The sequence below is a fragment of the Lipophrys pholis genome, assembly GCF_963383615.2.
Source record: "Lipophrys pholis genome assembly, chromosome: 5".
In the NCBI taxonomy this organism is placed as follows: Eukaryota; Metazoa; Chordata; class Actinopteri; order Blenniiformes; family Blenniidae; genus Lipophrys; species Lipophrys pholis.
Genome location: NC_137628.1, coordinates 6615721 through 6687809, shown reverse-complemented (window position 1 = coordinate 6687809; position 72089 = coordinate 6615721). Strand labels below are relative to the sequence as shown.

At 40.1% G+C, this 72089-nt stretch overlaps 2 protein-coding genes across 5 annotated transcripts in view; both read right to left on the bottom strand.

Annotated features, from left to right (window-relative positions):
• Positions 1–15927, bottom strand: part of LOC308110423 (neuronal acetylcholine receptor subunit non-alpha-3-like) — a 20276-nt gene extending 4349 nt beyond the window's left edge. For 2 of the 4 annotated variants that reach the window (XM_080464688.1, XM_080464690.1), the window contains exons 1-5: positions 15601–15927; positions 4708–4859; positions 1344–1388; positions 492–601; positions 1–393 (exon numbers count right to left, since the gene is read on the bottom strand). The exon at positions 1–393 is cut by the window's left edge and continues 121 nt beyond it. In XM_080464688.1, coding sequence (XP_080320814.1) covers positions 1–393; positions 492–601; positions 1344–1388; positions 4708–4859; positions 15601–15661 — 761 coding nt within the window. In that variant the 5' untranslated portion in view covers positions 15662–15927. Of the gene's footprint in view, positions 394–491; positions 602–1343; positions 1389–4707; positions 4863–15600 lie in introns of all 4 variants that reach the window. The other 2 variants (XM_080464689.1, XM_080464687.1) reach the window with 2 other exon arrangements.
• Positions 15928–37781: 21854 nt separating this feature from the next.
• On the bottom strand, positions 37782–68566 carry LOC308109509 (neuronal acetylcholine receptor subunit alpha-3-like). The gene is made up of 8 exons (XM_080463107.1): positions 68320–68566; positions 53974–54113; positions 51744–51788; positions 49478–49587; positions 48273–48480; positions 46030–46641; positions 43500–43772; positions 37782–39519 (listed from the first exon to the last, which is right to left on the bottom strand). The coding sequence occupies exons 1-8, from the start codon at positions 68375–68377 to the stop codon at positions 39394–39396; spliced, it is 1572 nt and encodes a 523-aa protein (XP_080319233.1). The 5' UTR covers positions 68378–68566; the 3' UTR covers positions 37782–39393.
• Between the last annotated feature and the right edge of the window lie 3523 nt (positions 68567–72089).

Genomic DNA, 72089 nt, shown 5'->3' with positions numbered 1-72089 from the left:
GTGAGAAAGGACAGTCCGAGGCAGGGGATGATGAGGAAGAGCGTGTAGAACAACGGCAGCCTCTTCAGGATGAAGGAGTAGGTGATGAACGGGTACCAGTACACGCCGTCCCTCCTGCTGCCTTTCACTCCGGTCGCGTTCAAGATCTCCCATTCGCCATTGTCAAAGAAGTCTTTCCGGTCCACGTAGTGATCCACCAGGACCAGGTCCACCATGTTTCCATCGTAGGTCCACGACCCAAACTTCATGGAGCAGTTCTGCCGGTCGAAGGGGAAGAAGGTGACGTCCATGGTGCAGGAGGACTTGTAGCTGGCAGGCGGAGTCCAAGTTATGGTTCCATCCCAACGCACGATGGCTTTGGTCATCAGGGAGCCCTCAAAGCGACCATCAGCACTGGAAAACAAGATTTGAAGAAGGAAAAAGCAGCAGTAATGAGAGGATAATTGATTTTGTTCACAAACATTGTCGACTTTAACATGTTTGTAACTCACTTTTCATACAGAACGATGTCAGGCAGCCAGATCGTCTCTGAAGGGACTCTGATGGAAGTAATCCCCCCGTAGTCGCCTGGGTCCCACTTTAGCTTCACATCAACCCACTCCTTCAAAACATTGATCAGAACAACACATGACAAGTCGCCCAACCTGAAACGTGTAGCCAATAAGACTCCTCTGTTTCAGCACCACGGACAGCAGATCAGAGTGGCCAGAAAGTCTTCACCTTTAAGTCTGCTTCTCTACGTTTCTTCCCGTTAAAATGTAGTTTTTCATTTCCACTGTGCCCTGAAAAGACCGTATTGTATTTGACGCTATACAAATAAAATGACCTGAAATGTACCCAGACTCTACATAAGTAGAAACCAGTGAAAGCTCATAATTTCTCCATGAACAGATCCTCCACATGCAGCACAGATGCAACGTTTTCTCCACGTGTTCTGTGGTTCTCATTAATTCATCGTTGTTCATATGGAAAGAAACAAAGAAATGAGGAAGTTATCACATGTAAGACAAACTTCTCTGTGAAAAATACAAATGCAAAACCTGTGAAATAATCTTTCCTCATGCGCTCCACAAAAGAGAAGCCGGTGTCTTATGATCATGTGAGTAGCTTTAATAATGACACCTGGAATTATCTTGGAAAAGAAGCAAAGTCGTTCACTCATTGCACATAAAATCAAGCAGCACGAAATATGAAGGGAATAAAATTTTTAAAGAAATGTTATACAATAATAAAATCACATTTGACGAAACAATAAACTGAAATAGTTTTACCTTTTGGAACAGTTACTGTGAATAAATAAAGAAAAGTGAGTTTTTGAAGGTAGTTTTAGGATTTCTCCTTACCTGCCAGAGCCACACGTTTGTAGTCATGAGCTGGTTCTTTTCATCCTGCAAGACAAAAACATGAAGAAAGTGAGTCCACTATTTATAATCCTGCTTACTGGGAATGATAAGAGAGGCTAATGAGGAGGTGAGGAGCAAACTCGGAGCTGTAGACAAAAAAAATAAAAAAAGTTGAAGAAGAAAGTATGTAAGCCTGAGAGAAAACATTTTTTCAGGGAGGGGATTGGGTTAATTACTTCTTCTGCTTGCAGCTCAGTGTAGCAGCTCCGGGGTTAAGTTCTTTGCTTCAGGATGTATCTGTTAATACATGCTAATTGGGTAAAAATTCACAGAAATAAATATATAAAGACCACATGCTTCGCTCCTGCTCTTGCCAAGTAGCCCATGTTGACATGTGCAGGGCAGAAACAATAAATTACATACATTTTAGTCTAATTAATCAGTTAAACCTCACCTGTAGATGTGAATGTGAGTGTGATTATCTGTGTTTGCTCGGGGATAGACTGGAGAGCTGTCTCGTATGTTTATATGATAAATGGATGGATCATAATAGTGTAGAATGTTCTCCTAAATGAACCCATGTAATCGAATGTTTACACTTTTTCAAAAGGTTTCAGGCTTTCCTTTCAACTCGAAATGCAACTCGCAGGAACTCGGCCTCAATTTTGAAAACTATCATCAGAGTCCTGTCTGAGCATTCGAAGTGTAAAATCTACTTAAAGTGGCCAAAAGAAGGGAGGGGTGAAATATTCGAGAGCAAAAAATGTAAAATAAATGATGCTAAACCTGACTGTGCAGACTTCTAAACAACTGTAATGCATTTATCTGACCTTTATAGAACAACCGTATTAAAATTATTTGAATAGAAAATATGATCAACTTCTTATTATCATGGTAAATATGTACACTTGAGTAGATTGTATATTTGTGAGTACAGGCCTCGGCCTGCTACTCCAGCACCTCCAGTTCTTATTAATAAACATAATCTCATCATTTTACACCAATTGAAATACTGACATGTTGGGATCAAAGAGCAATAGATACTTACATAATCCTGTTCTTATTATTTGTTTATTTACCTCCAAAATGTTTGTTTTTGTCTATATCTTCACTGCTCATCAGCAGGTTCCAGGTCCAACCAGCAAACAGGAAGAAGCTCTTTAACACTTTTATGGTGAAGTGAATGGAATATACCAAGTGTGGCAGAGATTAGAGGGGAGAATATATTGTGCTAATCTCAGATTTTAGGACTTTGGTGAAGTTGTAAAATGGTGATGAATGGTGAATTATATGGTGAGTGTATTTGCAGTGCCTTAAAGTAAAGTATAATAAGTCTGTCAATGGTTTGGCCGCATGGGAGGGACAGTAAGCATATAAAGCCTACAGTAGATGAGTGAGTGACGGACTTGAGTGTTTCTTGGTTAATTGTCCTTGGCTTTAGTTACTGGCCATCGTTAGGAGCTGAGTTCCCTTTAGACGTTTTTGGAGGAGTGTTTATAAGTTGTTTTTGTTATTATTTTTGTGGTTATTTGTTTCATCCTGCAAAACAGCCTGAATTCTTTTTGTAACCTCTGGGGAGCTCTGCTAATAAAACACTCCTACCTTGCTGTGCGCTTCCTCCAGCACACAGCCAACCATCCCATGTATATTTTGGCCTTTTGAAATGTGTCCAGTGTGCTTGTTGTTCATTTGTTGCTTCGTTTGTTTCATGTTGTAAATACTGATGTGTATTTGTATTGCAAATCTTTCTGATTGTATAATTTTTTTAATGACTATGAATATATGAATAGATAGATAGATAGATAGATAGATAGATAGATAGATAGATAGATAGATAGATAGATAGATAGATAGATAGATAGATGAATCAGGCAATGGTGATCTTATCTGTAGTGTAGTTACATTACCACCAGAGGGTGCAGTCCTAAATGTTATCCATCTAAAGATGCATGACTGTAAAATGCTGATACTGCCAAAATGTTGCCCTCTGTGGAGTGTGTGTGTGTGTGTGTGTGTGTGTGTGTGTGTGTGTGTGTGTGTGTGTGTGTGTGTGTGTGTGTGTGTGTGTGTGTGTGTGTGTGTGTGTGTGTGTGTGTGTGTGTGTGTGTGGTGTAAATAATGAATGCAGTCTGGTTCCTCTCAGCCTGATGGCCTCATTACTTCCTGTGCTGCTGTGAACGATCACTCTGGACCTCTCTTAACCTTTCTTCCTTCCTTGTTGTTTTTGTCCTCCCTTTCAATGTTCGCTCCTCGGTTATCATCATGACAGTAACTCATCTGCTGATGACTCGTTCATGTCCTTGGCATAAACAGCACCATCGAAATTTCGTTCAGAAATTTCAGTTTATTTTCCCCTCATTGTGAGCTTCTTAAGTCTTTTTAAAATTTCTCTCTCTTGTTCTAAATACTCGTGAAGCGCTTCTTCCTCTAATTCCCAGAGGGACCTAAATGGAATCTTATTACCTTGTTAAAATAAAACAAAGCGAGGTTAATTCCCGTAAAGAGCTGCCTGCTCAGGTTCAGACCATTGTAAAGGAAATGACTTGTGAAGGAAACATCACAGCCGCTGTGCCTCGCTACCATTTGCTCAACAGACTTTTTAAAAAACTTTTATATCTAGCATGAATATTATGTATAACATATAATGAAAGCAGAGCAGTGAAGTCTAATTCAAATATTTAAAGGAGATTCGCTTCAGTATGTACAACTACATCCAAAATGTGCCGCTCTCGTGTAGCATATGCAGGATATACCTCTAAACAGCAGAGGATTATGGGAAGATTTCAGAGCTACTACAGTAGGAAAGTGCTGAAAGTAAAACCTACATATTAGACTTTAAATGCATTTTGTAAAACATTTGAAAGAAAAGAAGCGTGGGCAGTATATTGCTGTAAACAGCAACGGATGGAAAGACCAAATCCATCTAATAATTACTAACTCATTGTGTCTCAGCTTGTTCTACTAACAAATGAGAATATCGACGAGTTAAAATACCTCAAATGAAAAGATAGTATTAAAATAAGGCTTGATAATACAGCAATTTGTATAATGCATGTAAATATAGCAGTGATGCTCCAGAGGAAATCACAGTAAGATTTACTGTGACCTTTGTAAGAAACCCATTGGAAGAGTTCAAACCATAACGTAATGGAATTTATCACACGTGAAAACAACATGGGACAAAACTGGCTAAATTAAACCTCCATCTAAATGAGCTCCTCCTCTCGTGCATTACACCAACAGGTGCAACATAAGTACAAAGTGTGTTCTTCCAGGCACACCGTGGACGCCCTGCTTCCAATGAATAACTTGACCTTCCCATATGCTGCACAGCTGCTTGAGAGTGAGTGTGATATTTCCTCACCACATCCACCAGCTGGGAGATCTTCAGGCCGAAGCGGACGGTGATGGTGTCGTTGGCGTGTTGAACTGGACGCACCCACTTCTGGTAGCCCTTGAACAGGTTTCTCAGCAGGGAGTCCTCCATCTCAGCCAGAGACACAAAGTCCTCCTGAGCTGCTGAACGAGAGGGAAGAAAGAAGATGTGGCGAAGGAGACGAGACACATACAGGCCGCGAGCGATCGGCTGGGAGGACGGAGAAATTTCTGTCACTTTCATCTACGTATATCAACACGGATTTTACATCTTTCATCAAACAGCGACGAGAAGGAAAACCTCTAAAGAAAGTCTCTGCACCCGATGCAGTATTGTCAATATTTTGCTGTTGCAGAAAGACTTTTATGCAATAATAGTAAATATGAGTCCTCACTAGTAATTTCAAAGGAGCCTCTTGTGCTCCTCAGTCTTAAAACTGTTGTACACACATCTTGATCTGTCTGCCACACGTTTCCCATGCTGCTCTGCTGCCGCCTCACATGAGTCTCATGAAGATTTACTTCTGTATTAATCAATACAGTCTGCACAGGCCACGCTCATGTTTCACTTCATGTTTTATTTTCACATATCAATCCACTCTCTCTTTTTGTTTGTGCACATACAGTGATGGAGTGTGAAGCGTCGTGTGCAAACTGAAAGGAAACTGAAGCTGCTTGGTAAAGTTAGATGTCAATATCACGTTTCTGGCCTCTGTGCCTTTTCGTTCTGCGATTGTGCTATCTTTGTTGTTGTTTGCAGGCTGTGTGAGATATTCTGTGCTGAAGAGGCAGGTGTACTTCATTGTAATTGATGCTGCATCAATGTACGTTGTAGCCGATGCCGATGTCTTACATTTGTCATTAGTTTTGGAGCTTTTATGTTTTTTTTACACATATAATTGAAATCTTGACCTGATGTTGACTGAGTGAAAAAAGTGAAAGGGATTATCAGAGTTTCTATAAATCATCTAAAGGAAAACTGCCATCTCAAATAATCAATAATAAATGTTCATGCAGAATTACATTACTACTTTTCTATGTTTGTGACTTGAAAAAAAAAGAATAAATGTGAATTATATTCGTTAGAAATCTCCCAAGACGTGTAACATCGACCAAAATGAAACTGTATTTTTTTAATTTATTTTCTTTTTATTGACATTCAGTTACAAACCTAGTATGTAGATCAACTTCAATAGTTAGTGACAGCATAATATGCTGAATGTCCTTTCTATATCTTGAATAAAATGAACAGAAGAAGACAAAAAAGTAAAAAAGGGAGTGAGATGTGGTGTTATCTGGCCCATACATTTCCTCCAACGTGAAACAAATCAGTTCCTCTTGTAATACACATCCGCTGTTATTCCATCTTGAAAATGTGTATTGCGATGTCTATCCACATACTGAAAGTTGGGCTCTCCTATGAAATAATTTTTTTTGTTTGGCTCTTTTTATCCTGACACCAACGGAATACTAAAAAGACATTTGTCTCTCTTTGGCCATCTTTCAGGCATGAGTCCAAACAATTAAATTTTACTTTCCAGAGGCAAGTGACTTCCAAAATGTCTTTTATTGCATTGTGTATTTCCTTCCAGTAACTTTTATTAACATGAAATAGTAGTTCAGATCTTAAGATGAATAAAAATAGGTTGAAATGCTCAGTGGGTGTCTTCAGAAAGCTTTCACAGCAAGTCATTGACTCATCAGAATTAAGATTTTTAAAAACAACAAAAAGCTGTAAGTCAACTATCAACTATATTGATATATTCATGTGGTAGGTCAATATGATAGCTGAGTTAGTGAAAGGAAGATGCTCTATTAGCACATTGTGAAAGCAACACACCTGATTAAAAGCAGCAAAAAAAATACCAAAATGCAGCTTTAAGGAATGAGAGCTAAATGTTTCCGTGTGTACGAGTTATTGCAAATGTTGGACTGGACAGAGGGAACAGCTTCAGAAAATACTAAGACCCAGACAGACAGCAGCTCCACTCTTTCATAAACAATATTCAATATAATATCAATATATTAATCACGTACTGATGTGTAACTTTAAAAATAACAATACCTTAGTGGTTGTTGACCTCAAACTTTTTCATACTGACTGTATAACATCCTCCAAGATTTACATAATTAGAAACAAAAAGTCATGCATGACTAAAGTGAAGCATCTCTCCCGAGTCTCTCAGATGAAGTCAGGGTCTGGCAGTGAGGCACACGAACAAGTCAGCCCGGGCCCGACAGCTGGTCATGGCCGAGAGAACGCATCGCAGCTCCCAAGGCTGACGCAACCATCATGCTGACATGATCACCTCCGACAGAAGAACTGCCACGGGAGTCAAAAACTGCTCAGAGCGCTTTGTGCAGCCGGGCACGAGACATAGTAGTCAGTTAAAGAGTGACGCTCGGGCTGAGCAGGAAACGGTGGGATCAAGTAACAACGCTCTTCCTTCACAGGACGCCATTCATCTGTAAACATCTGAGAGGAACCAGACTCACAAAAGAAAAGATCCAGTATTATACTATTAACCTTATTAAAGTTTGGCAGGTTAAACCCTCGGCAAGTCTTCAGATCATTATAACTAGCACATGAGACGTGTAATGATGTAGTTTTTAAGTTGGGTCACTAGTAGGTGCTGTTGGTCATTATTTTTTTAATGAAACAAACACATTCGCACAGAACAATACGCTATAAACATTAACAATGGGAGTACACGGACATTCAAATGGACAGATAATGAAGTGGTATTGCTATTCGGGGTCACTGTCAACCATAAAACTACCCAGGAGAATATGGACTGGTGGTCCTGACAGTCTGGAGGAAACAATGTTTTTATTGTCCGTCGAATCGTGTCTGCGCAGAAGAACTGTTTACTGCAGCTGTGGTGTGTGTGTGTTGCGCGCAAGCAGCGTATTTGTCGTCTACATCGGAACGGAGCATAAACAATTGGAAACTGTTGCCTCCTCCACCGTTTACATGTTCAACGAGTTGGAGCATTTTCAAAAAGTTCCACCGTGGGAGCCGTTTTCAGAAAGTTCCATTTGCAGCAGCTCCGAGCACCGTTGTCATGTAAACGGACGCCCAAAATGCAATTAAGGTTTTCATTTTCACTTGAAACTGACTTTAGCTCTGCTGAAGCTCACAATCATTGCTCTTCCTGGCACATCAGATTGAGTTCTACGATATTATTTAGCAACCAATATGAACTATTGTTGAGTATTGCAATACTACAAACACTTATGCAGCTCTGATATTTGTTCTTCTTAATAACAGTGCTCTTTCTCTTGCCACTATTCACACCAGCTGTGACTGGGTCGTGTTTGAATTTCTTCTTTCTTTATGCTTTTTCGACTACATGGTTCCAACCAGCGTTTCAGAAATGGAGCATTTTGTAAGGGTGGACAGCAGGTATGAAGATATTAGCAACTGTCAATTAATTAAAAATGTTTTATTAATCAATTGGATAGTTTTGAGAAGGGAAATAGTGATTGAATGCATTTCCCATCATATTTTAAATCATGCAATTTGGATTTTGAATTAATTCAAATGGAATACTTTTGAACTGCAGAGCATAAATGTATGTATACATAATGTATTTCAGTTCAGTCAGTTCATATTGACATTGAAATAACTTTAAATTTACATTAAATTAGGCAGCCCTGCTCCACATCTAATTTTAAATATGTGAGAGTTGATTATTCACTTTAATTATAGTGTGATTAAAGAAATATTGTGAGAGAATAATATTTCTCAAGCAGATACAATCAGGTCACAGTGACAGCACATTAACTTTTCTAAGCTCTCTGAATCTTTCCACATTCCCAGTGGGAGTTTGAAAGTTCAAATGTGATTTGTCCACTTCTCCTGTGCACAGGATTTGTCCTCCAAGCAGCACTCTCCAGTCTTGTAGTCAGAGTTTGACGTCACGGACCGTTGTTCAGGAGTTTTCTACCTCGTCACTTTGCCCTTGAGGGAGAAACTGAACCGTCTTCCCACTACATGTCGCTGAGATGCAAATGATGGCAGCGTTGGCCGGATGCTCCGAGCATTACGCAGCATTTGCACGCCTCCCACTGTAACTCGTCAGCTCAAAGCTCAGCCCATTTGTCTGCATGAGAGGCCGATGTTTGGCACGGCATGTGTGGCCGTGTTGTTGATCGACGGCAGAGAGAAGTTCGAATGAGGAGATTGCAGCAGTGGAGTGGGGCGAGCTGATAAGTGAAAGAGTGAGACAGAGTGACCCAAAGCAATTCCATCTTGTCTTGGAGTGAGACAGAACAAGGGGGGGAGGGGAGAGGTCGTTACAGAAGGATACGTGAACTGGGGCAAGGAGAAAGAAACATACACAGCAAGGCGAATTGAAAGGAGAAAACAAATTACCATTTTAACTTGGACAGACTTTACATCCTACATGCTGCATACATTACTTGACACCCTCGATTGTGCAAATGTTGTTTACTGAAGACAGAGACAGAGGGCATCCCTGGTTAGGTATGCACTTGTATATTGTATCACTGGACAAGTAGCATTGACTAACAAACATCCTGTGTAAGATTAAATTCAATAGAAATGAATGCAGCGAGTATTTAATGGGGATGCACCGATACCACTTTTTTTCAAAGTAGGAGTAAGAGTACTAACCTTTAGCAAGTACAGAATACCGATACCAGTACTTATTAATCGCCACAAAGCCGAATTCATACTCCATACGCAAACAATATGCAGAGGCTATACAATACAGTGAACCACCTCACAGCCTCTGTGTCGACACTGTATAAACCTCCAACAGCCATACAGTATACAGTACGCATATAGCACTGTGTAGCATCAATCCACACTCTGCCCTATGCGTAGTTTATGTACTGTATTTGTTATTGACGGATGATGTCATGAAGTACTCACTGGGTTGTATCAGGGATCTTTTTCCAAGTACGAGAACTACCAATACTGGAGTCGGCACATTCATAGTATTTAAGCCCTGTGAGTCTATCTATGTTAAAAACACAGTATGTTCTTGTAAAGACTAAAAATAGACTGTAAGTTTATAAAATACACAAGAAGAGAGTAAAGCTGACGAAATCTGACTCAAATGAACAGCTGAACTGATTGAATATCATGAATACTGTGTGAAAAAGGCCTTAATGCGTGTTTTCTTATCACTAATATCATGGCAAACTGAATTTAGGCTGACGGACAAATTGTGAAGACGAGGCATTCAAAATTAAATACAAACCTAGAGGGTTCTAAATCCGATGCCTATAAAAGCATATGTCGATTATGAAGCAAAAGATCTGGAGGAGCACATTTGGACACGAATTAGTCCTTATTTCATCTGCTTTCAGTCTCCTCCTGTTTGTCGTTGGGTGTGTTTGTACCACAAGTGAAAGTACATGCTGTGTTCACAGTCAGAAGGATTACCTCCCATTGCATCAGATCCCCGCTCAGATTGTAAAGACTTGAAACGGGGCATCAGCACATACAGTTGACTGAATCCGTCTTTCTACCATCCCTGCAGGAGGCAGCTCGGTCTCAAGATCCTCATCAACAGGAACACGGGAGCCACAGTGGTCCAACGCCACAGGGATGGATTCCTCTACAAGAGCCAGCTCCTTCCCTCAGAGGGACGCTGATTGACCCTGTGTGTGTGTGTGTGTGTGTGTGTGTGTGTGTGTGTGTGTGTGTGTGTGTGTGTGTGTGCTTGAGCAGAGGTGAAGGGGAAAGTATTGATTAGAATATACTGTGATGGTTGGTTGGGGGGATGGGGTTGACGGTAGGCAAATTATGATGCATTAGTGAGTGTGTGAGTGTCCGTGTGTGTGTGTGAGCGTATGTGTGTGTGTGTCTAAATGTAATGGTAGGAAACTAGTAGGTATGGTCAAGGTTAAAGTCGAGAGAAATTAATGGAATTCAATGTTAAATCCCATGAAGTCATTAAAACAGTTCATGTGGTGAATGTGAAGTTGTTGCAGTCCATTGCAGGGCAAAGTCATCCACAGTCACCAGTTTGCTTCCAATGCATGCCTCTGTGTATGAAAAACCCACACATGCGGGGAACAAGCAAACTCCAAAGAGTTACAAATCCACCTGTTATCACTGTGATGATGAATGAAATGTGTTGCTCCTTCTGGAGTTAGAATCAAACACTGTAGCTCTTTTCAAGAAGTTCCATCAAGGTTTTGAATTCACAAGTGGTGAATGAGGTTAAATCTAAAATCATCAGGTAATTAACATTACAGTCAATACAGAGGAACCAAGGCCGCATTTACATGAAATTTTCAGGTGACAAACAAAAAATTGCTGGAAAACAGCTCCCAAGCTGAAACTTTTCGAAAACTTTCTGACTCCATAGTCATGTTAACGAGGAAAACGATGCTTTTTGAAAACTATCGTTCTCAGTCTCTGCGCTGGCCGTGGAGGAATGCTGCTACGACGCATGCGCACCGTCGCCATAGTAAATAGTTGTTCTGCACATGCTCAGTAGATGAACAATAACAGCAATGTTTGCCTCCAGAGTGTCATGAGTCCGAGTCCATATTCTCCTGCGACTTGTCAGTTTTGTAGTTGAGAGTTAAATATGATAGCAGTCCAGCATCATCATCTGTACATCCGAATGTCCATGTACTCGCCAACTCACAGCACCCACTAATGGCTCTACATGAAAACTACAGTATTATGTGGACAAAAATCTACTCTGCTACCTTCTCATGTTGAACCTCCAGGAGTACCAGGACTCTGAAGTCCGAGTTTATATTTAATATAAATTTAAATTGAATGAGATTCGGCTTTTCGTTTGGACTGGTATTTTTAAAGTCTTTAACCTCCTGAGTAAATACAATTCAATGTAAAGGGTGTATTTGTCTCATATATATTAGTTTTGTTTAGTATTTTGTAGGCGCAGCCAATGTTTACATGTCACATACTCACATGGAGTATTTTAGTGTTTCACAGCTTAGCAGTGTGTAAGAGTATGAACACCACTTGACTCCAGTAATGGGTTAAATGTTGAGTCACACAGTCTCCCGCATGCAGAGACTCCTTTTCTAAAGACCGAAAAGATTCAAAGACTTAGTGGGGTATTTCAGTGTGTATTTTATGTTGTGGAGGAAAACCAGAAGTTTGGTTCAGACATCAAATCAAAGGTTTATTTGAGAAAAACGGTGAACCCGGCAGAAAAACTGTAACTTTTTCAGGGTTGAAGGACTCAGTCCAGTCAAACCAGTGTCCTCACGAAAACAGGTGTGCGAGCATATTTTCACATATGTAGGGCAGCAAAGGCCTGTGTGTGTGTGTGTGCGTGCGTGCGTGCGTGCGTGCGTGCGTGCGTGCGTGCGTGCGTGCGTGCGTGCGTGCGTGCGTGCGTGCGTGCGTGCGTGCGTGCGTGTGTGTAATGATTGATAAAGGCACAGGGGTGACCCAGCATGCAGACAACCCCCCCTGCCTTCTCCTCAATCTGAAACACCCCATGGGTGACACAGTGGTACAATCACCTTCCCGCCACCGCCATCTGTTCACTACAGAGCCCCAGCGGGAAATACCACTGAGAGGGGTAATATGAGAGAGGAAAAACAGAAGGGAACCCGGTTTAGGCTACAGACTAATGGATCCGAATGACAGTTTCACTTTGTGTTTTCGCCTTTTTTACTACAGCTTTGTGCCTAAACTCCACTAAAAGTTGCTGATTCCTAATGAGAATGCTTCCACACCACTGAGGGACAAAGGAATTAAAAAAGGAGGGAGAAAAGCAAGCTTTGCAGCCGGAGCTGTGGCTCTGCTCTGACAGATGCCTGAAGGGCAACCAAGACTTTTCACAATGCTTAACCCCATTAGTCATAATGGCCTTAAGTACATGACTGCATATGCCCAAACACATCGGTTCACACACAGTCATGTTATGTCAAAGACTCTGGACATCAGAAGACCAAAGGACCAGAGGTCACCACCTGTGTGCTGAACTGTCCAAGTACATGAGAGCCAACCTGTGAACAGCCATTAATGCGCCCAGTAAATTACTGTCGGACATTCTTCTTACATTTAAGCTTTTTGCTCGCAATTTGAACATGATTACCCGGAGTGGGGTAAGATAAGATAAACCTTTGTTAGTCCCACAAGTGAGAAACTGGACTGTCACAGCAGCATAGTGGACAGTCACAGAGAGATACATACAACCAAATTGGGGATTAGATTTTCTAGAAATGATGGTGAGCATGTAGCAAATACCGAGGCTGACGACTGAATTTTCTGAAAATGCTCGGGCTCTGAAACATTATCAGGTGAAAGAGATGTTGTCACGTACTTTGTTGTACAGCTCTGTCAAGGCGGTATTTGAAATATAATGTCAAGAAGCGAAAGACAAACTGTGTTAGAAACCAGGCATATGTTTTGTCTTCATTGTTATACAGCGTTTACCGAACATACACGTCACTTTTCTCTTGTGTGTATTTATAAAATCATCTGCATCGCTAAAATAACTACAGGAACCTTTCCTGTACAAACTTGTGGTAATTGCTTTCATACCACATTCATGCTGGACTGTTGCTGCTTTGAGATGCCTTCTTCAGAGCAGCTGCTATAGTGCAGTGCAGAATTTAGTTCATGCTTTTAATCCGGTACAGCTGCTTTACTTTAATTTATGATTCTTCCACCTCTTGAAATACTGGTATTGCAGATATTGCAATTGGCCTGCTGGACTGTTTTCACACCACTGTAATGCTAATGCTGCTATGGCGGGAATACATCATGGCTGCTCATGGCATGTCACTAACGCTGGTCAGTTTATAGCAGCTGTCATAACAAATTGGCTCAATAGGCCAAATGCTGATCAGAAACAATTCTTAAAATCCTGCCAATTCAATCCTGGGCGGGTTCTCCATCTGACATCTTTTCACATAACTATGATAACGACTTCTATATATTCTTCTTGTGCCTACATGGGTTTTGCTCAAGTGGTCCTGCTTCCTTCAGGTACTCCAAGCCTTGCAAAACACAGTAGACCATGGTTTTTGGATGGATGTAAGCTGCTTTCACCTGCCATCAACTGGAATCGGCTCCAGTGACACTCCATTGTAAAAGAATGATGGGTGCTCCCACTTCCTTCCAGAATCGAGACAGAAGATGTCTATGAGTGTGTGTGGGTTTCTCTGTGTTAGCTATATAGTAGTGCAATGTCACCTGGGATTGCCCCAGCTCCTTAAAACTGTGCTGCAGATAAATCAGCTGCAGAGTTGGATGGATGCTTCTCCACTACAAAGGAAAAGTCCTTCATCTCTTTTGCACTCAGCTGGTGAATTAAACCTCAAAGATGAGCCTCTCAAAACTAAGAGATCTGCATTGCACTACAGGTTAGTGAGTCATGCTTTATTTTGTCTCATTTGGAGTGCACCCAGCCGGTAGAGTCACAGTACATCATCTCATGCCAACTTATTCCATCTTTAATCCACAGTCCTCTGCAGGAAGCGCAGTGTTAGTTTGAATGTGATTCCTAATGAATTTAAAAACAGGCCAATACTGGAAGAGCCTCTAATTCAATGAAGGACAGATGATCATTATTACCACCCGGCCCCCCGCTCTGTCTCTCTCTCTCTCTCTCTCTCTCTCTCTCTCTCTCTCTCTCCCTCTCTCATATAGATATATATTTAGTTTGGCTGCACTGCCAAGTTCACTCCATTTCATGATTAGAGTGGCTGCTTCACAGTAAGCTTGTAATAATATAAAGCACACGCACACACACACACAACTGCTTTGTGTTCAAATTTACACAGGCCCTTATCATGGAAATATGTTCCCGTTTAACAGGTGAAAACACACGTGCACGTGTGTATCTTTTCCTTCATTTCAAAACCTTGTATTTGCTTGCATCAATTCACTGCAAACTTCTTCTAAATAGACCAAGAATACTACTTAATTCACTATAACTATAGTTTGCTTTGGAACTTAAACATCTGGAAGCTTTATGTGTGTTTGTTGTTTAGTTTTTTTAACCTTTGGAGAAACTGCATGGACTCACATTAACACAAAAGCACACACACGCACGCACTGATTTGTGTCCTATTTTAAAACAAGTCCTTATAATGTGAGTCAAAGGTGAAAACACGGATGCACACATCCGTTTTCATACATTTCATCGCATGGCATTATCTTGCTGCAGACTTCCTCTAAATGGATTACAAATACAAGTTGGGGCTAGATTTCTGTCCGTATGAGGTAGAAGAGGGTTCTTTTTTGTTTTTAGTTTTTTTACATTTGAAGAAACTGCATTGATTCTCATAGGTTTGTGATGATTTTAGAGAAGAAGAGTTCCCAAAATGTTACCTCACACAGGCAAATGCACAAGTACCACATTATCGCTCTATACTTTATATAACAAAGTCTATGACAAACCTCAGTCACAGCTTTATTATGTGTGGGAATTGCTCTCCCCGTCTCTGCCATGTTTATTGCATTTTGACTGAAGCTTATTAAAGTGAGGTTGATGCTGATGTCAAGTCCAGCTCCTCCTCAGTGGCGGACGTCCCCAGGGGGGCGCTGCGCACTCACTCTTTAATAAATCATGAACGTGTTCCTCTCACCTGACCCCCATCAATTCGTCCTGTTTCCTCTCACGATTAAAAAGTGCAGTCACATTTGAATTAAACGCGATTTCCAGCTCTTTTTTCTCCAACCATGCGTCCTCTGCGAAAAGCTTTGAGCAGGACTCTGCTTAATTAGTCTGGTTGATTAATGAAACATTAACGCGATGACGCGTGTTTTCATCGTGCAAACACGATCATACACGAGGAGTCAATGCAAAGAATTTTTTCAGCTTTGTCCTGTCTGCTTTTAGTCATGTTGTGCCAGTTGCATGAGCTCAACAGTTTAATATTAAGGAGCGCGTCTCCTGATCCTTACCTTGCGCCGCAGCTTTCGCAAGAGCCAGGCAGAACCACAACACCACAGCCGCAAACTTCATGCTTCCCCCCGAGCAGACTCAAATCATTTTACTTCTCACAGTCCAACAGGATGCTTCTGCTCCTCCTCTTCATCCAAATGGGACCTCTTCAGGACCACCGGGTTCAATAATTGAAGGACAGCTGCTTGGTGCTGGATCCGCAGGACGCGTCTCGCCTGCGCGCCACCGATCAGGAGCGTCTTTCTCTCTTATTATTTTCTGTGTTTTTCTGCTTTCTCCGGCTGGGTCGCTTGTTTTGTTTCCTCCCGTAGCTTCTTTTCGCGTGTGTCCCGGTGCAGAGACGGATGATCCGGAGCGGATCCGGGCTGAGGGCGGGACGGAGGAGGGCTGGCCCGTGACAGGATGTGGAGGGGAGGACAGATCTGACAGATCTGGTCCCAATCCTCATCCTCAGAGGAAAACATACACCAAAATGTATTTCATTCACTTTTATAAAACCAAGATTTTAAACCAAATTTACGGAACGCTGCATTTCCGTAAAAGGAGTCAATATGGGAAACAATCGCGGAAGCGAAAGAACCTACACGCAAGATTTAATAATGTAAAGAAAACAAACATATTATTGAAGTACAAAGAAATGTAAGAGTATTATAATGTCTCTCATGTGATAAAACTCTGATATGAGGGAGTGGCTGTGCAAGCCTGTCAGACTTTCTGGTCGTTGTTGTTGTTGTTGTTGTTGTTTGTTTTAAATGGACATTGTAAACTGATTGCTTATGACGAAGGGACAGCTTACATAAGTTTATTCTTCTGCTCACTTTTATTCTGAAGTTTGGAAATGCTTTTATTATTTATCTATCTATCTATATATCTATCTATCTATCTATCTATCTATCTATCTATCTATCTATCTATCTATCTATCTATCTATCTATCTATCTATCTATCTATTTGGTAATTAATGAAATAAACTGACTCACGGTGACTATACTGTGGTAATATGTACATGTACTTCTACAAAAAAAAGTATCCAATAATTTACCTCTACTTCTAATCATACTTCCGTACATTGACTTATTACACATATCTGGTCCTGGTCCAGAGAGGAAAACATTCATCCAGATGCATCTGATTCACTGTGATTGAACTGTGGTGATATGAACATGTATTTCTCACACAAGGAAAAGAAATAAAAGAGAAGGTAAAGTCTTTTCCCAGTTATTTACCTCTAACACTGATACTTCAACTTTTTTGTTTCAAATATCAGCAAAAACCGAGGTGGAAGTGAATACAGACAGGTACATATAAGCCAGTGATTCCCAACAGGGGCCCGACCACAGGTGTCGTCAATGATTCACGGGGGTCACAAAGTACTCTTGAAGGGCACAATTTAATTCAGTCGACTCAACATGAAATCAGGCTGTATGTGGCCCCTGAATAAAAATGTGTTTGATACCTCTGTGATTAGGTTTAGTTCATCTATAGTCACGCAAACCCTCCCTGGTGAGCATTATTTCATTGTTTTCTTTTTGTAATGTCAAATTTATTTATTAATTTTTATTTTTCTTTCTTGTATATTATGCATTTTAAGATACTATACTGATTAATTGCTGGTAGACCTGAGACAAACCCATGCTGTGCTGGACCTGTAACCACATCAAACAGCAAGGCTATTCTTTTCAGAGAATACAGAGTTATGATAAAAATAAATACTAATTAAGTTGTTCCTCAGCTGAGTTGTCTGAGACATTTACCATTTTCTTTGTGCTCTAACAGACAGTGTTTGCTTGCTGATTCAGGGCAGAAACAAAGAAAAAGCATTTAATAATAAGACGACATTAACTCCTGGGGATACACACTGTATTTGTTTAGCTGGGTCTGTGCTGGTATTGATTTTGCTGAACTTTGGGATACATTTCTATTTTGATGAAAGTGGTGCTCCACATGGGACTGCACAGTGTGATGGTGGTAATACTTTTGCCTCGCAGTGGGGTTTTTCTCTGTGGAGTTTGCGTATTCTTCTTGTGCATGCATGTTTTTTGGGGGCTTCCTGATGCAACCGCATGCAAGTGCAGGGTGTGCAGTGTCTTTCACACAATTCAAACTGGGTTCAACTCCCTGAATAGAAACCAAATGTAGGTATGAGGGATGTACCGATACTGACACCAAATAACAGTATTGGGTATAGAGTCCGGTACTGCACAGAGTACGCCTACTTTGGAAAGCACCCTGATACAAGCCAGCGAGTATCAAGTGGAGGAGAAAGATAGATTGTACAACACCAGCAACTTAATCACCAGAACCATTTGGACCAGCAGAGTTAGCTCGATGCAGCTTATTACTTTAAATGCTCTGTGGATCAGGAGGATTTTCTCTGAGCCGTGCTAAATGCTACATGCTAAAGAGTTTCAGGGCTCACATACCCGCGAGGCTACATGTTTAACACGATTTAAATATGACTGATACACTCATCAACAGCGAGCTTGGCCCCTCAGCCTACAGTCAGACTGCATATCGCAGTGCGTAGATAGATTCAATGCACATCGCTATTCCTACTGTAGATGTAATTGTCTACTGGAGCCTGTCGATGCAGTGGCTGTGTGGATGTGGCTTTCATTAAGGCATATTGTTTGCATATGGAGTATGAATTAGGCTTTATGGCATTTAATAAGTACTTGTATCAGTACTTACTATCGGCAAGTACCTAAAGGTTAGGACTTTAAAAAAATGCTACCGGTGCCTCCCTAGTATGTATGGATGAACATGCATGCTTCACATTGTCAGATAACTGTCAATGATCCTAAACATGGCTCCAAAAGCCCTGAAACAACGTGTTCACAGAGAGCGCTCTGGATTATGATGAAGCACAGGACTGACTCGATGAGCAACATTTAGAGATGCTGTGAAGCACTTTACTTTCTGATAAATGGCATAAGATCATCTTTCGGGAAGCAGTGACCTGTAAGTTTCCTCTAAGAAGCCCATCACACCACTTTCTCAGCATTGCATTATCATAAATCATCACAGAGAAGCCATTTGATGCTTCATTCATTCTGCTCACTCTTAGTCATGCCATGCCGTGCCATGTGCCGCTATACGTGCCAGCCTGCAACCTCTTTCTTGTCTGAGGAGACTGCGGGTGAGGCCCAAAGCTCAAAGAACGTTTCAGGCATAACTAAATCCGATGCTCATGATATAAGGACGCTGTGCGGTGGAGTGAATAGAAGCATCCCAAATGACTGGAACAATATTGCACACTCGGCCACATCACATCTGTAAACCAAATCTGATTAGATCGCCTTAATGTATGTGGGCCTCATGGATTCTGATGAGAGCCTAAAGCCACAACGCTGGAGAGGCCTGTGCAATTATTTTGTGTACTCTGTCATTCCAAAGCTATCACCTTTCGCTGATAAAAGGTGAAGTGGTGAGGACGAGCACTTACTGTAGCACGATCTATCTAATTACCTGCCGTACAAGCAGAGCAGACGAGGTGATCGAGCTATTGATCTCTCCGAGAGTTTCCATGCACTGTTGGGAAATTGAGAAATATACATCTCCCGGTTCAATACACTCCTGCTGCCTGTTAATGACGATGTAACAGGGAGAAAATTGGACATACATGAATATAATCAGGCTTTACAATGGGAAGAGCAGTTTTACTTCCCTCATGTGTAATATAAAATGCGTTGTGTCAGTGCGGAGAGCGGACAGAGTGGGAATGGGAGGGGGGTAGGGGGCTGGGGGGTGGGGTGGGAGGTTGACTTATCGAGGTGCAAAGGGCCGACCATCTGACAGAGAGCTGCGAGCTCACATTCATTTGCTTTGTGTCATTTATTCAGGCAATCAAATAAGCAGTTGGCTGACTCGTAAACAACTCATGGCGAGCCGGAGAAGAAGATGGACTCCTGCTTTCTCTCCCCTAATTAAGTTTGAGCTAACGGCAGCTGGAAGAGGAACTGCAAGGTGAATCACTCTGCACCCACACACGCGAGTACAGGCGTCGGATTTAAGGTTTCCTTCACAATCTGTACAAACACAGGCTGCTTTCGCTTCATGGATGCAGGTCACATGCTTGAAAATGTGCTACTCTGGTGGCTTCGGTTACCTTATCTCATTTAATGCTGTCTTAATCTGACACCTGATCACTGCTTTGACGGCACTGCCAAGGCTCGTCCGCGAAGGAATAACACACCCACACACACGAAAAAACAAACACACACACATCTTTGGAGTACACACAACCTTCCTATGTATCCAACACCCAAACAAAGCATTCTGCATCGCCGCAACAAGCTGAGGATGGACATGTCAGGAGTCTTGTTAAGATAAATGTAGATTCTGGATGGCCTTTAAATAGCGGACTACTTCAGTAATTAGTCTCATTTCACTTCCAATCCTAGTTAATTAAGAAAATGAGTTCAATTTAAGGTCATCAGCACTGAGGGGAGGTCAGGAGAGCAATGTGTCTCTTAATTATGTAAGAAAAACATCTTTTTTCTAGCAACATTAAAATTTTTCACCAAGCAATTAATTTGCAGTTGTTCTTCAGTTTAAGCCTAACAGTTCATCTTTCCTGTAATGAAAAGAAAATGCAATGCTTTTTTTGATGATTGCATTTCTTTTAATTACAAAATTTTATGTGAATGTTGTGCTTCTTTGTTATTGTTAATGTATGTGATGATGAACCATTGCAAAGCTCACACACACACACACATGCATGCACACACAAATACACAAATCATGATCAAAACAGGAGGTTTGGCCAAGGCTGTTTACTCATATATAGCCATTCATACGATCCTGTTCAACACTATTGGCACCTCTGAACTCAGCAAAAACCAAAGAAGACACCATTGCTGATGAAAATACATAAAAAGGAAGGACTGATCTGTGCCAAAGACAACGTGGACAAACTGGAATCCATCTGGGATAATGTTCTGTGGACAGATGAATCAAAAAAAAAAAAAGGCTTGTTGTCAAAACACACCAACAATTTGTTTATGGACGGTACGATGAAGCCTATAAGGAAAAGAACGCCCTACCAACAGCTCAGCATTGTGGAGGAACCATAATGCTGTGGGGCTGCTTATCGCAGGAATCATGAAACCAGAGCATTAACAAGATGTTTTAGAGCGAAATGTCTTAACCAGTGGAAAAATACTTGGTTTGAGTCAAAGATCATGTGTCCTCCAGCAAGATAAAGACCCATAACAGACATGAGAAAGCATGCAAGAATGGTTGAAAAGAGAAAAGATATGTTGAGACTGTTTTAAAATGGCAGCAATGAATTCTCGCGTCATTTGATTGAAAATCTGAAAAAGAAGAGAAAGTATCCACTGAGATGTGTGAGAAGCTTATTGACAGCTCCAAGAAAAGTTTAGGGACTGTCAGTGGGTGTGAAACCAAATACTAAAGACGGGTGCTTTTATTGCCACATAGCGTGTTTTTCCCCCCGATTCTTCTTTGAAACTACAATATGTAAGTCGAAAAAAACATTTATCTTTTTTGTTGAATTACTTTGGACCTTCAATTAAAAAACCTGGATTATCCAAATATTATACATTTACATAATTGTCTGAAGATAATGGACAAGTAATGCAAAAAATTAAATTGTGACAATAATGGTGAGGATCACTGTATTTATTGGTTGCAGAAATTACATCAACTTGCATTATATATATATATATATATATATATATATATATATATATATATATATATATATATATATATATATATATATATATATATATATATATATATATATATAAGCCTGTTGTATTGTGGGTTTGTCCACATGATGCATGAGCTCAATATCAAGCAGAACTCGATGCACTGCAGCATAGGCATATAAGCAGCTACATTTCAGGCTAAGATGACATCCATGTGAATCCAGAGTACAGAAGCTTATACCTGCGGCTTCAGCTGCTGTCATTTGTCACACTCATATTATGTCATGCTATTATCTTTCCTTCCACACCTGGTAGGGTTATTTCTTTTCTTTCTTTTTCATCATTTTTCGATAAGTTTCTTCTTCTCAACCACCTTTTCCCCTTAATCATGTCTAAATATCTTTGGATCGCTATCATTTTAAAGTGTTATGTTTCCTAAATCATGTATCAGCACAAGGACTCAAATAGAGCCACATTCAAACAAAGCCCTGTACAGCTGAGGGGGATGATGAAAGGGTTGTGAAGCCTCTTCATCCACCACAATCAGCCAGCGATGATTGAGTGATCAGCGAGAAGGAGCTTCTCCTGAGAGAAAGGGGCCATCGGGGAAAATCCTGGCCAGGAAATAGATTCTGGACTCACCTCTTCCTTGGAAAATGGATTTGTGGCAATTTCAAACTGAAAGCACTTGTATTAATTGTTTACACATATTGATGCATTGAATCTTCATTAACCATGCAGACAGGACAGCTACAAAAAAAAATAAAAATAAAAAACCCCATTCATTGACTTTTAGATTGATTTTAGAGCAATTTGTTGTTGTAGTTGTTATTTTTCTTTACAATTAAGTGTATTTACAGGACAAAAACACTTTTTATCAACATATCGCTCTTTGATTTTATCTATACAAAAGCCGAATTAACTAAAGAATGTCAAAATCACAACAAAAACTAAATATAAGGATCAAGTTCTCTGCAGCCTTCATCTTCATCTCCTCCAACAATGAAATTAAGGCCCAGTTTCCAGCGTTTCAAGAGAAAATGTAGCATTTTTGCCTTTCAGAAAGGTTTCATGTTGACATGGCGACGTTTTGAAAACCATGTCCGTTTACGCAGAAACGGAAGAAATGCTGAAAACAATGTAGTTAGCATGTCGGCCCACTTGTCGGTGTTTTTCTTTGTTTTTTATATTGAAGCCACTCACATGCATGCAGAGAATAATACGCTGCAAACCTTGACGATGGGAGAAGACGAACATTCATATGGACAGACGATGAACTTGTTGTTACAGTGACTGTCAACTATAAAATGATCAAGTCCCAGGAGAATATGGACTGTGAATCTTGACACTCTGGAGCCAAACACTGTTGTTATTTTCCATCTACTGTACTCACACATGTGCAGAAGAATTATTTACCCACGGCCGTGTTGGACATTGTCTATATAGCGAGAGAGCACCTGGGGATTTTCAAAAAGCTGTTTTCTGCCTGTTTCCATGGAAACTGAGTGTTTTCAAAACATTTCATTTTGGGAGCCTTTTTCAAAAAGTTGTTTTTTTAGTGTATTGAGAAATATGCAGTTGTCGTGTCGACGAGAGTTTTGCGTTTTCACTTGAAAATGTTGTCGTGTAAATTGTGCCTCAATATGTCTCATCTTCTGTCGTCTGTGCTCTCTCTTCTCCGCCCTTTCTCTGTGCCGTCCTTTGTGTGGAATCGAAAGTTTGTGAACACTGCTTCCGACTCCATTCCAATAGCGTATTTATTAGCTTTCTGTATGACATCAACTTGCTTATTGGTTGCTCTCTTGCATACGGCCTAACCCCATCAGGTGAAAGCAAAAAGCCACTTCCTTCATCAAACCTTTATTTTTTTTAACCTTTCTGTCATTGCTATGTGCAAAACAGAAATGAAAAAGTTTTTTTCAATCAAAGATCGTCCCGTAGGATTCTATATGGACTTGGAACAAAAATGGAAAAAGTATTAGCAGTGCTAAAGCTGCACACTCAGAGTGAAATGAGCGTTTTGTGGTGAAGTTCAGTCTGTATGAAGACAAACAGCACATCTCGATATAAACAGGTGTGTCATTGCAAATTAGCATCCAAAAAGATGGGCTCAAATAAATAACGTGCAAAAATAGAAGCAGACAAAACAACGCTGGCAGAGAGACGCAGAGGGTCGGAGAGATCGGAAGCCATGATGCTGATTATGACAAGGCGATAAGTCTGATTTTCTGCCCCAGTTGCTGTGGCAGCCAGGAGCAGCTGCAGTGGCAGGATAGCATTTGCTCTGCCTTTCTACTCCTCCAGTCCCCGAGCCGGTCGATTATCAATGATACGGAAAAGCAAGGAGGATCCTGCTGGGCCCGCTGCCCGGCACATGCTGAGGCCACAGGGGTGGAGAGGAGGGAGATGGAGGAGACATGTTGTTGGCTGCGCTGATACACCAGCGCTATGCTTAAAGGCATTAAGGACAATTAGAAAAGAAACTGACAAATCCACAGATGCGTGGACACAAGCTTGTTTTATCCCTGCGGAGGTAATCATTTCAGCTTACATATTACACTTGTTAGCTCGCCTGTTAACATAAACCACATATATAAATATATATATATATATATATATATCCCCACAGTTTACTGTAGAAAAGTCTGAGATATTATACGTCCTGAAGGAGTTTTCACTTGAAAACATTGTCACAGAAACTGAGCCTAAATATGACACCCAATTGCTCTACATCAACTAACCTTTGGCAGTGAGGCACAACTAACTGATTACTGATAATAACTTTCACATTTAATCAAGTTTCCATGAGTTCTGATAACAGTTAAAGAGCGGCTGTTGCTCTCATTCCCGCTCACTGAACGACTCTGAGCATTACCATTCTCTGAAGCTGTGATAAACAGATGTTACTGATTCACTGTTTAGTGAAGCCTTTTTAATTCTGAACAAACTCTTGACAACAACATAAAAGATGTCGGCTGTAAATAATATTAACGTCAGTATCAAAAGTATAGCCCTAAATAATCTTTAGCTTCCCGTTCTAAGAATTAGTTGGTAGTTTATCTGAGATGTTTTGTAATGCTTCTTTTTGTGAATCGGTTGTTTGTAGAATGTGTTTCCAGTCTTCCTCCAACTAACTTCAGCTCAACCCATGAAGTGATTCAGAAACTACACTGATCCACATAAAGCAGCAACTATTAATTTTCAGCAACAAGCAACTCAATTGCTTTTTAAAGAAAGTAACAAGTGATGGCAATTAATTACAAATGCTCAGTGACACAACTGAGAAGTTCATATGGCCACATGATTATGTGTATTGATTAAAACACTTCCTTACACGTCCTTACACAGCCAAACTACATCCATTAAATCCAAATTCATTTTCGTTCATGTTTATTATCATTAGGATTCAAGGTCAGGCCATGCACATTAGAGAATATTTGGAGGAATTTCAGTTTTCCAGTTATGACTTGGATGCCAGCCAATAACACGATTTAAAAGCTGCAAATAAGTCGTGATGGAAATGAAGTGATGTTTCATTAATGTAATCTGACTCGACCCTCATCCAGGAGCACCTAAATCACTTTGCACCGGACATTTTCCATTTTCCGGGGATAAAATAAACTTTGGAAGCACTTCTCAGAAAATTACAATAAAATGGAAAAGTTCGTCCATATTTGTGTTTACTCACATTTTTAACATCTAAGTTGGAAATACATGATCACATAGTTATCTGAAAGACCAGAACAAGCTTTGATTAATGACTGAATTGCAAGTTAAACCAAAAATATGCCTGGGATGCTCATAATGTGGGCATGAGTTGAGACTTTAGTTGGTAACGTCACTGTTCATTTGTGCTCAGTGTACATTTACTCCCTTCCTTACTCAAAAAAAACTATTTTGGTCCCAACAACATTACAGCTGCTGGTGTGTGTTGACAAGTGGTGGAGGAAGTATTCAGATTAAAAAAAGTTGCTGCAATGTAACATATAAGTACTGAAGTTCAGCTTCCGTTTTTGAAAACCGCTCTCAAGGGGAAACTTTATGAAAATGCTCTGACGCCGTCTCCATGGAAACGGGAGACATGCATCTTTTCAAAAACTTTCAGGGTCCAACTTAGTGTAGAGGTGAAAATGCTGCTACGGCCCATTGTTAATGTTTGTGACATATTGTTTTCTGTGCATGTGTGTGGTTTCATAACGAAAACAACAAACAGCACCCGCTGGTGGCCCAAAATGAAAACTACATCGCTCCAGCGTTTCGCCCATTTCCCTGTTAACAAACATTGTTTTCAAAAATGTTGTTGCGTAAATGGGGTCTCGGTGTTGTAGACATTATCATGAGACAAATAGTCACACTGAAGAGACTTTCCCTGTGTTCTCGGTTCACAGCGACAAAGAGAGAATCTCCCGGTGAGTGGCAGTTCTCGCCATCACAATGGAGGTCAGAAAAGGATGGCCAAACTTCTTCATGACAGAGAGGCAACAATCACTCACATAACCACTCGTTACCATCAAAAGTATGAACTTCGAGATAGATGGACTACAGGAGCATCATCGGGGGCCACTTATGACAGCTGAGAACGAGAAACTGAGGCTTCGACTGACACGGGCTCGTCCAATTTGGACAAGAGAAGACACACTCCATTATTAATACTGAAAGCTGTCACTTAATTGCTCATCAGTCATGTGAGACCAGCAGCATCGAGAGCTGAGCTGACAATTTGATTGTTAAGTTTCCTGTCTGAAGACATCTAAAGAGGCTTTTATGGAAGAGAAAAAGTAGAAGATCACCTCTGAAAACCTTCGCACAATACCTACATGCACACAATCCACACTGAGGGACTGAAGCTGGCATTAAGTAAAACCAAGTCTGTCATCTCGTCTTTGCCTCGCTGCCTCTTTTCTCCCGAAGCTGTCAGAAAAATATTCTGATGCGGGGAAACAGAGACCTGACTCAGTGCGACTCGCTCTCTGCAGCCGCGTACCTTCTTATGTGCGAGCGCATAAATGTACACGCTCCTTCTGCTCAGTTCCTCCACCACTGAAGTTGTCATAAAAATGTTCCGGACTGAGAGTCAAAGGTATGACTCAAACAGACTCCTTCACTCTGTCTTATTCTCGCATCCTGGTGCGCGTGCGTGAGCACACACACACACACACACACACACACACACACACACACACACACACACACACACGCACACACACACACACACACACACACACACACACACACACACACACACACACACACACACACACACACACACACACACACACACACACACACACACAAACAAATCTTCAAACTAAGCTGTCACTGACATCAAGACATTTTCATACCTGACTCACTGAGACTGTAGCTTTCTCACAAAATAAGAAATGACCTCTCAACATCAGTCTGACTGTCACAAAAAGGGAATGCAGGCAATCACGCACGCACATACACATTTACACAAGCCCGTGCACGTATGTTTTGCAGGGCTTTTGCGATGAAATAAATTCTTTTCTGAAAGTGTCCAAATTCTGCCATAAATACTACTTCGACCTTTGCTCACTCTAACCTTTTATTATTTCTTCATTTCAAATCGTCATGTGTTTTCTTACACAAATCCATTTTTTTTTTTTTTTTTTTTTTTTATAAGACAATACAGGGACTTGTTTTTGTCTCTACATTCTAGAAAGGTCCCAACATGATGCCATTGTGAGCCAACAGAAAGTCTCCTCCTCTGAGTCTGGTTCTGCAGGTTTCTTCCTTTGCTTATTATATGGAATTGTTGGTTTATCTCTGCAAAAGTGCCTTGAAATGACTGTGATTTTGGCACTATATAAATAAAATAATTTAAAATTGAGATATGTGTACCCATTGTGGAGCCAAAACACACACAGGCTGATTGAGTGTGGTCCCGGTTAACAGGTTACAGTACACACATTCAAACAGGCATGTTTTAATGCCTCTAGGGGAAAATGCATTTACTTACATTAATTTATCGCAAAATTGCTTTAAATGACATGTAACTACTACTCACCTCCATATTCCTTTAGTTTAACCTTATTTTCATGGCTTGATGTTGTGTTCTTTATAGGAAGGGGAATCCCCAAAAATGTGATTCCTGTGGGAGAAACATGTACTTCAAACGGACGCTCACTTTAAAACATGTCTTTAACCTCAACATTTTATCATCTTAGCACACACACACACACACACACGCACACACACACACACACTCACACACACCACACACTGTAATTTACTCCTTAACACCACCCTGTTGCAGTATCTGAAGCCAGTGCATTATCCCGGGGGCAAAACTGTGGCAGCTATCATAGAATAATGATTCACCTGGCCTCTCCTAACACACACACACACACACACACACACACACACACACACACACACTGGAAGCAGTAGCCCTCTCGTTTATAAAGATATTTTATGAGATATTGAGATATGCCTGTGGTCCGTTACGATTTTCTGTCACCAGATTTTGAAATGTTAACTACAGTGCTCATCAGTTTATCTTCTGTATCCCGAGCTGGGAATTCAACTTAAATATTGAGCATTACCAGTCTTTCTTCCACTAACAAGACTAACGGAGCGTTTATGATGAACGCTTTTGGGAAATCAGACCTTTTTCTCTGTACATGAGCCTGGTAAATCTCAGCGGAGGCTCTGATTGAAGCAGTAAAAATGAATAGCAGGCAGTGCGGTCGGTGCTTCTTTTAATTTCACAGCCTTCAATAGCAGATGGTACAAGGCCTGTTCTCATGTATAATAGGGGAAAGGGAGGATACTCCGGGATGATCAGTGTGTTATCATAAAAACATTTCTCTTGCGTCTCTTCTCTGTAGAGTTTTTTAATGAGACTTTTAATGAGTGGCTCATTAAAGAGCCATTATGATGTCGGAGGGCTCTTTACAGCAGTTTGTGCCACTGCAGTAAAAGTCATCATCGAGTACAATCGGCAACAAGAGGACGTAACTCAAATCTGCATGAGTCACATCATATTGTTGATCATGTAACTACTCTATTGAAGTGACCTTCAAAACATCTGAAAGTGCACACTGGTATTTTTTTTTTTTTATATATATTTGTTTACCTTTCAACCAGTTTTAAATAACAGCAATAATGAATTACAGATCAATTGATTCTTCATGGGTAAACATCTTCAACTTTGATTACCTCTTAAATCAAAATATGTATTTAATTGAACACAACCTTTTGCATTCTGATGAATAACAGTTCAAACACAGTTACGTACAATACAACAATCATTTTCTTAAATGAAATTTGATTGGTAATTCTGAAGTTGCAAATCTGATTCACTGCAAATGTCATTAGCCATTATACCATAACCAAGCAACCAACAAAACAAGCAAACAACCAAGCAGCCGTGTATACATATACATATACATATACATATACATACACACATACATACATACATACATACATACATACATACATACATACATACATACATACATACATACATACATACATACATACATACATACATACATACATACATACATACATATATATACACACACACACACACACACACATATATATATATATATATATATATATATATATATATATATATATATATATATATATATATATATATATATATATATATATATATATATATATATATATATATATATATATATATATATATATATATATATATATATATATATATAACACGCAAAACAGCACAGGTTTTGTGCTACCATACACGGCATGTATTCTGCAGGAGTATCTTCTCCTCCAGTCAACATTTCTCTGCTGACCCAAAAACACTTTTATAGGTCAGATGTTTCGTAGTGATGTAAAGGGAAACCTCACAGTCTCCTAACCCCATTGGTGATGTGAACCATTCCCCGTTCCTGTGGCCTACACAGAGAGAACAAGTTGGAGTGAGACTTCATGGAGAGTGTGTGGCTCTGCGGCTCGACGGATGCTGGGGCATGAGGAGGACACTCGCATGTCAGAAAGATTAAAGTCTCCGGTTCTGCATATTTGATGACAGAAGAAAACATGCTAAAACCATGAATATAACAGTAGGTAGAGTTAAATGAAGTTCATCTTGAAAAGCATTCACGGAGCCAGTGTGCATTCCAACAAAAAGGAGCAAGGCAACAAAACTCCCTTCGTCCAAAACAACAAATTGAAGGCAAATTTTCACTTGATTATTTCTTCTCTGCTTTCGCAAATGAAGGCGTGACTGAAGAACTGAATCAGCCATTCATCTGAAATAAAAAAGGGTGTAAAGAGCTCGGAAAAGTGCTCAGACATCTGAATTATAAATGGCCCATGTGCCATTTGTGGTGTTTTTTTTCTCCTCACTTTTCAAAGTTGGATGACATTATGCCACATTTTTTTTTATGCTAAAAGAATAAAGATATCTCGGTGCAGATAAAAGGAGAATTTTATTTTATTTTTTTCCCCCTTTCATGTTAGAAGTGTTAATTCAAACAATTACACACTCGTTTTGATGTTTTCATTCCATGAGAAATCTGTGAAGTAATCAGTAATCTACGGACGTGATGCTGAGTCCAGCATGGTGACTTCAGTTTTAATTTCCCTCTCGAATAAACTTTCAGTCCCTGCTCAGTTCCAGATATTTACTCTGAGTGTCATAATAATACACTATTGCATTGTTTTGCGCGGCTCAGTCTGGAAACGGCCCTCGGTACATCAGGTTTTTCTCTGCTGTGAATTCACATCACTAACACCGGTTTGCAGAGCTGTTGAGCGCGTCCCTCCCACTTCTCTGTCTGAAGTGTGCCTATGAGAGTTTCTCAGTTTAACATTGAACAATAAATCTTGTGATTTCCTGCCTCCGCGAGCCATCAAAGAAACACCTCCCCGCTGCTGCGGAGCGCAACTCTGTCTTTCTGCTTTTAATCCTCCTCGTCCCGTTTCCCACAACAAGCAGAACGTCAAACAACGCCCTCGTAACGACAGCTAAGGAGAAGTTCCACAAAGAGAAACACCTTCAGGAAGATCAGTATAGAAACGGTGGACAAGAGAAAATGTGAAGCTTGTTGTACATCAGTTATCCCCTTCATTTATCTTTATTGGGACCTTGTGTGAGTTGATGCATTTCTGTATCAGAAGCAGAGACTGACGCATAACAGACACATTAGTTGGTTTTTTCTCCTCGAAGACAGGATCTACAGAGGTTCAAATCCCTTTACTTCAGGAGCCGCATACAGCCAATTTCATCTGGAGGGCCGCCGGACCGATAAAATAGTGCCACAATAACCTTTAAATTTGAAACTTGAAAGTTTTTGTTTGTTTGTGGTGCATGAGTACCGTATACGTGATGAAAATGTCAATACTTTCACAAAATTAAACAATTACATCAGAAAATGACTACAATCTCAACATAAAGCCAATTTTAATGAAACCTTCTGTTGCAAAATACAGTGAAATGTCCAAAAAAACAAACTCTCCCTGACAGCATGGCTTGAGGCTAGTGTGATAGCAACGAGGTAGATCACTTTCATGGCAGCGTCACCGATATCTCAGTGTCTATGTTGTGTCAGCTACTTTTTAAAATTGTGTTTTAAAAATATCGAATGTTACCAAAAGGCAAAATTTTTCTGAAATGAAAATGTAAAAACCATGCTTTTTCCTTTGAAACGCGATCGTGTAAACGGGGCCTTAACTATATCCATCACAGCTAATATTTATTATTGTGATTTGAGGAACTTCAAGTTGCTCGGAAACCATCTGATATCCTCCATGGTTGTAATTTTCTGTCTCTGATGCTTTCTCTGGCGGCTGCAGTCATTACTTTTCTGTTTTCACCCTTTATTTGTTTCCTTTGATGACACAACGGAAGCAGGCATATGTGGGACAACTCCTTCTAATTCCATTACTTTTCAAGAGGAATGGTTTCAATGAGGTTACACTTCTCCATATCGGTAAATCTGAGGTAAAGCTTTTGGGCATTGAGTGGATTTCTTCTTTGTGTGTAGTGTGTGTGTGTGTTGGTTTGCATTCATAACTGAGAGTAGCATGTTACGCTTACGTAATAAAACCAGTGATGGAAAATTAATGTAAATCTAACACGCAGCAATTGTATGCTCTCTATCAGCGAAAGTATCTGCATGAGCAATCTCCTTCAGAGCAACAAAACCTCTGATTAAATTGAGTCAATAGAAACACTTTATTACTGTGTTAAAATTGGAATATTTACCATCATTTTTGGGAATGTCGTTTCCTCTCAATTGGTTGATCAAATATCCTTTTTCTTCTTCCCTCCACAATCTCTTCCTCGGATAAAATTGTTCATATATATATATCATAAATCCTTGGCAGCCTTGGCAGCATAAAAACTAATTACGTACATAAATATTACACCAATATCACACTGACTGGAGCACAAGGTTTCTCTGCTTCATCCAGTTCCACGACTCGGATTTTCATAAAGTCATACGACATGATTTAATGTGCCAGTGTACTATAAAAAGCCAATTTTCCAGAGGGACTCAGATGTAAATTTGTAATACATATGATAATGTTCCCTATTAGGACTGAGTGCTGCGCTCTCTTTCACATCCTGCAGGAAAATACAACGTGGATCGGCTCATAAAATGTAATTCCAATTCTGCCTGACATCCCACTTCCGTTTGACCTTTGATACGAAGGGCCTGCTATTGTAATCGGCACTTCGTAGTATGGCGTTGCCTCGTTGAAGTGACTCACTTCTTTGTGTCTGTTTTGTCTTTTTGCGTAGAGTTAAAAGTGTTATGAACAGATGTTCAGGGGGGCCGAGGGACAAACTGGGATGATCTCTTGTCTTTAATCTAAAAATAATATATTTTAAAAAGGAGCACGACCTGCTCTGAGCACAATTACAGTTCACATGTAGATAATTCAAATGAAGTAAATTTGAATTTTTCCATACTTTTCTCTGCAGCCATTTGGCTTCAGTTGTGAATTAGCATAGTGAATATTAACAATGAAAAGAACTTAGGCCCCGCCCACACATTAATTCGAATTAAAATGCATTGTTTTTATACTTTTGTTTCAGAAAAGTTTCACGTTTAGACGGCAACGTTTTGAAAACGATGTCGCTTTAATGTTGGGCCACTAGTGGATGCTGTTCGTTGCTTTTGTTATGAAATCACACACACGTGCGTGGTTCACTGCAGCACATCATGCTTGCTGTCTATTATCTGACATTCATGTTGTCAAACTTTATTTTTCACAGATCTTCCTTCACACACACGCAGAAGAATGAAATACTGTATATTTACAATAATTCTTTGCCCGCATTGAAAACATTTAGAGAAATCTGGCTGTGTGATTCCAATCGGTCACAGTCAGGTAGCATGAAATAAAGCAGAGTAAAATATACTGTGTACAGAGATCACTTAAAATTTCTGGAAACTCCAAAAAATCAAGTAATGATCAAATTTTTTATGGTGCATGTCTTGTCTTGTGCTTTTCTATTACTTCCAAGTTAAATCAAGTTGAAATGCCTTCTCATCAACAGTAAAATATAAATTTGTGATAAAAGTTTCAAGTTAATTTTGTCACCTGAATTTGCTGATCTGACTTGGAAGCAGATTTTCTAATTGTTAAAATATTTATAATATTCAAAAATCCTTGCTGGTGGATTTATTTTTTTGACACAGTCCCAAGCGTTTGTTCGTTAGGTAGCCAAATACACCCCCATGTATTTACATGATTAACCAGTAAAACCCCCACTCTTTAAGTTTGTAAAGCCGTGATTTAAGTCTCACATTTGTTTGGTCTCATTTCTGCTCCTTAGGGTATTGCACTTAACATAAGACATTTGAAAACTCTTCAAAGTATAATTTCCTTCAGTACCTGTGGGTTTAATGTGGTGTTTTCAAGCACTATATGCATTTTATGCCTTGACATGAAAATGAGATGAAGCAGTGAAGCAGAGCTCCCATATGTGGTAAAAAACAAAAAAAAAGTACATTTATTAAATCCAAGTTTGTTTCTAAGAAATATGAAATACCCGCTCTGTATACTTCAGTCTTTTGCCTGAAATACAGGCCAAACCCGACATCAGTATTCCCGCTGCTGACAAAGATTGGAGAGCATCTTGCCCTGGAATGTATTTAAAGCAAATGTGAAGCATTGTTCTGTCCATTTGACCACGTTTGCACTCTTTCTACAGCGTGTTGCACCTTGGTTGCAGTGCACATGCATCATTTCCAGGCTTACTAATAGCAAAACATCTGAACAGTGAAATCTGCCTTGTCACTGAAATGCCTCATTATCGCTTACTGTTTTTTCCCCTTTCATTCCACCCGATGTCTTTCTTACAGAAAACAATAAACAACAACAGAAAAAAAAAAGTGGGGTGCAGTTTGCATGATTGCTCAACACAGGGGGGACGTTCAAGCTATTGTTTGTCGCCCTTGTCTTCTTAAATGGAGTCATTTATCTCCTGTGAGATTCTATGAGTCATTAAATCTATTTTTCATGCAGGTATTTGTTTATGATGCTAATTACCATAAGACGGCTGCAGGCTGCGGCCCTAAACAATACGTTTAATTGAAAAGCAGTTCTGAAAAGGCTGCGAGTGGTAAATCACTAAATCATCAAAACACTGGCAGGAGTTTGCGTTGCCTTGTGAAACACTGCTCATAGAGCGTATACCCACAAGTAGCCCGTCCGTCACAGCCACACACTCTCACATTCACACCTCGGGATCACCTATCATCCTCAAACATTTGGTTTTTCGACTGTGGAAAGAAATCTATTGTGTTCAGAGAAAACCCAGGCATGCACAGAAAGAGAACATGCAAACTCCATACAGAGAAACCACACCGAGATCTTAACCTATGAAGCAGACGTCGGGATCATAAGTCCCCTTAGCTCAGGGTGTCACTGGGAAATCCTCCATCAAATGAAAATGATTATGAAAGTTATTATCATCTTTATTAAATCTAAACTGGCCACAGTTGTTTAATGTTATTGGCCATTATTACATTATTGGTTGGGTCTAGCAATTTTGTCAAGTCACAAAATTGGTGTTTCACAGTGAAAATAAGACAGCTCATGAAAAAAAATATAGCTTGAAATTTTGAAAAATGTGATCATTATTTCCAGACAAAAACTGGGACGCTGTGCAACCTTAGCTCATGGAAATCTGGAAAAAGGAAAAACCTGCTATTAATCAAGAGATAATTCTTTTCGGGCAAAACTCAAGTCAACTTTTGACTCAGCCCTGAATAGTAGCTATTGATCATGTGACATGTTGGAAAAATTTGCACCAGATTAACTAATAAAACATTCATAACTTTTTATCCACGTTTAGTTGCATTGTAAGTCATAAACATTTGATTCAACTTAACTTAGTAAATGATACTTTTTTACATTTAAAGCTCATTAAATCTAAATCACACAATGGAAAAAAGAATGCAGATATAACATTTTACAACTTTTCAGACATGTTGAAATAGTGCAAATACTCGATTCGAGAATATTTTGTGTGTGTGTGTGCGCATATATATACATATAGCTTTCTTTTAGTATGTACTGTATCTGTAAATGTTAAAAGAATGAATTTTAATGGCTACAAACATTTTGATCAGAACGTTTGAAAATCAATTAAAACTGTGTCTGTAATCAGAAGCAATTTAGGAAATCAAAAGTGGTAAAGTAAATTATATAAAATGAACAGAATCTTAAAATGCATGAACAGCCATGGGACCAAATTTGGTTGTGTAATACTTTATATTTGTCTGACTGATCATCATGTACAGTATGTTCTCGCTGAAGCCAGCCTCCATGCCCCTGAGAGGCCTCTGTTTCATGCTCTGATGGCCACTATAATGTACTATGAAGAAGAGATTATCCAGCAAGTCCATGCTCTCTGACCTCCTCCATGTCTTCCTACTTATTAAAGGCAATGTTTACGACACGTGTGGAAACTCAGCAGGACAGTGATAAAGTTACGCCGAGGAAGCTGATGGTCCTCACACTGCATTCTTTTATGTTAAAAAGCTTATTTTAGACTGTTTCTACAGGCTGGCTCACATTCAAGAGACCTTTTCAGAAAGCGGTGGACACAATGTATATATAACACTAAAATTAATACAGATGTTTTTCCTTGTAACAATTCTTTTAGTGTGCGAGAATTGATTTTGTTGCATAGCCTGTCTGTCTGTCACCGGTTTATTTTTGACTGTACGACAAATCTACTGAGCTCCATATACTCATCATAGGTGAACTGAGGTGGAAAGAGAAGAGATCATGTCCAAGACATTGGAATTACTCATATTTGACTCAATTAAAAGCACAGTTTTCCAACATATTAAACTAGGTATATAAGTTATATGTGTATAGATATTTGTACATTGGATAGAGATTTATTTTGTGTACAGTATATAGATCTATATTGTATAGATTCATCCACAAGGCATACATGTCAGTCAAGTCAAAGTATCGTTCAGATAGTTTAGTCGTTGAACATGCTAAACCATATTCATCACCTTTTACCGATAGAAAAATAATTGCTTTCAGATTCCAGAAAAAAAGTCGACTGTCGAGCAACTCAGATCTATATCTAAGATGGGACATTCAGCGATCGGTCTTCTCATTTCCAGACTTTTAGAAGATGAAACATATTCAGAAGTAAATACACTCCTGTGCCAGTGCTTTCAAATTCCAAATTAACCAAACGTTGTCATCAAATTATTGAATGTCTCACTTCCAACATTAGCCCTGGCCATGTTGTAATACATTGTGGATTTATGCAGCCATTTCCATCCCATTATTTACACCCTTTCAGAATTGTCTCAACTGTTGGGGAGTTAGGACACCTTTATGTTTTTGGAGTGCAGCCCAATTAAAATATTTACAAGGCTGGATTGAGAGGTTACCAGAGAAAAAAATGTTTCAGCCATACACAGTAACTACAGTAGTTTTTAAAAGTGATCCAAAGGCCACAGAGTGGTGTAGTGGTTAGCACTGTCACCTCACCGTGAGAATGTCACGGGTTTGAGTCCAATCTTTGTTTTCCTGCGTGGCGTCTGCATGTTCTCCCTGAGCAGGTTTTTCCCCCTACACGTGGAAGAAGATGTGCTTGGATCCTAAACTGAATCCATCAGTTTGGATTTAATTGTATTAAATGTGTTGACATGTGGGAAAACTCCCCTTGTGTAAGAAGATTTTCAAGATATTTGAATAAATATCATATTTATTTGAAATTCAAAGACAGTCAGACAAAAAGAAGGCAGAGATACTTTGTGCAATCACATTTTGTTCCCTCCAGCGTTGGCTGTGCACATTTGATTATAGCAGACATAAAATAAAGATCAAGTTTCAATTTGTGGTGCTGTATTCTGGGGACAATAAAACTGTGATTTCCTAAAAATATGTTACGTTTGATACTTGTCAGGGATGTTATAGAGTCTCCTCTGACACATGAAGCCCTCTAATATATAATAATTACCCCAACATCTCTTTTTAACTCAGAAAATCATTGTACATTGAAGATACTTAAATGTTAAATAACTAACAATTATCAATGAATAACAACAACAGGTATTTGCACAAAATTCTAATAATTTGAAGGAAAAGACAGTTTTAACTGCATAAAAACAGTGAAAAAAAAACCTTAAAACACAAACCAAAGCCCTTTTGATGTGCGACTGTTGAGACGATGTTGAAACCTGGAGATCATATAATGAGCGCGTTTACATCCACACTAAAAATCCAATCGATTTATCGAGTGCTCATTTTTGAAATGATCATTAAGTTTCAGACAACGGCATTAGATATTTAAATAAATTATTTGAATATCTGATGTCTTGGAGAAAAAATACAAATTTATCTAATTCATCTAGTTCTTTTACAGCTGCACCGTTCTAAATAAACGTGAATGACGCAGTGGCAACGGCAGGAGAAAAGATAACAAATGTGAAAACTACAAAAAGGCAACAAAGAGCTTTGTCAGGAGACAATTCAAGTTAAGTGACATAAGAAATGTAGTACTCAGACTGCATTTGTCACCATTTTCAACACTAGACATTCTGAAAGTAGAAAAACGATTGTGGCGATTGTTTACAGGACAGTGTTCCAAGTGAGCTGCAGTGTTTTAAAAAAAGTTCCATCTTGGTCGCAATTTTCAAAAAGTTGTGTTTTCAGTGGCTCAGAGCACCGTTGTCGTAAACGGACACCCAAAAACAGTACAAAAGTTTCTCATTTTTACTTGCAAACTTTGTGTAAACGGGGCCTCAGTCTTACTTTACTACAAATGGAGGTACTCCAAAAGAAATCCAATAATGGAGTACAAGATGTAAAAAATTCTTTTGATTTTCAAAGTGCATGAAAATGCATCGTATCTGATTATTACGTAACGGCTCAGGCTTTGAGGTTGTCAAAATAAGATTTGAAGTCTAGAATAAATCCAGAGTGGAGAACAAACCTGTCGACTACTTTCATTTTGAAATCACTTTAAAGCTTCAGAGAATTAAGACAGGGGCTGCAGCCTTCCCTTCGAGGCAGTTTGGGGGCAATCCTGCATCATTTTAATGGAAATAGTTACAGTTTGCTACATTTATGACACGTTTACATCTGTTGCACCACAAGAAATAAATATCCTGATTTTGTAATGAAGCTCGTATTTGAATTGCATTTAAAACAAACCCCCCCAAAAAATCATCAAAATAAATTCCATGTATCACACAGCCCTGGGTGAAAGCAATCAAAATGTACGTCATGCACGTTTCTTGCGTTGCATGTTTGCTTTTAATAGTAAGCCTAATCAATACTGACAAGAAAAAAGATTAAATTAGTAGCCATGGAATTGGGTGATAGAACGCTCTCATGAATTAATAAATGTAATGCTATTTCAGCAGCAACTAATCAAGATCCGTTTAATTCTGTATTTACCAGGCCAACCAATTACCTTGTGGAACATTAATCAGAGAGAACATTTATAAGCACATGGTTCCTAATTACAAAATAAAAAAGAACAGCCTGCCCTTATTTGTAAAACATGCTGCCTAGAACGCCAGAAGTCTGAACGCTGACTGATGAAGATAGAAAAAAAAAAAAAAAAAAGCAGCCGTGTTTGGCCCTGACAGAGAGAAGCTTGATGGATCAGACTGGGGAGTGAGGATGACAGTCTTCAGTCAGGTCGAGTGGGATGGAGAGTGTACGTCTTATTTACTGGATGTGGAAAGTTCCCATATCGCCTGCTCGCGTAAAGAAGGTCCTGAAGGACTACTAAATGTGCCACGTTTTGATCTCAGCCATGCATCTATTTTAGTTTCACAGAAGTACTTTGTCCTGATTTTTTTTTTCTTTCATATTTAATAGAAAAATGGTGTGTACAATTGAAGCTTCTACAAAATGGCTAAAAACTGCATTCAAGTATGTAGGAAATAGTTTTAGGTCTAACTCTTCAGAATCCAACATTTTGTTCATACGCCAAAGCTTCTGGATGTTGCATGTTAAAACTCGACTATTAAATTAGTAACTATTGCTCATGTTTCCATGAGTTGGTGGATTTTCTCAGAATTCTCTAAAGGCTCATTTATGCTCATTATTAGATATGTGTTTCCGTACGTCTCCTGGAAGCTCACGGATAAAAGATGTTTAGACGCGTATTGGCAGTAGTAAAAAAATAAATAAGTAAATAAACGTACAGCATAAATATGCCTTAAGCCCACAGTATGCTTCAGCCTTGGTCAAAGCTGTTTGTCCTCTCTGTTACTATTTCATTTAACTTCTCTCGTAATGAAGGAAGAGTGCCTCAATAATATTTAACCAACTCAGATGCCTTAAAACTAGTAACTGCTGTTTAAAATTTTTATTTATTTTTATAACACTGGTCATCAGTTATAAGTAAAAATGCAAAAACATTGCACATATTCCGTGTTATTTTGGAGTATAATAAACCACTTTAAATTGTATAAATTAAGCATTTGTATCCGTTACGTCACTCTTTTCTATGTTATTGCTCTCTGCAAAGGCTTTGGAGCAAAACGAGCACACCAAATAGTGCTTTAGGACTTTGTCTTCTGATTTGTCCTCTGAGAGTTCATTAGTTGTTCGGGATTGGCTGACACAGGGCGGCGGAGAACCCTGCTGGGTTAGCAGTTACGAGACAAAGCCAAAAAGTGGCTGGACGAACAGGCCCAGGGTTCCCAGGACGCACACCGTCACAAACACCCAAAGGAAGATTCTATCAATCACCATCGCAACGTACTTCCAGTCATCCTCCACCTGTGAGCAGGGAAGGGGGAGAGAGGTGGAGGAGGGAGACAAAAGAAAAAGGTGTGAGAAGAGAGGCCAGTGTCAGTGTCAGTGAGAATGAAAGATCAGGTGAGGATGTGTGCACGGTGAGAGGGAAACTGACTCAGGACGCAACGATACCGATACCAGCATTAGGTATCGGGTCCAATACTGCACAGACTACTGGTATTTAGAAAAAGTTGCCCCAATAAAACATGGCGAGAACTATGTGAGGTGTTGTTCACAGTGAAATGTGCGTATAGAGCATAAGTTAGACTGAATGTCATTTAGTAAGTATTCGTATCAGTACTTGGTATCGGCACGTGATTAAAGGTTAGTATTCATACTTGTACACGTTATTTAAAAGGATGGTATCGGTGCATCGGTATCGGTGCATCCCTAAAACTGACTATTCAGAGCCTCGGAGGGTTTAGAGGTTGTTGCGAGAGATATGGATGATGAAGGGCAGGTAAAATAGACGACAAGAAGAAAAAAAAAAGGACGAAACAGTTGAGCACTTCTCGAAAGTCAACAGAAAATGGATACATAATTTACAGTGGGAGAAATTACTATGATAATCAGATTCAAACCACAGTGACAAAGCTGATGGAGCTCTGAGTTTTTACATATCAAAGGCTCTTTCGCCCCTTCGGGGGATTTCACTCACTGTGTTTATAACAAGCAGAAAGCAAAAGGAAGGAAAGCTCTCAGCTCAGACCTCATGATATCGGTTCAAACTCAAACTATTGTTAACTCATGAAGCAGTTTAAGCACTTCTTACAACTCATCGCTCCCAGGTCGAAAGTCTTTGGTAGAATGATGTTTTTCTGCATAACTGCATTATGCATAAGAGTGTAGCTGCTTTCATTAGAGTTTGTAGATTTATTATAAGAATACAAACGCTGCGATGTGATACTCTATTCATTATTCAGGGCATGTTTGATTTAAGATTAATTTAGAGTAAATTTCTCAAAATATATATGAATTGGTTGAAACATTATTTGATAATATGTTGTTGTAGTACAGGGGGCTTCAAACATACGGCCTGCAAGAGTTTCCAATCCGGCTCACCAAATCTTAAAGCAAATCTTAAAAATGTCAAAGTAAACATTGGATTTTTTTTTACCAAATTTCCTAAGAGTAGCGACACAATATAGCACTGAGGCCTGAGCTGAGATATCAGTGGTGCTGCCTTGAAAGATAGCAAACTGGCATTAGCCTCAAAGCCATGCTGTCTGGGAGATTTTGTAAAAAATATGCATGATGCAACAGCAACAGGAGAAGGTTTTGGAATATTTTACTTCTTTTTGCACCAGAATATTTTAATAAAATGTGCTTTATGTTGAGATTGTAGTTATTTTCAGGCGTACTTGTTTGGTTTTTTTGAAAACATAAACATGACGGATGTACTTTTTAAAAATTGTTTTGCTCATCTTATCTCTAGAAAAACTGAAAACACTTAGATGATGTATATTGCTGCTGTCTTTAGACAAAAGCTTGTCTGTAAAATATCTTGACATTGTCTCTATCATAGCTGGTGAAAAAGCAGTCAAGTAAAAAAGCACAGTGGCGACCGATCGACATGTTACATTAAGAACATCACAGATGTACATTACATCTATGATGGTCATTCAATTCCATTTAGCAGCTTCACTCCTACATACAATATGTACAAAGGCTGGTTTGACAAATGCTTCTAAAGAAATTCATAAAACAAAACTCTAGGGAAGAATATGTGCACCTGTACCTTTGCAGAAAATGAAATGATGGTATGATGGATGAACCTTTACAGACAGAAGACAACAAATGCTGGAGAGAATCCCAACGATGTGCCTCAAACTACATTTTCCATTTACATGCTGATTACGTGACATTAGCATGAAGGATATTATCAATACCCGGCATGCTAAAAAGTCTATTATTAATTGAAAAAAAAATGACAATTTTGACACTGGTAGGAGTTGTGCAAAGTGCCACATGATGGATGTGCTAATGGAAAACTGCATTAATACCAGGCTGAAAGGGAAAGCATGTTCAGAGATCACAAAGACGTCCTGCCCTGTGACGACATTTGATAATAAGCCTATTGGAGTCCCATTAGAGCTTTACTATTAGATTTAAAAGGACTGCCCTAAGCATGTCTTTCTACAACTATTGCAGATCTCTGCAGGCTTACGTAAATTGTTGAGTAACAAACCAACATCAAAACCAATCTAGTTTTCCAAATGCAACCGACACAGTTCAGAGCTATTTTCCAATTTGGATGTGACTACTATGATCCTGACACATGCAAGTGGCTTGGCTTAGCAACTGACCATGATATTGCTACTCAGAGTACAACGGCCCTTCCTCACCTGGGCTCCAGGTCCTTCTGAGTCTGGAGCACCAAAGCTCACATTTGTCCGAGCATGGCAATCTCAAGTCAACTAAAACCAAGGACACTTTCTAGAAGCTTTTTGAGAATAAGACCTTCTTTAATCAGAGTGGGTCTGTCTGCTAGGATTTTGCTTTGACAGTAATGTCTTGACAAATCAAAGCCTGTTCATCAAATTAATCTATGTATTTGATACCCGATGCTGGATATCTTAAAGAACTGCTAGTCCCATATCACCCCAGAAGAACATATGGTTCTCCAAGCGCTGCTTACTGGAGATTCACAGTTTTTCAAAAGCAGAATGAGAGGCAGAGCTTTCAGCTTTCAGGCTCCTCTCATGTGGAACCAGCGTCCAGTTTCGGTTAGGGAGGCTGACGCAGTCTCTACTGTTATTTTTCTATTTGATAAAGCTTACAGTTAGGGCTGGTTATGGCCACACTCGACTATTTTCTAGTGAAGCTGCTTTGTGTTTAGATTTCTGGGAGACCATTGATGAGCTTATTTTATTCATGTTACTAACCTTCTGTCTCTGCCCTGTAGTCTGTGCTCTCTCGCTCTTTTCTCTTTCTACCTTCCTGCAGGACTTTTGACAGTGGAACTGGAAGTTTGTGATCTGAGCAGTCTGTCTCACATCACATCCAGTAGCGCATGCTCTGATAAACACTTGCTTGTTGCTCTTTGTCTGATCCTTTCCTCTATGTTTCTAGCCCTAAAGCCAGGGGTGTCAAACATAAGGCCTGTAGGTTAAAACGGGCCCACAGGAGGCTCCAATCCGGCCCACCAAATCACCAATCAAATAGTACAAATTTCAAAGAAAACGTAGATTTTTTATTTTTATTTCTCAAGATTAACAGACACTGAGACAACGAGATGCGATATCAGTGATGCTGTCATGAAAGATATCATGACAGCATTAGCCTCAAAGCCACATTGTAGTAATTTCCGGTCGGAAGTGTCTGGTCTTGTGCAAATGTAGACATTTTCATCACCGATACTCTGTGCCACAACGAAACAAAATAATTTTGAAGTTTATATTTAAAGGTTATTATGGCACGATTATCCCGATCCGGCCCACTAAAGACAAAATTGGACTGGACGTGGCCCCTGAACTAGAATGTGTTTGACACTGCTGCCCGAAGCCCAACTGGAACAGCTGAAAGTCTCCACATCTGAGTGTCTTTCTGCAAAGGATTCTTCCTGAAAAAATGCCACCTATTCCAGCTCATGTAAGAAGTTCTCTGTAAAAGTGCCTTGAAATGACTCTTGTTACAGCGCAATGTACATCATATTGAATTGAATTTTAAAAGTAAACTGTGGTTGTAGAAACCAGACAGGTAGGCACTATGCTGATCCTGATCCATCGCTGACCTTCATCATAACTAATAGGTTACATCGCTTGTCTGCTTTGGCTTTGGATCCTCGTCTGACTCAGAGTGCAGAACAAAGGTTTTATCCTGATACGTTTCCTTGAGTTGAGTGTCTGTTTTCTGAAGGACATTTCATTACTCATAGATTTTGAGGCTGCATTAAATTGAATGGGTTTTACTTGTTAGACATTCAGAGTGATCAGTTACAGTAAACAAAAACAGTGTCTCACCTCTTTGGCCTTGTTGCGGCTTCTCATGTTCTCAGCGATGTACTTGACGCTCTCAATGGCCTGTTTGATCTCCGGCGACAACACAGAGAAGGCCACCACCGTGTTGATGCTCTGCGGACTCAGCTGACGCGTCATCTTGTCACTCTCTGGCGTTTCTGGAGTTTCCTTCCCGTGCTGACAGGGGCAAGGGCATTTGTTACACGTGCAGCCCTCCACCGAGGAGAAATTACCTTCCCCGAACTCCAGGCAGTTTAGGGATCCTCCTCCGACCTGCTGGGAATCACAAACCGGGTTCAGATTAAGTTCCAGTAGACCTTCTGTGATGATTCCCAGAGTAACCTTCTTTCTCTCTGCAGGTTCAGGGTTTCAAACTTTAATAAAAATGCCCATTTTCTGTCAGGAACTCGTTGAATTCCAGAGAGCAGTGTCGAGTTTCTTTTAGGAAAAAGTTTCATTCTCTTTTATTCACCTGGCAGTACTCAGAGAAAGTGAATACTTTGTGTCTCGGGGATTTGTTTTATTGAAAAGATAAGGAGAGAAAAAACTATGAGGTCCAACAAGTTTCTGTGAGCTTAGAAGATGAGCCGATTCAGAATTCCCGGAGGAAGAGGAGGAGGGACACATTGTATATAGGAGTGTTTCGATTATTATTTCAGGGAATGGTTGAGTTATTCGACAATGACATCATGAGTGATTCACTTATTGTATGATTTGTAAAAATGAACGTGGTTGTTATGTTTTCTCAAAATACTGCTGAGACAAACTTGATTAAATTTAAGATGCACAGACAAAACTCCCTGAAGGCAGAATTCATTTAAATCTATTGTGTGGACTGAAGGTTCACATGTGTCTTCACTGAGAACACAAAAACCAACAAACAATGGAATAAAACAAAAGAAACATTAACTTTATATGTTTTTTTTGTTTGTTTGTTTGTTTGTTTGTTTTATTTTCTGTAAACATGCCTGGACAAAGCTGCCATCAGGATTATCCAATGCAAAACATATTCACTGTTTTTTGATTTTGGGCATCAGTCTATGTTCTCTAGATGATCCTGAAGCAAATATTTGGCTTTGAATCGAACGCACCCCCCACATTGTTCAATGTTTCTCCTGTTTGGAGCTCTGACTGTGTTATTTTAACAATCCTAAAGGTTAATTAAAAGCCGCACTGAGCACCGTGGGCAGTGAAACAAAGGTGACGACCACTGCGATGTGTGTCAATATGTGAGGATAAGCAACAGCCTTCTAAATGTCATCCATGTACGTCGAGGACGTCATGAAGAGATTAATTACTTAAAAGAATCTAATTATCATTCGTGTGGCATTTCCATGCTGAAAAAAAAAAAAGACTGGCTAATCTTCTAGCTTGTTTGCGCTGGTCTGTGCTGGTGGTGTACCAGATAAACCAACGTCAAACCAGCTTTAATCAATAAGTATGAGGGCAGTGATGGCCTCGAGGTTAGAGACTTGGGATTGGAGGTTTTAACAGTTTGAGGCCCCCGATTAGACGACAATGTTTTCAAATGAAAATGCATAATTTTCTGTGTTTTCGTTTCAGAAAAGCTTTGCGTTTACATAGTAACGTTATAAAAATGAGTTGGCACTGTTGGTTGTTTTTGTGATGACACCACACACGTGTGCAGAGAACAATATGGTAATTAACAATGGCCAGACGACCAAATTGGATTGTTATTGGACATATGGACGGCGAGTTATGACACTCTGAAGGCCGCTTTTGTTGTTATTGTCTGTCTACTTGCACATGTGCAGACGAACCATGGCTGTTGTGTGCATGTGCGGTAAGAGCATTTCCGCGATACGGGTCTGAGCCCAAGCATTTTCAGAAAGTCTTGGATTCACTCATCTCCACGACGATGCACTCAGAGAATTTTTGAAAAGTTCCACCATGGGTAAGTTGTGTTTTCGATGGCTCAGAGCACCATTGTCACGTAAACAGAGCGAGCTGAGGGTTGCAGATGCACTTGGTTTATTGAAAGAGCTTCATTTGGAAATCATTGCGAGGGCCGCGAATAAATCAGCTTCGGGCTGCCAGTTACCTGATGTCTGGTTGTTACGACATCGCTACTCTAAGATGATCAAGCTTTCTGACATTTACAGTGCAAGTTTATTTATGACAAGGATTGGAGCCATGCTAAAATCAATTGGCCATAACATTATGACCACTGACAGGTGAAGTGAATGACATTGAAAATCTTTTCGAATTTCACATACCAGTAAGTCGGTGGGCCATGCAGTAGTATCACTTTGTATTGAAAGTTTATGTGATGGAAGCCAGAAAGAAATGATTGAACATAAGGATTTTGTGAAATTTAATAAGATTCTATAAGTAGTGCTGGCTCAGTGCATCTGCAAGGCCATGAGCAGCCAATGTTTGTCTGATGCAGGGGATCTCGTGGAGGTCAACCACACAACACGCAAACCTTACAAAATCTGCTGGTTTCTAAATGTGTGTCAAATGGTACTAATGTTATTGCTGATCAATGGATTTTGAGATAAGTAGTACTTACCTGCATCAAGCTATTCTTCCGTTTCCTCCCTCCTTTTCCTCCTCCGCCTCCTCCTCCCCCTCCAGCTCCTCCTGCCTCCCCACTGCTGTCCAACCCCCCAGCCTTGCTGTCCTCATCAATCGGTCTCCGCATCAACATAATCCTCGGCAACACTTTAAGAAACACCGAGCGCACCCAACCCGGCATCGTGTGGGTCATCGGCGTGCGGTAGTGTACATTCAGCACAAAGACAGTGATGACAATGCTGAGCGTGACGAAGATCATTGTGAAGAGCAGGTACTCTCCAATGAGCGGGATGACCAGCGATGTGGAGGGGATGGTCTCGGTGATAACGAGCAGGAACACAGTGAGGGAGAGCAGGACGGAGATACAGAGCGTGACCTTCTCTCCACAGTCAGATGGGAGATAGAAAACCAGCACTGTGAGGAAAGAGATGAGGAGGCAGGGGATGATGAGGTTGATGGTGTAGAAGAGTGGCAGGCGTCGGATGTAAAAGGAGTAGGTGATGTCCGGGTAGATCTCCTCGCAGCAGTTGTACTTGATATCATGTTTGTAGCCTGGGGCGTCAATGATTTCCCACTCGCCACTCTCCCAGAAGTCTTTGAGGTTCACCTAGGAGACAGACGAAGCGCTTACAATCATGTAATGATTTGGTGACAGAGAAACTGTCAACCAGCCATTTCTGAAAGGGTCTTGCCAATCAGCTCACTATAGCTTTAGGTTTCATTCCTTTTTAAGGAGACAGAAACTGTTAAAACTGATATTCACCTGGATTTTATACCTACACCCGAAAGAGGGCACTAGTTTGCGGTTAATAATCAGCTGGCATGGTCTGTGGAGAAGTTGAGAGCATAATGTTGAGGAATATGCAAATACAGTTAAAACAAAAAGTTGAAACGGCACATTTCTTTTGAGAGGGCTTGTTTGATGAAGGGTTGTGAAGCACAGGGCACACAGGCTTAAACCAGCCCATCAGAGAGGCTGGTGCAGCCTGGCAAGGTATTAAATTACTTTTCATTGACTTTGTAATTCAATCACTTTTAGTAAGAACGTAAACACAACACTGAGATCTGAGCTCAGAGGTCAGTGACATAACACCAGCATCAAAGCTGCACTGAAACCACATTTTCACGTGAAATTGAAAACATTTCGTTACGTTTTGGGTGTCTGTTTGCACGGCAACGGTGCTCGGAGCCATTGAAAAAGCAACTTTTTGAAAAGGGCTCCTGAGGTGGAACTTTTAGAAAATGCTCTGACTGTTTCCATGGAAATGGTGGAAAAAGCAAATTTTCTGAAACACTGCTACTGTGAGAGAAGAGGACATGAGCAATGACATGTAAATACATTATATTCCATATAACAAAAGCAGGTAACACCCTCGCTGGTATCTATATAAAACTGAACTCCATTCAAAACTTTGATTTGGGACGAAAGGGATGTTAGGAATGTAACTTGATCACTGTTGATAACTCTTATTAGATTCTTTCATTGCTTCTGTGTAACTTCAGTGTAAAATGAAAAAAGTCATCAGAAAAATAAATACTTGAGTACAGATACTTGAAAAATATGCTAAAGTGTCAATACTTATTTGACAGTTCTTTGTTTTAGTGAATAAAAAATGGTTGCGTTGGTTATTTTCGTGATATATGATTTAATAGATATAAAAAGATCAGAATTAAAACATAAACTATGAATTTATACCAATCATGTCTCTGGCATTGAGTGTGGCTGGCAGGCTGGATGGTTGATTATTTATTTATTTTTAGGTATTAAAAACAATTTTTAATATCTCCCCACCTTTGGAGGAATTATAACTCATCCAATATGTTGTTTTTTTCTGGTGGATTTATGTTGAAACGTAACAGTGATGAAAGATCAAAGTGATGGAGAATCACGCTCTGATAAAGCTGCCTGAGAAAGAACTAGACAAAAGAGAGATTAAACCTGAAGCAGCAGAGGGTGAAACATCCCAACTTATGAGCTGTGTGTTTCTGATAAAGAAAAATCAGACTCACGTCTTTAAAACGAGGTGACAGTGTTTATGACAGTATGACAAATATTTGGCAATCACATCATGTCTGGATTATTTTATCTAATGTTACACCTACTTAGGGCTTTGACTGTTTGCACAAACATTCAGAGAGGAGTATAGGGTGTTAATAAATATATATAATTGTGATTCACAGCTGGGAAAAATCATGCCAAAAATGAGCATGTTATCCAACACAGTAATAAACACTGACCTTAGACCCAATGAGTACCAGGTCAATCTTGGCCTTGTCATAAGTCCAGGAGCCAAACTTCATGGAGCAGTTTTGGTAGTCAAAGGGGAAGTAGGTGATGTCCATTGGGCAGGAGGATTTGAAAATGGCTGGAGGGATCCAGGTGATGGTACCGTCAAACTTTAGCAAGGCCTTGGTCTTATCCTCCACCAGGAAATCGCCAACAGCGCTGGATATGAGGCGTGGGCATGGTTAATCAGTCGGAGAAGGTACGAGAAGACACGTGTGATTGGAAAAGGACACAGAGTTTAGAGGAAGACACAGATGTCAATGAGTGGAGAAGATTTAATGGAGGCAGAGGAAAGGAGGGAGCAGATAGAAGAAAAGATGGCATTAGGAGTAAAATCCAAAGGAGAAAGAAGCCGCATTATGTGCAAATGTGAGACACACAATTGCATGTGATTACCATTATGAGCCACTATTGTAAGTCTGAACTCTGAAAAATAAGCCATCACACCGCCGTATTCATGTTAATTAGATTATTGTTTGTTGCGCATTGTAGAAGCTGAAGGTATAAAAGGCGTTTGTGATTTAAAGGATGTAACATTTTTACATAAATCTCACCAAATATGACAAACAGTCAACAGTTTTCAAAAAACTTGTTAGGACTCTCATTTGACATACATTTTGGGGATTTTGCTGTGAATTTGAATGGTAGTTATATAGTAGCACGTCCCCACTAGAAACTAGTGACGTTAGAGAAATGTGTTACTCTTGTTATTACATGGAGACATGTTACACAGCAAAAACCGTCCTGATGTCACTCACTCATTTTGTGGCTTTTGTGTCCGCGTTGTCATATTTGAATTGTGACTTTTGCATTGTGGAGATGCTTGTGGGCTGAATCTTTATAGAATATAGACTCAGTCAAAACACATTCATTGCAGGCCAGTGAGCTAAAAAGTGCACAAGCTGGTGCACATTAGCACATTAGCTGGTGTTTCACATCGTCTTATGCACAAACATCTAACCTGATATTTTCTAAAGGACCTTTGAGGCTGCATGACACCTTCACTTTCTGTATTGTTGTTTAGTCTTTTCCTCATTGTTCTGTTTGTGGAGCTTCAAACTTGCTCTGCAGTTCCATTATTTTTCTTGTTGTCAAATCATAATTATGTCCCTAACTGCTAATGAAGCGCTGCCGCGGTGACGTCCAGAAGCCTCACTTGTTGTAGAGAACAATGTCGGGTCTCCAGATCTTGTTCGACGGGACTCTGATGAACTCGATCCCGTCAAACTCTGCCGGCATCCATCGCAGCTTGTAGTCGTTCCAGATCTTAAGGAGGAGAGGAAAACATCTGCTTTACGCTTTGTATTGTACACTGCAGACAGTATTAGTCACCGGAGACGCCCTCCTTCATGGGAAAACATATTCATTCTGCAGGCAGAACTTCCTTTGATGTATTACTGTAGTGCCAAATAAGGATATTAAGGGAAGCACAAATCTCATGTTTATGGGCAGATACTCAAGTTCCATTTGATTCCGTGCACACTTCTAATGGAAATGTTCTTTCTGAGGCAGCTTTTCCTTGATGGAGTCTTAAGCTTTGAGGAGCAGTCCTCAGAGGAAAGGATCATACGTGTAAATAAGCCGGGATGAGAGCGTCCACTTGTTATTCCGTCAGTGTGTCTGCAGGTAACGTTTCATGAGCCGTAGGACCATTAGTCCTGGCTATTTGCATGTCATTCAAGATGAATCCGTTCATTAGCGAGGTGGATTAATAACCAGTTAAAACCTGGGAGCTGTTTAATTAACCACTTCATGCTACGCTGGCTTTTCCATTTATCTATCCAGGGAGTTTACATTATGACTGGGTGGCTTCAGGTGTGCAGCTTATTATCAGCAGGAACCAATACTGTCACCGAAACTAACGATCAAGACAGAGCGTCACAATCCAGTTTACATAAGCGACTTTCTAGGTCTGCAGAGAATGGGGAGGAATGAAGGGAAACATGGTTTCTAAAATAACTCTCATCAAGAAACATATTTCATTTATTTAGTTATTGGCAAACTGTCTAATTTCTTCACCCCAAAGTATAACAGTAAACCCGAAGAGTGTCTGTAAAAAACAATATGACATATTGTCATGAAAACAATAATACTTGATATATTTTAAGATATTTGTTCCATTAGAGTGAACATTGAAATAAATGCACTTGTGATGACATGTTGATTTAAAAAAAAAAAAAAAAAACGATAAAGAAAAACTACATATATCCATCCAAATATATCATGTTACACACACACGACCCCTCATTTCCCTTCAGAGTTTGATGCTTTGGATCATAAAACGATCCTCTTTCAGTCCTTTGCATATTTTTAAACAGTCTCCTTGAATTTCTGAGCCGCACTTCTATTTCTGTGAGATAAAAGAAGACTTTAGACAACAAAAAGAAAAAACCCACACAGATGACAGAACTCACAGATGTAGATTTAGGTTAAAGTGCGGAGAAGGAATACGATGGATAAAAACATGTATTATTGTTATGTGAAGAGATCAGAGATGTGGTGGTGACAATATGCTGAGATAAAATTCCCTGTTTATTCCACGAAAGACAATTACGCACTGTAACACAAATTAAAATTAAGTTTTCTAATCCCTGATTTGGAAGTCATCAGAGCTTGGTTTCAAGGACTATGGAGTGAACAGTTTTAGAAACACTTAACATTGAAGCGACTGTATAAACGCCCCCCTGCAGCGGTGCTGCAGAGCAGTGGTGATAAATTCATCGAGGGGGGTTTTTCTGAAACGACTTTGACTGTAAACCCACCGGCGGTGATCCAAAGTCTTTATCAGCGACTCCAGTGTTGACACAGCTTCTCATTAGCGATGCCTAGTTATAAATAAACATCTCAGCCTTCACAGACGACAAATAACATCAGCATACGCAGGCCTTTTAATGTGTTTTCATTGGAGCGCTCAGGCATCACATTTGGCCACGTGCAGCAATTATGTCTGACTTTAAAATTGATTGAAGTCTTTTTTTGAAGTGAAAATACAAATTGAGAGAAGGAAAAATAGAAATCCAAGGTTTCGCAGGACAGAGACGAAGTGTTATTTGGGTGAAAGGCTTGCATTGTGAGGTCAGGAGTTCAGTGTCTGTGGTTATAGATCTGCTGAGAGTCGGAGTGTGACTAACAATAATGCGAACATTGATCACAAGCTGATTGCATTTGGAAACCTCCTTGTTTTCCTCTCCCTCCACAACTGTGTTTATCATTTAAGTGACATAGGCATTGCATTCATGAGACGGAGGTGGAGAGGAAGAAACGGTGGCATCCCATTCTGATGGCTGCTTTATATGTATAGATATGTGCCAAGACATGACCTTCCTTCGGTCCTTGTTTACCTCCATCTCCGCAGCCTTCAAGGCCAATCAAAGTGTGAATTCATGCTGTGAGTCGATGCACGTATTCACATGCGTACTTACATGCCGGAGCCACAGATTTGTTTCCATGATTTGATTCACTTCATCCTGCAGAGACATAAAGCAGGTAAACAGCCTGTTAGCTGGGAGAAGCCTGGGCAGTCCTGAGCTAATGCATCTGGAAAACGACATGTAGCCGGTCAGGGAAATCAAAGAGGTGCGTGCAAAGAATGGAGTTTTACAAGAGCCCATGTAGGTTTCTAAAGAAATGGAAATTCTTGTCTAATCTTTGTCCTCTCCAACGCGAGGTGAGTGACAGAAAAGGTCGACTGCAAGCGTGTCAATAATAGATGGAAAGGTTACGCATGTCGATTCCTCTGCACCCGTCTGCATGACCCCTCTTCAACGTTTTAACATGAGCTGCATGAACCACATCCTGTGCAAAAACACACGCATATGAAAACGTGTGGACACACACACACACACACACACACACACACACACACACACACACACACACACACACACACACACACACACACACACACACACACACACACACACACACACACACACACACACACACACACACACACTCATTCAGCCACACACTCACCTTTAGATTAATCTCACCTTGCCGAGCAAGCAGATAGAGCTACATATCAGGCCGGTCTGAAAAAGGCTCCTGCAGGCAATTTTCTCTTAATCTGAGGATTTCCATTCTGAGCTGAAAACCTCTTTTCAGGGGGGGGGGGTGCTGCTCCCCCTCCGCTCTGCCAGCATTAAACTTAACACAGGCAAGGCAAAACAGCAGTGTATAACAACACTGTGTGACATTTTCTGAATCCGTGAAATTGAACAGACTAAATAAAGACGGTATTCACTTTCCGCTTTCACTTCTCTCAATCCTCGGCTTATCTTTTGGCTTTCATATTTCAAAGGTAGGACATACCATGAAAATGGCTCGTTGTTGTTCGTATGGAGCCTATATAGAAATTGCTGACAGGAGGCTATAAGTGAAACGCTTTTTTTCCCCCATGATCACGTTTGTTCCTAAACAGATTTCGATGAAAGGACAGATGGGAGGGTAGAATAAAAATGCAAGGAAATCATATAGCAGTAAGTCGATAGAGGACAAAGTCCTATTAGATCCAGTAAAACACAATGCTTTAAAAGTTAACATAACAAAATAAGGTTTGCACGACAATGTTTCAAGTGAAATACTTCATTTCAGAAAAGTTCTGTGTTTACATGGCGACACTTTGAAAACGATGTTGGCTTACACAGAAATGGTAGAAACACTGGAAACAAGTGCAATCAGAGATTTCTGACCTCCGCCAAGGGTATACATGGACACAGGGAAATGACACATATTCCACATTCAGATCAACTGCCTTTATTCATTTATGTAATTTGGTGATCGCATGATTTTATTTCAACATTTGAAACAACACAAGATAAAAACAATATATTGCAAAATGAAGGTTTTCTATTGTAACAATTATTTGCATCCATATCACCACCAAAATATAATGGATTCCTCCTTTGATCAAAATGCACATGTGTACCAATTTTTATGAAGATCTGCTCATGAGCTTTTGAGATATCTTGCTGACGGACAGACAAATAAACGAGGATTGTATAACCCCCTTAGCGGAGGTAACAATGTAATTAGTATGGAGGGCCACTGGTGGCTGCTGTTGTTTTCATAATAAAAACACACACGTGCACACAGAGAACAATACGCTATGAACATTAAGAATAGGAGTACAGGGACATTCATATAGACAGACAAACAAGTTAGACTGTTGTTACGGTGACAGTCAACTATAAAACTACCATGTAGGAGGATATGGACTGGGAGTCATGGCATTTTGGAGGCCGCCATTGAAGAAGTGTGTACTATGGGCGTCTGTGCATGTATATACGTATATTTTTATGCATGACCACTGAAAAAAGGTTACAAACCTTTAAGGCATTTTGCAACTCTGATGGAAAACGTCACCTCTGCTTTATTTAGAGTTGAAGAATATGTGTCTGACGTTTTGGTCTAGTTGGTAGACAGGAGAGAAATTCTATCTACTGTGTGGTAGGAATAATTAAGCAGATGGGAGGGATGCATAAGCCAGAGGAGGGGTATATTCCTCCCATCAATGCAAGCAAATCACACTCCGCTTATAAAACAAGTTATAGGGAAATGAAAACTGCAAACTATACTGAAAACACCTTGGACACAACGCTGAAATGAGTCTTCTAGTTCTGTATGTGTGTCAGTGGGCGATGCAAAGCTTACAACTTTGACGAGCTGCGAGATGGAGACCTCGAACTCCACGGTGACGGGGTCAGAGACATTTTCCACAGGTCTGATGAACTGGTTATATCGTCTAAAGAGTTTCCTGAATAGACGATCCTCAGCTTTGGATGAGAAGCAATCTGAAGAAAAGGGGACAAAAAAAAGAGAGAGAGAGAGGAATCAGTGAGCGGCTAAATGAATGTGACATCGGAAGAGAATGAAAGAAAAATGAGGGTTGATTACTTGAGCCATCATGGGTTTCTAAGAGGCTGATATTGATCAATCACAGCTATCACTCACAATCCTCCACGCCAGTTCTGATCAACTCAAGTCACGTTACACACAACTTTAAGGAGGAACTGAGAGGAACGGACGGATGTAAGCTTTTTCCAGTTTTGATGCAACAGCACATCAACCAGTCTCTTAAATCTGGGTGATTAATATTTCATGAAATTAGATGAATGGCCTAAAGAAAAGTCTTTTTAGATGAAAACTCTTGAATAATCAGGGTCTACTTTAAACAAATCTGTGACACGAAATGACTTCTGAAATGTGTGTTTGGGACATGCTGAGTCGTCACACTGAAGAACACTAAAATTCAACCAAACTTCTCTTGCGACATGTAATGTCAGCACTATGGACCCAGAAGTTGTGCTTGAGAAGGCCATGTCAATCAAAGCACTGTTCTATTTCCACTAGTATTGTAGTTGATCTGCAACTCAACGATAAAACGGATTATTTACTGATGTGCTCACACTGTGTGTTCACGTCACAACCTGACCGCTCGAGCTTTATTTACATGCGTCCCACCAACAACCTGATGTTTGTTGATCACTGTAGATTAGTGGATCAGACCTGAAGGGGATTTGTTGAGTTAGAAAGCAGAGAAAACAAAAGTTTGTTTACATCAGATTAAACTGGAGCTTGTTTGGTCGTGGTGGTTTAATAGTGTTGACAAGACAGAACCGTGCTATCACGATTATTATCTCTGCACCCTGCAAACTGAAACAAACTCACAAAAAAAAAAAGAAAAGAGGGACATTGACATAAATAATCCTGCAAGTGTTGAGGGAAACATCGGCGGCGGTTTGCTGACTCTACAGAGAGAAGCAGAGAGACTGTTTCTGTAGCTTTGCACTGGGGTCTTCAGTTTGACTCTACGCAGGTGCAGAGATTTAAAATAAGGCACCGAGTTTTCAGTAAGTCAACTTTGAATGTGGAGGAGCCCAGTGGGAGTAGTTGGTTGTTTTCATCAGAGATTGCAGCGGCCTATTGGGAACAGTTAATCACTCCTCGCTTGCGCACACACACAGAAAAGTAAAACTGCATAAATCACCATGTTTCTGGTCTGGTCTCCTGTGGTCTGATCAGACATGCAAACACACAGGAAGAACGTTCAACCTCGACACAGACTGTTCTTCAACTGGGGCTTCAGCGTGTACACTGCACCACCACACAGCCCAAACTGAAAACAATCAAACTAAACTCAACTTAATCATGAAAAAAATCATGTGTTTAAGAAATCAGATAATCATCCATCTTCAACCTGATTTACCCAAAGAGGCTCCTATCACACAACAACGTTTTAAATGAAAACAAATCATTTTTTCATTTTTCTTTCAGAAAAGTTTCACGCTGACACAGCAACACTTTGAAAACGATATGTTTACAAGGAAATGGCAGAAATTATGTTAGCATGTTGGGCCGCTGATGGGCGCTGTTGTTTTTTCTGTAATGAAACCAAACACATACTGGCAGAGAACGATAAAAACACCTTATAAACATTAACAAATGGAGTTCACAGACATTCGCCTGGACAAACAACCGAGTTGGATTGTTATTAGTGACTGTCAACTATAAAACTACCAAGTCCCAGAAGAATACGGACTGGGAGTCATGACGCTCTGGAGACCACCATGTTTGTTATTGTCCATCTACTCAAGCATGTGCGGACGTATCATTTACGACGGCCGTGGTGCAGAGGCTGTGGTAGCAGCATGTCTACACAGAGACGCACCTTCAAAAAGTTGCATTTCCAGTGACTCCAAAACCCTGTTGGAGGATAAACAGACATCCAAAACAGTACACACAGAATGGCTGAAAAAGTCTTAGTTTGAAAGCCAGGCCACTAGTTAGTGCTGTGTCACACGCATGCATGAAGTAAATATTCAAGCTTCTCTTCAGCCTATTGAAAATCTGGTGCATGTAAGAAGTGCATCTTTTTTGTGTTATTAATAGAAGTGGGTGTGGACGATCTGCATGTTGAATTTTGTCTCGCGCAGGTTGATCCCACTGAAGGACTGCATGCGATGGAAGACATCGGACAAGTACTGGCCATTCACAAACATCTCAAACCTCTGATTTCCACAGCGAATCAATATGCCAATATATTGTCCAATTCATCTTTACATGTGATCCAGATGATGATGTAGTCAATTTACTCTGCTCGAGAAATGCTGTAAAATTGAAAACCGTGAGCAGCACAAGCATTATTGTGGGATCAGCCTTGTTGATCTACTCATGCATGTGCAGGAAAACGTACTGGACCTGTAATGTCCATGTGCAGTAGGGTACAGCGCTCATGGCCTTGCAACGTCTTTAAAATGAACAATCCGAATGCAGTAAAAGTTTACCATAGATACACTGTGTTTAAAGAGCACCCAAACACACAACCATTGTCGAACTTATTGATGATACTGACTTAAAAATACCAACAGGGAAATACAGCAGGAAGAAAACCGACAACCAACACAGAGGAGAGACTGAGGGCTTAAATACACTGTGAGGCTGAAGAGACACACCAGACAACAGTCAAAAGTGATCCTGGAAGGAGGATGGCAGATGATGTCACGAGGGTAGAGCAAAAGAACACAGACAGCAATTAAAAGACCAAACATCCAAGTGCCTGTTTACACGTATACAAAAACTGTGATAGATCAATGTGTCTGGGCCTTTTGTTTACATATAAACAAAGTTACAAATGGTCATATCTTAAAACCCGGGCTTTACAATTGCATGTCGACACTCAAAGGGAGATGGAGTTTAACGTCACAATATGTGACGGAAACGCCATCAGCATCATATGTGTGCGACCTGTGTTTACAGTTTGGCTGCTGTGATGACAATAGATGCTGTTAAAGTGGTGCTTGTGTTTACATTTGTGCAAAAGCCTTTTGGCTTGGGTGCATTTGCAATCACAAATACTTTCTTCTGTGGTGGAGCTTTAAGTTTCTCGCTATACTGCCACCTGTTGGTTTGGCATGCTCACAGTAGTTCTTAATAAGGTTTTTATTCAAGTTTTTCAATATGATCTGATCCAAACAATGTTATTTTTGAAAATATAGAAGAGGACATTTATATTTTATGTTTTAGATATGTTTTCACATCTCAACAGGGTGTGGAAGAAAACCTGTGTACACACTGTGCGGTATATTACAGAGCTAACATATGGAGACAAGTATTTACATGCACATTCACAAATAAGTTCATTTACAGTGACCAGTTACTCTCAGATGTATGTATTTGGACTGTAGGAGGAAGGTGTGCCCACAAAAAATTTAACAAAACAGAAACAACGAAAGGTCCTGAGCTGTTTCACACATAAACTCACTGACTGACTCCATTTCCATTCCGTTGGTTCTATCATCAGCAGCAACAACTATAATACATGTTTTCCTCCTTTTTGCAACAACTTGATCTCAGGTTTCGCATCTCGAGTTTCAACCCTGTGTCATCACAATGCCTGAAGAGCCGCGCTGGCATGAATGTGCATTGTTGCCTCGGCAACATTTGTTTGCATTTAACTGGGTTGGGTTGGATGAGCCTTAAGGTCAAGGCTGAAAGCAGATTCTGAGCTTTGAGGATCTTACAGTGAAGCACCTAAGCTGTGGAAGCATCTAAGCCTTTTCCACTGTAGTGAAACCACCAAAGAGACCTGAATCCATTAATGAATCAAGTATGAGTGCAGTTCATCACAGAGAGAAAATAAGCTTTGGGGTGTATCTCTTTAAAAGCCCTCGAGGTAATTCTGTCTGCAAAGCTAGTTTTGCGGACAGGTATTACCATATCCAAGACATCCGAGAATAGAATCTAATTTAAACTCAAAATAAAAATGTAATCTGGAAATTAAAATGAATCACAGTGACGAGCATGTTCTCCTCTCTTCTGCAGAATAATGATAAATATAGCTCATCTGTGTTGGCAGCAGTGGGACTTCATCCTTACAATTCTTCATCATTTACCTATATTTGGGTTTGTGTTTGTCAGGATCGCAGCTCTCTGGATCCAGAGAGCTGTTTACCAACTCTCCAGGAAGGAACCTGAAAGGCCTTGGGTGGAATATCAGTCTACCTCGTCAGAAAATGCCCAGCAAGCTATTTTAACACTGTGCAGAGGAGTTACAGACTGTAGCCTGAAGACGGGAGATAAAGTGCTCAAAGTTTTTAGCTCTGACAAAAAAATAGTGTGGTGCGGAGTGGGATGAGCGACCGGTCCTTCAAGTTTCTTTTCCCCCACTGCTGTATTCCAACTTCCAACTTATATGTCACCGAACGTGAATGAGCTACACGCGAATATATTTTTAAATGAATATATCACAATTTTATAAGTGGAATATGTGCGGGTATAAATACATTATTTTCATTATAATGTATGCTCAATGAAAGTGGAATTGCACTTGTTAGGAGACTAAACCAGTCTCTGTTTGAGAGCCGCTCCAGTTTTCAAAGTGAACCATATCAAAGCGAAGGACTCACAGTTCCCCTCAACATTCACTGCCTCCAATCCAAATGACTCACATCAGTTATCGCTCCTGCAGTCTGCAGACGAATCACCCACTCCTTCGCCTTCAGGAACCCCCGGTGCTCCCGCAGTTGTCACTTGGAAAGACCCGCTCATTTCCCATAACCCCGCTATAAATACCCAGATCGATACATGCTTCTCTGCAGGGCAGCGCTGAAAGTCGGTGGATGAAGGAGAAGAGATCCGTGGTACGAGAGAAAGAGAAACAGCATAAAAACTAGACAAAGAATAAACTGGTGTCACCTCAAAGGAACCAGAAGATTTCGCCTCAAGGCGGCCTGAATTGTTTCCTCATTTGAGTGGAAAAAATGAGTTTGGATGACAGAGGAATCTTTTAATTAATACGGATTTATTCAGCGAAGGCCTTGAAATCCTAATGATGAAACACGCCTGACCCTATTATATCAAGATCCCGTCCTCAAAGGCTGAAGATTCAGCCCCTTTTCATGGAGACAACAATGACACCAGAAGCTCAGCTGGTGTTGAACTCTTGATGACAGGCCTCCTGAGAGAAAGAGCCATTTAAAAAAAAAATAAAAAAAACCCACAAAAAATCAAGAGGAGAGGCTGGATGCAAAGCCTTCTTAAGATGTCACTCAGAAGATTACGTGAATCCACACTTCTTCATGGCTTTTTATCTGCTTAGCGTGTGCTAACCGCTATGCTAAACGGCGTTTAAAGGGAACATTTTACATCTGATCAACACATTGTTGACAGCTGTAGAGTAGCTGGACCACATTGGCGAAGAATAAAACGGAAAAGAATGAGGAAGAACTAAAAAAAAAAAAAAAAAAAAAAAAAGGTAATTTGATTTGAAATATCAAAACATGGAGGAGGAAAAATTAGAAGGACTAAAACGTACTGTCATGGTGCTTCATCAACTTGTTAGTGTAATTACGAAAGCAGAGCAGTTCTCCACTTCCACATCCAGCGACTAAACCGGCGCTCTTTGATCACAACAGGATCCTCACTCACACACTCAGACGCACACATAGACACACACACACACACACGTGCTCGTGCACATATGCACAGTTCGATATGGTCAGATGTATTTCATGTTGAGAATCATAAAAGAACCAATTATGACAGAAAATGAGCTACAGGTTCAAACCACTTTCATCTGGATTTATCATATTTATGCCCCTTCACTCTCCTCCACGCATCCAATTATTAGCCCTCCAGTCTCCCCCACCAGCTGTTATTGGCTTCTTTCATCATGGGATTAAGACATTACATGGTATAAAGGGTTAAAAATAAATTACTGAAAAGAGGAAATTAGGACTGTGCGCTTGTCAAAATAAAAGTCTAATTTAAAGTATTTGTGGAGATGAATTTATTTTGTGAACTAAAGTTCAGTTTCTCTCTCTCTCTCTCTTTGATTGATTGCTCACATGAATCAGCGGGCTAATTCTCTCAGTTGTTATCTTAATGGTTACTATTTCATTAAACTCCTTTGATGTGGAAAAGACTACTGACGTCCATGTAAATGATGTTCGACTATGATTTACATCAGCATCAGATTATAGAGCATTTTCCTCCGATGATGATTGACTTTATTAATGAGCGCAAGTAATTTATCACGGCAACATAAGCATATATTTTGTATTGTACAAAAGAAAGTAACTAATAATATATGGACCAAATAATTATCTATATGGGTTTTGACTGAAAACAGTTTCGATACATGAATCCATCTAATGATATTATGAATGATTTATTCTCTTCATTCAGAGAATCAAATTTTATCTTGCATTTGGAATTTATTTGGTCCTCTGTCAGGTTACATATAATTTATTCCTTTAGGTCCAAAGTGCCATCAAATTGGTAAAACATGAGGGTATTATATTGAGGTAAAAGCATTTGTATTTAACATCACTTTTTGATCCCACTATGAAATAGTAAGTCATTTTCTTTCCAAAAACATCTCTACTAGTTACTACTTTTCTTCATCTTTAATTAACCTTTCCTCTGGTTAGGAGATGGAGATGTCAACAGAGGAAAGAGAAATACAGTGCGGCCAGCAGCTTGTGCTCCCAATGTACTCGAAAGCTCGGTATCAATAATTCAACTCAATGTGCAGAATCTGTCAAAACTCACTTAGACAGCGAGCTTCATCAAAAACACATCCCGTGAGATATTTAATGCACCCAAGACATGAGGTGTGGAGGTCAGCTCACAAACTGTAAAGGGGGGGGGGGGGGGGGATGAGGGTGAAGAGCACTGTGCGGGGAATCGAGTGGGAAAGTTGGAAAAGTAGGAGGAGATGAAGAGGAGGACAGATAATGAGTGATGGAGGAGAAGAGAACATTTTATGGGCTGTGAGAAGCTGGTGTGAGAGAGAGAGTCATTTAGCCTTCAATCTCCCCGGAGCATACAAATGCTTTTAAAGGCGAGCGAGAAACCGAGAAATAGAGAGAGAGATGAAAGAGGAAACGTGTTCATATGTACGATGCTTGTATAGTAAACAAGCGGGGATGATTTGTGATGAGCTAAAATCAGCCGCTTGTTTTCTTTATGTCGTAAAACTTAGAGAGAGAGAGAGAGAGAATGAGAGAGGGAGATTGTGGGAGAGAAAGAGAATGGGGGAAAGAGAGCATGTGAGTGTGTGTGTGAGAATGAGAGTGTGTGTGTGTGTGTGTGAGAGAGATAGAGAGAGAGAGAGAGAGAGAGAGAGAGAGAGGGGGGGGGGCAGATAAAAGTGAAGAAGATAAAGTTGAGAACCTGAGAGGTTTGTGAGTGAGAAGGTGCCTGAAAGAACTGAGAGACAGGTGCAAAGGGCCAGAGCAGATTGTGTGTGTGTGTGTGTGTGTGTGTGTGTGTGTGTGTGTGTGTGTGTGTGTGTGTGTGTGTGTGTGTGTGTGTGTGTGTGTGTGTGTGTGTGTGTGTGTGTGTGTGTGTGTGTGTGTGTGTGTGTGTGTGTGTGTGTGTCTTTTTCACCTTAACAGAACTCTGCAGAAACCCACAAAACCTTCTTCTTTGTTTAGTCCTTTCCATTCTGTCAGTCTTTTTTTTGTTTTGTTTTCATATAATCTTGATATTGGTCCAGATTTGATATCTTGATATCTCGAAATCTGTGAGCCATTCACATTTCTTTGTAAGTTCGAATGTTGCCAAGTTTTTTCACCTTCAGAATGAGCAGATCTGGTAGAAATGTCCCTGAAGGCTCCCTCACCAAAAACTGGGTTACATGAATTTGAATACATTTCATAAGAGAATCACTCAGCCTTTGTAGTTGGAAATCTCAGAGGTGGCTTTCTTTCATTTGGAAACGTACAGTTTGTCCCTATTAGATATAAATAAGACCCTGAAGAGAATATATGCCCTTCGTAAAGGTTGGGGGAAATGTCTCTTTCACCTTGAACCACCCAGAGAGAGTGGTGGGGAAAGTGAAATCTGTGTTGAGATAATAAACTATTTATCCATTCATCCATGTTATATAGCAGCAGAGAGGCTGGAGGCTCACAGCTAAAGGTCAATCATTTGGCTCTGGTCACACTCTGGACACATCTCCAGGACCAAATGCATGCCCTTGGACTGTCGGTGGAAGAAACTGAATACCGGGATTCAAACATGGCATGAACAAGGACAACATGCAAACTCCACGCAGAAAGGCCCCAGAGATCCAGAATCAAACCAACGACAACCTCACTGTGAGACAAGCAAACTGTGTTTACTTCAGGGGCCACGTACTGCTCAACCTGACCTGAAGTGGGCCAGGCAAGGAAATAACTACGTTCTCATCTATAAATAAATACAACTCCAAATATGTGTGTTTGTTTTAATGCGACAAAGTATTGAAATATCATTAAGAAGTTCATTTAATTAAGTATCTTTTTACAACACAAGACAAAGCTTAAATTAAGGAACTGGAATTTCATCCACATCAAGCCTCGGTTCACGCTGCGCTCTACAACTTAGAGATCACAGTAGATTTTTATTATATGATTTACACCTTCAACATGCAGCTGGAACTCAAAAAACACTTCACTTCTGTGTAATACTTATGAGGAAATGCTATTTTTCTCTAACAATCCAAACATCTGGTAAATAGAATATATTGTATTGGGAAAAGTCCGACATTCACGCAAATACTAAAATGACTACAGAAATGACGGACGTGTTGTGAGATTGTGAGCTTTGAGTAAATTGTGTGACTTTTAATTTTTAAACCATGAGTTGGAAAATGAGTTTTGATCATTTGTTTTCGACACGTTGTCGTAGGAAATAGACAGGAGTTAAAGGCATAAACCCTTTGGCTGCTCTGCTGTTATGTCTAATCATATTATCATGTTGCACGCACAGGACGAACATGCAAACTGCCCACAGAAAACTGGAACAACAATGCTGCATTTGCATAAGTAGCCACTTTGTTCAATTTGTCAGTCATTGCTTTTCTTATTTAAAAACAAGAAAACTGGATGTTTGATTCATTTCGATACACACTTTGTCCAAGTTAGGGTAGCAAAGAGCAGCAGCCGATTCTCATTTACAAAGATGACGTTCTGGAGCGAATCGCAATTGCGATACCACTCCCAAATGAGATATTTTGGTCAAATTTTGAACCCTCACAAAGATATTTCACAAAAAACAGGAAGATGTGGGGGGGAAAAAGACGTCAGCGTCCTCGACATATTTGTCTGTGACTCAGTTCGTATTGAGCCACGCCTCCTCTGCTCTCTGTTCTGCTCTATAAATGTCCCTGTGATATAAGCCTTGTTACCGCACACACGCACACACACACACACACACACACACACACACACACACACACACACACACACACACACACACACACACACACACACACACACACACACACACACACACACACACACACACACACACACACACACACACACACACACACACACACACACACACACACACCTCATTGCCACAGTTCACTGACTGGATCATCAGTCATGCATTCAGATACATTAGGAGAGCAGCCTCTGTTTGGATACAGGAGACAGGATTGTGAATATACCTACAGGCCAAAGTAACACATGAGCAGCAGTGTGAAACTGCCAGAAGCTAATTATACACTGTATGTATATATGTTGTTACACTCTGTGTGGCTTTATATATGTTATAAGTAGAGCTACAACAAAAAGATATACAAAAAACACTTTTTTTTTTTTTTACTTTGTTAAAATGTATCTGTAGACTCATAACTCACTTAAAGATGTGATGTCAGTTTTCACATGAGTAATATTGATGTGAAGAGAAGTAGAGCAGTTTGTGGTCCGGTGAAGTAATCAGGCATCGTCATGAAACAGACGTAGAATTAGGACCTCCGACTAACTTTTTGTGGTCTGAACAAAAGGAAACGCTGAAATCAAGGATGTGCATTTGAATGTGCCACAATCTGTGTGGCTGAATAGGAAAACAGGGAAAGGTTTGCAGTTCAGGGGAGATATTTATATACAACGTGCAGAAATGCAGAGTTGTTTTTCAATTCGTAAATAAACATGGCTGTATGCTTTCTACAAGAGATGTTCAAAGATGACACAAACATTCTTCCAAATACAGAGAAAAAGATGCAATGGATTACAGTGAGTGGTCTTCCTGAGCCGGTTTAGGCCCCGTTTACACAACAACAACCAGTTGTTTTTCAGAGTGCGTACAAAGAAAAGAGTCAAAGTCCCTGCTATTGTAAAAACATCTGATGTTAGTTGACCAGGCCGATATCTACACTCTCAGTGTTAACTTAGTTTTTAAGTGAATTTGAAATAGGAATTTTTTGTTTGCACTCGGATTCAATGTTTGTTTCTAGACCAAATGACACACATGTGAACACATGCACATGGTGATCACACAGAACTGCAGCCTTACAGCAAGAGGACCCATGTCAGACTCTGTGTCAGGGGTCAGCAGCCTCAGGAACGACCCAGCACGCCCTAATGTGTTCACTGGCACACTGACAAATGCCCTCTTGGTATAATAATTGTTTGGAGTCAATCCTCACAAATCCATGCCAACATGAGATGTGAAGCCTGTTGTTGATTTTGGCAGAGATTTTCCACCACTGTCATTTTTCACAAAACAAACCAGGTGAAAATATAAACTCAGTGAGTTGTGACTCGCTTCTTCAATCGATATACTGGACACAATATCATCTGTTTTTGTTGTCTGACTTGTTGATGTGTTGGACAGTGAAAGGAACTTTCTCAGGTGCACCGAGAAACGTTCTGTGTTTATATTTTCTTAAAACAATATTTTTCCAGTAATTAATTGACTGAAATTACAGTGTTGATGTCTGAGCTCTACTTTCCCTTTGTGTGAGCCTGCTGGTGAACCGGGCAAACTGACTGACTACACGCAGCTTTACTCAGAGTAATTTTACTTCTTACTATCTTTACTCTGTGATCATCTCCTGACAATCCCAGCTGACCATACATGAAGGTAGGCTACTTCCTGGACATGTCAACACACAGTCACACCTACAGGCGATTTAAAGTCATCCCATTTACTTCAAATGGTTGTTTTTTGGACGTTCTTTTGAGTACTTAAAGAAAACCCAAAGCTCGTAATGTCATTATGAGCAGAGAGAGAACTAACCCCAAATACACTGTGCACCTCAACTAGTGACTTTAAACTCGAGTGATGGCTCGATGTGTTAGTTTGAGGTTGATGCTTTCTTTTTGCTTAACGTGTAGGCATTTTTAAGATTATTTTCTAATAAGTGTATGAGTCTGGAGTGTACTTTGAGAGTATTTCAATTTGAATTTGTTAGATAACCATCACATGGGGTGTGAGAATTATCATTTTTATTACATTTTGATATGAATGTTTTGGTTATATCGTGTTATATTTCAGCATGTGACCAGACACACGTACGCAATCTTGATCACATATTAAATTCCTCAGAAATAATTATGATTTTGATTATATCAGTCACATCTTTGTTCAAGCCGTTAAATGCATGGGTGTCAGATATTAGGCTCGTGGGCCAAAACTGGCCCACAATCGCTTCCAATCTGGCCGCAAAACAACTAAGCAAATTCAAAAAAATTTTTTTAAAGAAAACAACATTTTTTTTAACAATTTTCTTCAGAGTAGTGGACACAACAAAACACCAAGACCCGAGCTGAGATATGAGTGATGCTGCCATGAAAGCTAGCGACCTCATTGCTACCAAACTATCCTCAAAGCCATGTTGTGAGGGTGAGTTTTAAAAAAAAAAAACATGCATAGGAGAAGTATTTAGACATTTCACAGTATTTTCCACCAGATGTATTCATCATTATTGGATTTATGTTGAAATTGTAGTCATTTTCTGTAGTAATTGTTTGGTTTAGTGAAAACAGACATTTTTCTTATATATACTCTTAAGGAAAAGCTTTAAGTGTTTAAATTTAAAGGTTATTGTGGCACTATATTACCAGTCAGACCCAATCAAGATGAAATTGGGCTGAAATCTGGTAAGTCTTTATATACAGTCTGTGACTGTTGTTACACTACAGTTTTAATTAGCCTTCATTATTTTGTTAACATATTTAGCAACAATTTAGTGTTTAATGGAGTTGAAAGTTTTACCCTTTACTAAGTTCTTTATGTAATTGTTTCACAAACTCAAAATGTACAGATCACTTTGTTAAATAGCTGCTGCCATCCACAGAGCTCTTTAGTGCCCCCCAGAGGAGGCCCACCCCTAACTGATTAACTGTTTATCATCCACCTGCCTTCAAGGTAAGAAAAACATCAAAAAAGACCCAGGATGGTAGGACTGATTTCCAAGATTCCAGTCCATTTCTCCAAAAACTGAGAAAGAAAGAGCGAGAGTGAGAGAGAGAGAAAGAGAGAGAGAGAGAGAGAGAGAGAGAGAGAGAGAGAGAGAGAGAGAGAGAGAGAGAGAGAGAGAGAGAGAGAGGTCCATAGTAGAGGATGTGTGTACCAGCTGATAAACCATAACAAAGCCGATCTGCCACCGTGCATAAATCAGATAGCTGCTATCTATGCCCTTGGAGCAAATGTTTACGTTAATGCTTTGAAATGCCGCGGCATAATTACCGTCCCTGCATCTTTTCCACAGAGTTGCTCCAGGTCACATCTCGGCACTCTGCTCAGCTGCGGTCAGTGATTAAGATGCCGGCTGCATTTCAATAATCACAACTCCTTCCTACCCACATAGTCATCAGCCTCCCTCCTTCATCCTCGCCCTGACTCCTTCCTTAATTCCTTTTCTTCAGTCTTGACTCCTTCCTTTTTCCTGTTTTTCCATTCAGTCCTGCCAGGTCCTTCCTATCTCTTTCCCTTTTCCATTCTTTTGGCCTGTCTTCCTTCACATTGAAGACTTTTTTCTCTCTATACACTCCCCTGCCTTCGTTTCAACAAACACCTTTACTCTGATCTGACTTAAGTTAATGGTTTCTGCTGAATTGACCTTTTGAAAACTTTAAACTATTTTTAAAAATATCTTAGTAAAAAGTTGATGACAGTTCCAGGATATATGACTAATTATTTGTGATTACTGTATGATTCATGTATGGGATTCTTGAGAAGACGCTTCATACTTTCCATCACAGGAAAGGCTGATCATCTGATTGACGCTTTATTATCATATTTATTGTCATTTCCTTCATGATATTGTAGCACACAAGAGTTAAATGGATAGGATGTGGCAAATAATTGTGCAACCTTCCAATAACAAGTTATTTTTATGTTTACTCCCATTTTAACCTAAAAACTGTGAAACACTAAATGCAAGTTAAAGAGAAGAGCAACGTGCCCTATAAAGGGTTAAAATGACTATACTTCCCAAAAGTCTTCAACACATTAAAGCCATTATGACATGTGAAGAAACACAAGAAGAAGCAGAATGTTTAGGAGGAACTTCTTCATTTCTACCATGACAGGAACAAAAACAAATCTGGATATCAGATGTGTCCAAAGTCTTACACTGCCATGTTTCTTATCAATAAGCCTGCAGACAATCAAGCCGTCACTAAAACAATCTGCCCTCAGTTATATCTCTCTCTGTCAGCAATGTTGCACAGGCCTCCAAACACTCTCTAAGTGGCTGCAAGCAGAGAAACAGACGCTGTAAACAAATTCTAATCTGTTTTGTTTTCGTCAAATCACTCTCACGCCTCAAAACAAAATTTGCATTCATCAAAATTCATTCTTCTGCGTTTCACACTGATGGCCTACTTTGTGAAGCCGTGAGAGAAAATAAGCTTTAATACAACAGGATGAAATCGATTACTCACACTTCATTCTCAGTATTTATTTGTGATTTTCGTAATTTTCACGCAGAAAAAGGGTAGCTGAAGCACTTCTGTGTTTCTGTGCAATAGGAAGAAACTCCGCGACCTTTTTTTTTTTTTACTCCAAACACCCGAATGAACAAGACAAACTCGGGGGAAAGCACGATTATTCAGTAAAATCATGAACAAAAATACCTAAATTGAACAACACTGATGCGCAAAAGCGCACGGTCTCCTCGCTTTCCATCCAAACCATATAAATCCCAAACCACGTGTCAACGAGAGCATAAAATCCACATCATATAGATTTATATCTCAGGTAATTCCTACCTACCTTGAGCCTTCAAACCCACGAGAAGAAGCAGCAAAGTCCACCTCACAACTGGCTGCATCTCTCAACCGTGTCGTTTGGATTTCCTTTCCACTTTTTTTTTTAAATTTTATTTATTTATTTTTTAACAGCAGCAACTAATCAATGAGCGGAAGAAAAATCGTGTAACGGAATGAAAACGCGTGTCTTTCCCCTGGTGCCGCCTGTCTCACACTGCCGGTGCGCTCCTTCCTTCATTCGTCCCTCCCCTATGAGCGCACAAGCTCCCCTCTGGCGCATCCATACGGACGAGGCGCACAGGGAGGGGAAACAGCCCAAACAGATGCCATTTGATTCTGCAGCACATCACGACAACTATTAAAACAACGGGGGCAAAAGGCAAACCACTCTGAATCGGAGCGTCTGGTATTTACAAACATTGTGTTAATTTCCGGCTTTTTTAAAACGGTTTTTTCAAGTTTCAATTCAAGCCATTAATGAGAAATATGCAAATCACAACATTCTTTTTATAAATGAAACTAGATTAGACATGTTGTAAAATGTTCATGTTAAAATGTCAGACTGGGGCGTAAATACGTTTATAAATGCCATTTCAGCACCACGGACAGCGCTGCTTAGTTTCACGGCGAGTATCTGAAGTGAAACATGGACCTGTTTACACATCGTTTTCCTTGTAAATCTGAGCGCCTTCATGGGTTAGAGGTAAAGTTATCTTGCTATACTCCAAGCTGTGTTATTAAACGCCTGACAGGTTGCTGTGTCTGCGCTCAGCCACTAAACCGCAGCAATGCGCTGCGCTGCGCTGCGCTGAGGAGGAAAGTTTGTGCGCTCAGACGCGCGGACCCGCGCATCGCGCGCACCCCAGGTGCCTGTTGTTCTCCAGCCTCCACATCACGCAGATTAAATTAAATTTTAGCCCCGTCATTTCGCACGCTTGGTTTGACGTCATCACACAAAGTGGCTAATTGAGGAGGCGATGCCTGGCTGAACCGACACTGGCTGGGGGGCGGGGCTGTGTGCACGTTGCATGTTGCTTCAATGCCTCGGTGAGGACCATGGGGACCCGTCAGTCAATCGGGAGACAGGCTCAGGAGTTAAAGTTTGTTCCTGGGAGAACAGTAACTATAAGATTCAATTAAAATCGATTGATAAATAAATAAATAAAAATGCAACAGGCAACCAAACCCAGAATCGAAGCAGAAATATTGTTGTTATGAGACAAGAGTACACCACCGTGCCAACACCGATTACCTCAATAGGTTATTGATGTTCCATTATCAAAGTTGGGTGTTTTTTACACTTTAATGTGAGTTGAGTTTTAAAAGACTTTACACCTCTGAGTCTGGGTCAGCAGGTTTCTTCCTGTTAAAAGGGAGTTTTTCCTTTCTACTGTCTCCTCTGCTTCTCATTAATTCTTGTTTTTTCACCCTAAAAGTGCTTTGAAATGACTGTTGCATTTGGCACTATAGAATTGCATTTATTTTAGTTAACTGAATGTTAGTCTAATGTAACATTTTAATGTAATACGTAGTGCTATCAAATTAACTGATTAATTGCACAACTTTCTGTAATTAATTGCAATTAATCGCATTGTTTTTCTACTGAAGACTGAAGCTTGTAATGGATATTTATTCAGGGAAAACCACGGAATTAATATAGACTCAACACAGAGTCTATATCTAAATTCAGTTTTAATATTTCTAGAAACAAAGTTGTGAACTTCTTACATGAACAAAGTGGCAAAAATATACTGTAATATCCATGCACGTGCGCAACACACACACACACACACACACACACACACACACACACACACACACACACACACACACACACACACACACACACACACACACACACACACAGAGTATACAGGCGAGCCAGGGAAAGAGAGAAAGAGGAGAAATTATTATTTAACAGCAGTATTTCCTCTACCTTTAGCAGTTTGGTGGCTGCTGGTCAGCCAACATGGCAACCTGCTGTTTTGCTGCAGAATTACTTCTGTGGTTGTTCAATTCGGCTTTTCAAAGAAAAGCTAATGACTGTCACTTTCTCAATCAACCGACAAGAAACATTTTAAAGTAAAACTTTCTACCTTAATATTATTCCACTGGGTATTATGCTGCTCTGTAGTCATGGTGCTGTGCCCAGAGACGCTGCGCATGCTGCTGCTCCAGTAAGGGAGTTACCCAGAAAAACCCGGAAGTAAACAAAACTGCATTACTTACATTCATTTTTTTTAACGAATGAAACGTTTCAAATCAATTAATTAAATTAACGCATCATTTTTGACAGCACGAGTAATAAGCAATAAAAAACTCAGTGAAATGTTTTTGAGGTCATAATTACTGACTCAGTGGTGATGACCTGTGTATAAACGGTGGAGCTCGTGATGTTCAGCCTCAGGTAAATCCACCAGATGTGGCACATGAGATATAAATGTACTCTGAATGCATGAGGCGTGTGTGTGTGTGCTTGTGTACACACACATTTCACCCCGGGACCACCTCGTCTTACCCTGAGACCACATCACCAAGGATAAACAGACTCAGCCCTCAAAACAATGTATTTCCTGTCTGAGATGTCACAGATGTCAGTATCCCTTCATTTCAACACAAGCAAAAACATCAAAACATTCTGCATTTCTCCTTCTCTCCCCTTTTTCGGCAAGTGGTAGGAGTTTACCAAGCCTAATCCCCGCAGACAAGCGCCACACAAAAATGGACAGATGAAGCAGAAAGAGAATAAGCACAACGGGGATAATGTGCTTTTCCTGTTGCTGGTGTCACCATCTGACATGTGCTGAGCTCACAGTGTGGCGTCATGACACGCTTGTCTTCGCCAGCCTTATTAGTGAAGAAGTTTAGAGGAGGAACTTGGTGAGAATCAATGTTTCTGCCAGTATTGTTTAGCGTGATGCACCATGGTTTGTCCTGCTGCTCTGCCCTGGGCCATGTTTAATTCATGTTGTACGTAAAAGCTGCATGCACCAAGTCCAAAAGCCATTAGTGTCATCCTGTTGTCTCCTGAGCATCGTCCTCCATTTCCACTCTCTCTCTTTTCAGTTATTGTCCCAATTTTCCAACGTTAGTCCTCAGTTTATTCTCTTTTCCATAGAACTTGCTTCAATCCTCTTGTTTCACTCAGTTTTCATCTCAATCCTCTCTGCTCCCTCCTTCCTTCCACCTCACACACCTTCAGCATGCTTTTACCTCCTGCACCTACTCTCATTCACACAGCGTACCATCTTTCTTCCGCCAGTGAAACACATAAAAATATCTATCTCCCTCGCTACAACTTTTAGACCGTGCTGAATTATTCACATCTACATATCTGCGCCACATCCCCTGACCCCGAGAGAAGTGCTGTTATTTTCAAATCTGGTGGGCCCTTTTTTTACTCTTCCCGGCATGATCATCTCACTGAAGGGGAGGTTAATGGAGCGGAGGTGATCAGAGGCTTCTGGAAGCTTCTAGGAAGGAGGGAGCTGGATATCAAGCACTTGTTAGATGGAGAAGAGGTCTGGTAGAGTAAGGAGGTCAATCTTTCAAAGGACAGAGACTGTCCAGTAGATCACTGCACTCATTGGGGGGGGGGGGGGGGGGGGGGGGTCTAAAGTTTTCTTTTGCTTTTGAGACCACACACTATGAGATTTTAGAAATACTGCAGTCCGCCTTTTAAATAAAACATCACAGTGGATCGAAATGGTGAAGGGGACACACCATCTCTCATAAAAGTACAAAAGACAATGGGTAGTTTTCCACAGCTTCTTA

What these genes read in the sequence shown, in the direction of transcription:
- LOC308109509 (XM_080463107.1), bottom strand. Translation starts at nt 68,377, where the DNA reads ATGCAGCCAGTTGTGAGGTGGACTTTGCTGCTTCTTCTCGTGGGTTTG. An exon ending in CGTGGGTTTGAAGGCTCAAG is followed by an intron (nt 54,114 to 68,319) that starts GTAGGTAGGAAT and finishes CCTTTTCTTCAG; the next exon opens with ATTGCTTCTCATCCAAAGCT. An exon ending in GACATTGTTCTCTACAACAA is followed by an intron (nt 48,481 to 49,477) that starts GTGAGGCTTCTG and finishes CCTCATATCCAG; the next exon opens with CGCTGTTGGCGATTTCCTGG.